The 72089-nt window shown below is 46.8% G+C and overlaps 1 protein-coding gene across 1 annotated transcript; it reads left to right on the top strand.

The window, feature by feature from the left end:
- The first annotated feature begins 45863 nt into the window (after positions 1-45863).
- LOC144148450 (uncharacterized) lies at positions 45864-68134 on the top strand. The gene is made up of 4 exons (XM_077679988.1): positions 45864-45868; positions 46766-46901; positions 52197-52481; positions 67985-68134. The coding sequence occupies exons 1-4, from the start codon at positions 45864-45866 to the stop codon at positions 68132-68134; spliced, it is 576 nt and encodes a 191-aa protein (XP_077536114.1).
- The last annotated feature ends 3955 nt before the right edge of the window (positions 68135-72089 follow it).

The raw sequence follows: 72089 nt of genomic DNA, 5'->3' as shown, positions 1-72089 counted from the left end.
ATGCAAAACATGGGAACTTTAACCTACCAATCACTTGAAATAACCACGGCCAAAGACTCATACAATACGCCATAGCGAAAATAGGGAACATGATTCTACTGGAAATTAAAGTATCGAGGAATTTTGTGTTTACTGTAAAAAGGTTTTTGCTGTGTGAATATTAAAAATGATTGCGTCTCCTACATGTGCATCTGCGAAATATTATGCCAAGTATTTTATATATATATATATATATATATATATATGTATATATATAGTAGAACAGAGACGTACGGGACGAGGGATTCCGTAATGACACATATCAATGTTGCAGTTCTTATTGCCAGTGCTGTTTGGCGTTTTTTAACAGTGTTTTATAGTGCCGAATGAGGTATGATTGCATTTTTTTTGCAGGAATAAATAATTGAAAATTCAAGTCGAGAAACAATGCGCCGTTTTTTCCGCTTCCGGAAAAAACGGCACATTTTTTCTCGACTTGAATTTTCAATTATTTATTCCTGCAAAAAAAAATTCAATCATCTCAGGGGGAAAAAACAGCGCAAAGACGGGGACTAACGGACGAAAAGACAGTACAAGCGCAATCATACCTCATTCGGCACTATAAAACACTGTTAAAAAACGCCAAACAGCACTGGCAATAAGGACTGCAACATTGATATATATATATATATATATATATATATATATATATATATATATATATATATATAGCGAATCAGAAAATGGGAAATGAGGGGCTCCGTCAAATAAGACAAAAAATAAGGGTTGGCAGTCAAGAAAACCTCGGAAAGCAAAGGGGAGGTTGTGGTGGGTCATAGAAAGAGATGAAGAATTTTTTGAGTCGAAAAGAAACTGGTGAAAAATGCCCGCCGGGTCATTTTTCGCCACTTTCTTTTCGACTCAAAAAATTGACCCACCACAACCTCCCCTTTGCTTTCCGCCGTTTTCTTGACTGGCAACCCCTATTTTCTGTCTATATATATATATATATATATATATATATATATATATATATATATATATATATATATATATTGTCATTGACTTCCAACTTCGCGAGAAACTTGCACGGGGCATAACCGCATATCCATGTGGCCAATCTCTCCCTATCTGGGTATGGGCTCCGGTGGAAAGACGCTGGTCGATTACCAACGGAATAAAGAGAAAGTAGACGAAGTCTCAGCTCCCGTTGGACTGGGTTCGCGCCATGAACCTGCCTCTGTCCCGGGGACTACGATGTCTTTTTTTAAATAAACTTTCTTCCTGACAACCTAGGTCTGCGTTGTCACGTGACATCTTTGGTGGAAAAGCTTGCCTTCATGTTTTCTGCACTTCTTGCTTGCGAAGCTTCATACAACACGAAACTTCGGAGTGGGCGCAACGCTCGCGGCTACGCGATGCCTACCAATGAGCCCGGATACCCTTCACCGTTCATCGTTGTGCCCCACCCTCGGGACCGCGGTGACTTCGCTGGGACAAATGACACTTATGTCGAAGATTGGCTCCGTAGGTTCGAACGTGTGAGTGCTCACAACAGATGCGACGACACGCCTAAGCTCACCAATGCTGCTGTTTGTCTCAAACAAACGGTTGAGAAATGGTTTAAACGAATGAAGCACGACTAACTAGTTGGGATGTTTTCAAAGAGCATCGAAAGGTGTTCGGGAAGCCCGTTGGTTGCCAGCTTGCGGCCAAGCAAGAACTCTCAACACGTGCTCAGACATCTACTGAATGTTACGTCACCTACATCCACGAAGGTTTGGCCCTATGCTTTAAAGTTGTCCCAGTAATGTCACAAACGGACAAGGTTGGCCACATCCTTATGGGCACCGCCGACAATGCCTTTCACCTGCTCATTTGTAAGGAGTACGCCACCGCTGATTCCATCATCAAGCAGTGTCGGCGATTTGAGGAGGCCAAGGGACGCCGTATAATTCACCAATTTGCCCGGCCCTCGCACACTGCTGCGACGTCTCCCTGCGATGACCTCCCTCTACCCGCTCCTTTTCCACGCAAGCCCGACGCTGTCGCCCCGTCTGCGCATATCGCTAGAATCGTGCGTCGCGAAATCGAAGCTATGGTCTCGACCCCCACACTGCTATATGCAGATGATCGCTGCTAACTCTCTACGATCGCTGCAATCCAGGCCGTCATTCGGGATGAAATGGCAAGCATGGGCCTTAATCAAGTCTTCAGTATCGGACGTCCCCATCCTCCTTTTACCCGACAGTTTTGACCGACCACACACTTAAGGCGAAGAGCGCCTTTTGGTAACCGCCGCAGCAATCCTGCTGAATGGCGAACGCGCGACGACAAATTTGCTTTAACTGCTCCCGTATTGGTCACATCGCTCGCTACTGTAGGAACCGCTGGACTCAACCCCCTCCCCATGCGTGACGAGATTACGGCTGTCGGTCTTTCTCCTACGGCTACACTGCCGGTGCGCATCACCGCCCTCCCCTAAGCTCAGATACTCAACTCTTGAACGCAGACCCTGTGAACCTCGCCGCTCGTCCCCGATTCCCGACCGTTTTCGGTCGTAACGGTTGCCCAGAATCGGATCACATTCCCGTTACTAAATTTCAGATTTTCGACACTAGTCCTTCCGCAAGTAATAGCGCTTGCCCTGCTTTCACCATTGCATAACTGCCAGATTTCTTGAATGGCGCTTGACACAGCCCAAGTTGACAAAGCAAACTACCACAACCTCGCGAAATCAAAGATGTTTGTGACAATGATTTCCCCGGACCTTCCAGCGCACCAAGCTCACGAGCTCCGCTGTCATCTTGCCAGCCATCGCGACATTTTTTAATTCGACGGCCGGCCCTTAGATCAGACGTCCGTTGTGACTCATCACCTAAACACCTGGGATGCCAGTCCTATACGCCGACGTCCGTATCGAGCGTCTGAGACCGAGCGAGGTGTCATTCAGCGAGAAGTCGACGAAATGTTCAGAAGGGAAGGTTTTAACCCTCCTCTAGCCCATGGGCATCGCCGATTGTTGTTGTGAAAAAGAAGGTTGGCTCATGGCACTTTTATGTTGACTACAGGCACTTGAAGAAAATCACCAAGAAAAATGTATACCCACTCCCACAAATTCATGACGCCCTCGAGTGCCTACATGGCGCCTACTACTTTTCATCCAAAGATTTGCGGTCTGGATACTCGCAAATGGCTGTTTACGAAAAAGAAAGAGAAAAAACCGCTTTCGTAACACCTTACGGTTTGTACCGATTCAGAGCCATGCCATTCCGACTGTGTAACGCGCCTGCCACATTCGAAAGGATGATGGACTCTCTTCTTCGCCGATTCACGTGGACAACTTGTCTTTGTTATCTGGACGACGTCGTTGTGTATTCGCCCACATTGAGACTCACCTGCAACGTATCTCGGACATTCTATATGTTTTTCGCAGAGCCGGCCTCCAACTGAACTCCAAAAAATGCCATTTCGGATGTCCCCAAATCAAGATTCTCAGTCACCTAGTCGACTCCACCGGTGTTCAACCCGATCCCGAGAAGATACGCGCCGTCACAGACTTACCCCTTCTGCGTTCAGTGCACGACGTGCGCAGCTTTATACGGCTGTGTTCGTACTTCCGCCGTTTTGATAAGGATTTCGCTGCCATCGCTCGCCCCTTCACTGCTCCTCTTAAGAAATATGCACCATTCTTTTTGGGCCAAGCGAAAGCGTCGGATTTTTCCGCGCTCATCGGCCACCTATCGAATCCGCCAGTCCTGGCTCACTTTGACAGCTCGGCTGCAACGGAAATCCGCACAGACGCCAGCGGCCATGGAATAGGAGCGGTGCTGGCCCACACACAGGCGGGTATCTACACGGTGATAGTTTACGCAAGCCCTCTTTTGTCCCCATCTGAGCACACCTAATCTATAACCGAGCGCGGATACCTTGCTCTGGTATGGGCCATCGGCAAATTTAGACCGTATCTGAACGGCGGGCAGTTTACCGTTGTAACCATCCACCCCGTCTTATGATGGCTTTCTTCTCTGAAAGATCCGACATGTCAGCTTGCTCGCTGGGCTCTATACCTCCAAGACTAGGATTATTCGGTTGTCTACAAATTCGGTAAACTGCACAGAGATGCCGACTGCTTATATCGTCATCCCGCCGAATAGCCTCCCACTGATGAACCCGACAAGGATATTTGTGTCTTTTCGTTGTCGGACTTCAGACATCGGTGACCACCAGGACCGTGATCCGACGTTTCTGCCTATTATCGACCGTCTCCGCTGAGAGCCAGTGGACCCTTCTTTGAACCCGTTCGTGCTGCGGGATGGTATCCTATACCACCGCAACTTCCGGGCTGATGGACCTGACCTGCTACTGTCGGTACCCGAGCAACTTCGCCCGGATGTCCTCTGCCAGCTTTACGACGGGCCGATGGCTGGCCACCTTGGCGCCGCTGCCACTTTCGACAGCGTCCGCCGTACAGCGTGCCGTACTGTGCGTCGGTATGTCGTGGCATGCGATCCTTGCCAACGTCGAAAAACACCCCCATTACGTCCCGCCAGCCAGTTGCAACCTTTGGACAGTTTCACCGAACCATTTTATCGCGTTGGTTTAGACCTTATAGACCCCTTTCCGCTGTCCTCCTCCGGGAATCGTTGGGTTGCGGTAGTCACAGCCTATGCTACCCGCTGCGCTATCAACCGTGCGCTCCCCACGAGTTTAGCTACAGATGTCGCCGATTTCCTCCTGGAGGACGTGATCCTGCGTCATGGGGCTCCGCGACAGTTGCTCGCGGACCATGGCCGGTTCTTTTTGTCACAGGTTGTCGAGGACCTTCATCGCTCTTCTGAAACAAAGAACAAACTGACGACTGCATACCATGCTCAAACAAATGGCCTTACTGTGCGGCTCAACAAAACGCTCACTTACATGCTTGCAATGTACGTTTCCACAGACGATCGATATTGGGACATTACCCCACCTTGTGTCAATTCCTCCCGGCAGGACACTGCTGGATAATCTCCTTTCTTCCTTCTTTTTGGCCGTGAGTCTAGTTTACCGTTTGACACCACCCTACCGACTTCAATTCAGCCGACCACTACATATGCACGTGACGTCATCGCCCACGCTCAACTGGCGCGCCAGGTTGCCCTTGAACGGCTATTGGCTTCAAGAGCATCCCAGAAGTCTCGATACGACGAGCGCCACCACGCTGCACACTTTCCTCTTGGCTCCTTGGTTCTTTTGTGGACCTCTTCTCGCCGAGTTGGACTGTCTGAGAAGCTAATGTCCTCCTTCACTGGCCCCTACCGCGTCGAGCGTGCCGTCACCACCGTCACCTACGAAATTGTGCCTGTATTGCCTCTGACCTGGTCTGGGCACTCAGCACCTCATCTAGTTCAAGTTAGCCGCCTCAAGCCGTACCACCGATGGATCTACCTGCTACTGCACCTCCTTTGTAACAGGCACAGGGACGGTGCTTCTGCGGCGGGCGAATTCAGTCAGAGACTTTGGCCATCTTCCCGAGAAATTTGCACGGGGAATAACCGCATATTCATGGGGCCAAACACTCCCAATTTGGGTATGTTCTCCGGTGGAAAGACGCTGGTCGATGACCAACGGAATGAAGAGAAGGTAGACAAAGTCTGAGCTCCACTAGCTACGGATATCGGCCCAACACGTTCTTGCCTATTTATGTACCATTTCAACAAAATAAAGTCAACCTCACACTCATATCGTAACCAGGAGCCATGAAGGCCTATGGCACGTCGAGATAGTGGTGATATAAGGCTCTTGCATGCCTGAGTTGGCAACAAAATGAGGCATCGCAGTTGGATTCCTCCGGCAGTTACATACGTGCGAACCTGGGAAATAGATATTGCCATGCGGCGCTCAGCGACCTGTGTGAAAATGTTGCATTGCATTTTATAGAAAGCGGCTTTTTCTCTCGTTCAGCTTCTTTGGGACTTTGTAGTAAAACAGCGCTACATATATCAATTTTATTAGAAAATATTTTTTATAAATTCGTTTTTTCAAGGTAGGAGATATATACTTGAATAAAAATAGAAAGTAGATTTCATCCCTTTTATTTACTTGAGCGCTATGTTGAAATGTCACTCAATCTTTTATCATTGCAGCGCAACTGATGTGACTACTTAAAATACATAGATCTACAAACACGGTGCAGCCCCCTGTCAAATGGAGGAATATTTAAAATAAATTCTCGACAGGATTCGAATTTTGTAGCAGCCGGTATTGTGCCATGGTAACATGTTACTAAGGAAGATTCATGAGTATCTTCACTCCGTTATGCATTCAATACGAAACGCCTTTTTCTTTAGTGTAAAACCTGCATGCTTCTTTAAATGTTACCTCGACTAGGAGGAACGTCCAGCTGAAGTAAAGAGACTATGCATGGAAAATTTAATATTGGGAAAAAGAACTACAGCCTTTGAACGTAAGTGTGCTTATTCAACGTAAAAGCCGTTTTATAGCGATTTTTATGCTTGATAAAACTATAACCAAGGGAAATTTCAAAAGCTACAAAAAACGCGACTAAAAATCTAGCGGCTGTTGAAACGTGTATCGGGTTACAAACATAAGATTGAAATTCTTTTGAAGGGGATAAGAAATGTATGCGTCATTGGCTGTTTTACACAGTGAAATAAAAAAATCGATAAATAAAGTCGTAAATTATTTGAAGCGAGGGACGTACTTCATGTGATGTGAAGCCTATTTTTGCTTCCTAAGCCGGATAAAAATTTCTCAGCGATTCATTGCTATTCACGAAGATCACCATGACATAGACGAGCTTATCGTGAAACAACGTCCATCGGATCACCTCACGTCACTAGGAAAAGCAACCTCTTCCTTTTTTGGGAAACCAACGGAAAATAGCAAGTTACTGTAAAGAAATATTTTTTTGTACAAATCAACGACGTTTTTTTGCCTTTTCTATGCCATTTTGCGAGCAATTAGCGGTAGACGTTGCAAGGCATCACAAAATGCTTTATGGTGAACACTATCAACTATGTTTATTGACGGTAACCAGTGCAAATCTTTTTATTTTGTTTCTTTACTACAGCCCGCCGCGGTGGTAAGTGTATTACCATCCTTTACTTTTCTAGAGTGGGGGACATTTACAGGAAGAAATGAATAATTGTTTGATTTAAACTAACTCATCTATGTGTCAAGCATAAACATTAGACGCCTGCCTCGTTGAAGTAAATGTAGTCGAGGTGTGTAATGGACGAGGTATGACGCCCCTCCAGATAATGTAAGCAGAAAAGAGTTAGGCGAAATTCTTTTGTTTCCGTTATCTCTTCAAGTGAATTGCATAATTTCACCCAAAGAAGGCAGTTTGTCGGAATTTGTGTCGGAGCATCATTTTCTTCCAACGAAACAGCTGTTTCCCTTGCCTTCCTCCTTTATCATTTGTTTATACCCGTTATGACTTGCGACGACCAAGTTAATATCAGTGCAACTTTGTTTTAGGTCCTGACGCATTGCAGCATGAAATCATCGGTAAGCATTGCACTTTTGTAGGTGCAATAGGTTTACACTTGTTTTATTACTTCAGCGGCACGATATGGAATTATCTTTAAAACGTCGAAAGCACGTGATTTAGGGCAATACGAACACAATTTCGCTCGTGATACTCGTGTTAGCGATGACAAGTAACTGTTTGTACCACATGATATCGGAATTACATTAGCCGGCCTCACATTGCTTGAGCCCATGAAGTGCTCTCATCGTCAAATGCACGAATGTATACCTTTACTGAGTGAATATTATCATGGCTTTCTTCCTTCGAGAGCAGGACTATGCTGCACGGAGTTTTATATTGTTGTATGTGAACGCAGTTTAGACAATATAACGATAATTAGAAGTTTTTGATCACTTTGCCAACAACATATAAGCATATAAATGCGGGTACGAGCTACGTTAAGCACTCAAAAAACCTGCTAACTTAGGCATGCACATAGGCGCATACTCAAATTTATACACCACATTATATGACATAATGAGGGTTTAAATATTTTTTCAGAGAAAACGTTTCCTTCGTTTGTTCTCAAACGTAGCATGATGGCTATATTTTGTTGTCAATAAGGTTTAACACCAAGAAGAAAGACAGCCCTTACCTGAGTACTCAAACAATAAGTAAAGACTATTTTAGCCGAAGGCAACATGGCGGCTTTTTGGAATGTTCATGCTCAGCATGAAATGGTGGCGCCACACGCCGAATTTCAGAACAGGTTCAGAACTCTTCCGCGAAATATGGAATATTCTCTGAATTTCCACTCCAATGTGCAAAGTAAATTGCCAAAGTACTTCAGTGCAGTAAATGTGCCCATAATGAAATAGGAGCACTCAGATGTGGAGCACCCACGTATTTTAGCAGTGGAGTACTCACGCATACTGAAATAGGAGCGCTTACGTCTTTTAGCAGTAGAAGCATGAAACATATTTCCTACATATATCTGCGTGAACTTCTACGATGGAATTGAGGATTTTTGGTGAGATGCCTTACGACAAAAATTGTTTTCCTTTTAATACAGACAACCCTTGTTTATGTAGATAATGCGGGCGAACACATGGTCCTTTATTTTTAGGTGCTGCTGGTAAGAGGTAAGACGTTTTGTTCATCTGTTTTTTTACTTCTTTATTTCTGATGCCTTTTACGTGCTGATCAAACAAGAGCGTGCCTGGCTGGTGGACATAATATACAGCTCTCGTGTTCGGAAAGTACGTGCGTACGCTACAGCGACCATAGCGCTTGCAAACACTGCAACTCCCAAACTTAAGCACGCGAGTGGTAAGTGGACCTGGCAAAACTGCATGCACCGCGATCTATGATTAGGTGCGTCGCAAGTAGCGAGAGTGCGTGGGCCAATCCGGTTTTCGCAGCGGGATGTTCTGAGCTTGTCTTATCGCCGTCTCAAGCGAAGCCGCGTTGATCCAGCCGGCACTTTTACTCAGGTGCACTTCCAATGGTTTGTGCACGAATCTGCTTGCCCGCGCAGGAAAGACAAGTAACCTTAAGGGGAGGGGGGTGTTGTTAAAAACACACCACATTGTCGACGCCCCTGCCATGGTTTTTGATAATCTCGGCGGCCAATGTTTTGTGCCATGAGGTTGAGAACCCCCTGAATCATTCAGCAGCCGCATCCCTTAGTATGCTTGGCACAAGGAAATGCACGCAAATGAATAGAAACCCACACTTCGTGTTTGTATTGGCTGCATTAGTTTGTGCTTGTAATGGGAGCTCAAGAAAATTGAGTAGGGGAGACAATTGAAGGCCAGATGCTTCAAGGAAGTCGGATTTGTTACGCAATCTTTGGCCAATTATGTTAGAAAAGAAGGGTATCGCAGATTAAACGTACGCAATGGAAGCGCCTCGGTTGTCAAGCAGGGCAGCAGCAGAGCGGCTTCGCTTGAGCCGGCGATAAGGCGAGCTGAGAACATCGAGATGGGCCATCCGGATGTGGCCACGCACTCTTGCTATCTGCGGCGGACCTATTCATATATCGCGTCACCATGCAGTTTTACCCTGTCCCGCAAGCGTTCGCGTGCTTCTTTTAACTTCTCATGTACCTTTTCAATATTTACAAATTTCTGAGAGCAGTGCACTCTTTAAGCCCGTCTCGGACAAAGCACATTAGTACAATAATTGCGGCTGGAGGTACGTAACTTAAATATGCAGGAATTATCTTTCTGCAGCAAGAATAGGCCGTCAATTTTATATTGTAATTCGTCTGGCAAGCAAGGAAGAGAGAGTCTCAGGAAAAATCGAGCGAAAGAAACTCACCATGCACCACCAATTTTGATGCTTCCTAACACCTAATTCATGCGCAGCTGTTCAGCTTTTGTATCTAGACATCAAATAGAGAAGAAGCCGCCGAAGAAGCATCTTAGCTGAACAGACTTTAGCGGTATTACGGCTACATTAAAATGTCCTCTATTGTGACACAGCACTTCGAGCAGAAGCTACGTTATAATATTTGTGCTCTCAGTGCATTATAGGAATTGAGAATGTGCCATTGAAGCAGGGCCTCTGCAAAAAAATTATTAGATGTTTTTATTTGTTCTTGTGTTCGGGTGGCTACGTGCGTAATGGTGCCGGTGCAGCTTAAACGGAAGTCCTATGGTTGGAGAACCTCCTTTTGAACATGCGACTGATCGGCATCCCAGATTTATACGCGTCCGTTGGGGCCCAAGCGCAACAATAGTAAAATTATAGGCATAAAACAGTAGCTGCCCTCGCAAGGGGAAACCGCAAACTCAACGGGTGTGTTTGAGTGGAGCATCTGGCCATGCCAACAGCAAGTAAGTCATAATAATGCCTCCGAAAACTAACAACTAAGATTACAGTTACCGAGTGCACACATATACAAACACACAATATCGCGTACACTGAATGCGTTAATTAGAAGTTTTCTGGTAATAAGAAGGATGCCTAATAGTTTCTGTGATGCAGCGGCAAGTCTTATTAAACGTGTTGTTGATCTTCACTTACCACGCAAAAATTGTGCGGTCAAAGTAAACGGGCACATGGGGCCGTGTTTGGCAGACTACGCAGTGTCTACGTGCCTTAAAGCGCAAACCCTTGAGGGTATTTGTGGCTGAGCTGTTTTGTTGCGGTTGAAGCCCTTAAAAAACAAACCTTTAAGTTTCTTCAAATATTTGGCTGAGCAATGTGGCGAATCCCAAGATGAGGACATGGAGCTGGATCACTTATTCTGAAGGCAGCTCTTTCTCCTCTTATACAATCATTCAGTGGCACGTCATCGCCATCTCTCTAACTATGCGCTAGGATGGCTCGAAGACCTAGCTCCCTTTTAGAAAAAAGCTTTAGCCACGCACCGATTCTGTGACACGTGTCCCCGATGTGTTCTGGGGGGATTTTTTCGTGTAGCGATGCTAATCTGCATTTTCGATCGACATACCAATCGTAATTTTGCGAAGGGATGCGGGTGAGATCCAAACAATTTCTATGGCACCGCGTCTATGTGTGTGTGGGAGTCCTATGCACTAACTCATTTTATTGTCAATCTTGCATAAGAAACAATGTGTGAATTGCGAACACCAGTTATTTAGTCTTCCCGGTTGCAGCACGAAGGCGCTGTATGGGTTCCCAAATATATCATTTATATATATGCGGTTTTGCATGGAGACATCAGAAGCACAACTGTTTTAGCCCCACTTAGGGGCCAGGTGGGACTCTCCCTTTTTGCGCTTGATGAGCTTCGTGACAAATGGATTGTTACGAAGTCACTCTGAAGCAAATTTTCGTCAATCCCTGTTGGTCTTTATGATGTCTCTACTATTGTTGTTTTTGTGGCGGCGGTTACAGAGAACGGTAGTGGTAGGCAATCAGGTCAACATGCAGACTCGAGTTTGTTGTCACGACGGCACGGTTACCCTCAGGGCTCGTTGGAAAACATGTGCCGGCCGAGGCGGAGACGCATTAACATTCTATGCAAGACAACAAGTATCCATCATTGAGCTGCCCTTCGGTAACTGTTCTGCCTGCGTATACAGAAACAGCACACAACACAAGTCAGCAGTGTTGTGTAGTTAGCAGATTCCGAAGTTGCCACCGATACATATGGCAGCGATACATGTAGCAGGGCCAAAAATGATTGGAACTGTGCCGTAAAGTATTACGAAATTTAAAATAGGTGCGATGGGTACGACATGGTATGCTCGAATAACACGGTGGCCTGGCACCCAAACCTCCGTCATGTGCACTCCTCGAAATGATAGTAGAGTTATTAAAGATGATATTCTTTCTCTTACTACTTAACAGGGACCCACCTGTTACCCTTCCTATTGGACCTAATACGTCATGGCCCATGGACTTAATAACCATCGTGCACCAATGAGAAAAGCTTTTAAAATGCATATCAAAGTTCACAATGGCCTAGTTTGTCTATTTTAGAGATATTTGAGTTCTTTACTGAAACAAAATAAGACATTTGCCCGCTAGACTTATAGCACCATCCACTGAAAACAGGATAAAGCAAATTGCGTTTATTGCTTATTCGTTATCTCAGTAAATATCTTGTATATTTCTAAAAAAAGCAAATGACGCCCATAGGAAGATCTCTGTGAATTTCCGAAACGTTTCATATCGGTACCTGACGCTTTTTAAGGCAGTGAATCATGCATTAGTTATGCCTGTACTACAAGGTTATTTCAAAGGCATTCCGAAGGCCGTTGAACCAATTGTCTATCGAGTGCCCCATTGTAAATACATGGGCGCAGATTTGGGCAAGAGTCCAATTGTCAACTGAAAGTTACCGTGTAGCACAGGCGTAAGTCCCACAGGAATGGGATCAGGTGAGTCCAACTTAACGCAAACAACGTGGCCTTTCTATCTATCCGCCCAAACATTGATCCATCCGCTCGGCCAAGACTAACCAGAAATAATGGAAACAGAAGTATTAGAAACGCAGCGCTTCCAAGCCAGTAAATCTGGAAACATACAAGAAACTTGTAAACATGACTCATCAAACCGAATCATTACATACATTTCCCGCAAAAAGGGCCTTAGCGCACGTCGAATGCTCTTTCTTTTAAGAGTACGAGGTTGCTGGAGTTGTAGTGTATGAACAAAAAATATACGCGTTCAACAGCCTTTTGACTACACATACAAAACGTGCTCGCGCCCGACTCTACACTTTGTTGCGGCATTCAAAGTCCAACCGTAACGACCGGTTAAAGTAGATGGCGCATGCGGACTAGAACGACGTAAAATGTAATTGACTTGGGCAAACCACTACCGATTTTATTGTAGAAGCAGCGATAAGGAGCGGAAAGGGCGTGAGGTGTGGGCGGGAGGGAGAACAGAAGTGTTTATGCAGTAAGGGCAACCGAAGTCTTTTGTCTTTCCCCGTCATTTGCAGCGAAGTGAGGAGTCATTCGGCCAATTTTAAATGCCATTGCAAAAACACACAGCAAACATAACGCGATTTCAATGGGGCTTGCCGAAACCTTCCAAGCAATAAATGAAAGTACGCAAACAGTACTGGAGAGAGTGATATTTTTGCGGGCGTGGCTTTGCGCAGTTCCAATAAGCTGATCGTTACTCTACTACTTCTACTTGTCGGTGGAGCCCTGATCGTCACCCTGGTGGTAGTTGTCGTCGGGCTGCTACTTTTTTGTAAGTACCTTTGTGCTTGGCCTTGTTGAGTTTGCTTTTCTGCCAAATTGTGTGTGGGTCGAGGTTCGCCATCGCTTCATTGGTTAACGTAGTTAGCTAAAAGCTCCCGACAAACCCGAGCTTAAGAGAATTTGTTGTATTGAGTTCGCAGCCCGAGTAACCATCGCAGAATACCAATGACAGCGCACTTCATTGGTGTACATTACTAACTTAAAATGTTTGGGCTCTTCCTCGAAAAATTAAACTCACCTGTAAGAGGAACTGTATAAACTCAGCAACTGAATATGTGAGAACCATCCCTTTGGCGTATGGTCAGCTTTTGCTGTTTGAATAAAACAAGGCATGGGAGCGAGTGTTTGTCCTCTTGTAGTTCCTCGTGTACCGACATCAGTATGCATATCGCCATCTTTAGCGATAGTATGATACAGTGAATGTACTCCTCGGCCATAGAATCCGGGTGGGTTTGTGGCGTAGTGGAGGCCTATGCAAACATTTTTATTTCTAGTATACAGTTAACAGGTGTGCAAAGAAACAAAAACTGAGAAGTACTGCATTTGCGCACTGTTCATATAATAACAAAAGTCATATTGCCTGGAAGAAAAACCTTTTCTGCTTATTTCTGCCCTTGTATATCTATCTGGCAGTAAGATAGCGGTTAGAGCAGAACAGCCTGTTTTTGTTAGATTTTATATTATTTTCAATGGAGTCCAGTGATTGGAGTGGAGTGATTTTTAAAATATGTTAAAAAATGTAACTTCTGCGGACAGCAGAACAAAGAGAAACAGCCTCCTTAACTGGTGATTTGGGACGTGGGCCAAATTTTTTCGTAATAATCTCTCTGTAAGGAATTCAATATTGTATATTACATCTTGTGTTTTATTCATCAGTGCAACGTGGAAAGTCACCATTAGAAATCGGTAAGTATGAACCTCTGTGCACAGAACGTTGTCTTTCGCGTTTTAAATTGCAGCAATCCGATAAAAAGTGTTACCTCTCCGAGAAGCCTACAGTTCTGTCACGCACGCAAATACATTCAATATTTCAGGGAAGCGCTGCGGGAAAATGTCCAGGTTAATATGAAGAAAACTGCGAAATCACAAACTGATGGCCGCTTTCGTAAATAAGTGATGCTGATTTTCATGCGTGTTAAGAAAGAAGAAAGGTTCTGGGTTTACCATTTTCGATATAAGTAAGAACCACCTACGTAAGCTCCACTAGGGAGAGCATGTCTTTACGGACAAGTAAGCCGCGTAATATATTTATAAATTTCAACGTCATCTTCAAACTTCTGTGGTACCCTGTTGTTCGAGCAGAATGGTTTACTTATGTTTGAGTTTTGAGTTTACGTGTTAGCATAATACCCATAGCAAAATATAGAATGTGCAGAAAACAATATACTGAAAAGGAAGAAACAAACTTAATAGTAGGAATAAAAGGCTATGCTTTGTCCAGGTAACAAAATAGACCCCGCTCCATTAGCATTCAAAATTAATAACCCCGAAAATTTCTTTTGCTCGTACTGAAATAAAAATGTGGGATCACTGGGCAAGATTGATATGTCGTTAAGATATCCCGTAAATATCACAATATAACCAGCGTTTATCAATGTTTAGTAATCCGCATGGAAACACATGAAAAACTGAGACCTTCAGTATCTAAATGCGACACATTTCCGCTCTCACTAACACCGCTGCTTCGGCCGCATAGATTGTTTTATGTGTTCGGACACAGGTTCACCGGGGCGTAGGGCAAATCAATTTTCCAACCGGTAGAGACAGTAACATCTTCCCAAGAAAACAAACTGCCCCCAGTGCCTCACCGTACTCTGGGACACGGTAAGGACGACAACTGAAGTTGCCCCTGCGCCTCATCACCGCATCGGGCTATTACTTCCCACGGCGTAAAGAGAGATTTAATGCGACTACTCTGTACGAAAATAACCGTACAGCATTATATGATATAAACTACGAGTACTTCGAGCGGAACATGAATAGTTTTTGTGATTTCTAGCATTGAGTATGCTCATATATTCGAGCAGCTACGACAACAAACTAAGTGTACAAAAAAGATGTTACACATTATGCGGAATGCCGTTTCAAAACGCGAGCGCGTTTACATCGCCGTTCGTAGTATCAGTGGAGTAATACAATATACATGAGCTAGTGCCGTTCTTCTTTCGAACCCGAATAGAGCATTCCGTAACATGGCTCATACACAACAACACAGTACGGGCTAGCCAAAAATGGGTAGAAGCTTGAGGCCCCAAACCGAAAAGGTCGGTTTTTTATGCACTTGGACCTCTATTAATTGATCGCTGCAGCCATAATTTTATACCCAAAATTTGCAATCTGGTTTGACTTGTTAATGAAAGGTACCTAAGTTGAGTTGTTTATTACATCACCTCAAAATATACGGATGTGGGGCATTCCTATACAAACCGCGTTGTCCGTAATTTGTAGCGTCACTTTGGTTATTCGTGTTACCATCACCTTCTGTATATATTAATGAGCCCCCATTTCTCATACACTGACACTTCAGTCGAATTATTCACGTATGGAAACGCGCACAGTTTCCATATAGGATATCCTTAAAGGTGTATATTTCTGCGTACGCGTTGCACCCAACAACAAATATGGTACCATGCTACCCATACGCTGAGAAACGTCAGTCACCCATGTCAATTTGCTTTTCTTTCCCACAATGAAGATAGATCCGGACTGCCCTGAGAGTAATATTTATACAGATGAGATGCAGCTGAATCGGTAACTTGACATCTGAAGTCGTAAACGGGGCATCCGAAATGCAAAAAAAAATGCTTACTTAAGGATGGACAATATCCTGAAGCGGTGCCAAAGTAGCTGCTGCCGTGGATAACACAAAGGTTATGCAGAAGATCAATACATTTCATCCCCTGATATTGGCCCCCATTCCTTCCCTCTGAATAGCACATTTTGCACTATCTAGCATTTCTTTCGACAAAACTTGCCTAGGGGGCGTTTATATTGTCCTAAGTTGAACAACACCGCTTTGGCATGATGAGCGATCAGTACGCGCTGCAGAGATTGTGTCTGTGTACATACGGAAGGCGAGAGTTTAATCATCTTCATCTACTGCCCCAAGAATGCCGCCGATGTCTCTGAAGTTTTTGTATTAACTGTCATCCACGGCCGTGCATTCTTTGTCATACTTGTATACTAAGCAGTATCGCATGCGCTATTGAATTCCCTCTTTAGGCAGTGACCAGTTTATACAGTAGATTTTGCGATGCAGTGACTCTACCTAGCTTGCTCGCGCGAATAATCTCAACTCGGATGCCATCTTTTGTCACGAAGTCATCAAAAGTTGGGCACACTTTAAATTCGAATAGTCTGTAACCCTACATGCGCTGCTGTAGCGCTACTAGACTAGCCTACAACCACAAGGAAGGCGCTCTCCTTGGTGAACCGTGGATTTTGCACATTTGGGCTCATAGTTTTCACATGCTCTGGTACCTTCTTTGTGAAGAATGAATGGTTTCCGCCTACCTATTTGGCGAAGGTCGGCGGCTTGATATGTTACCAGGCCGTATTTCTTCAAAAATCTCTGAAGACTTGCGATCATCCGCATTTTCAATATTTTTAAGTTACCTTATCTACGAAGCGGATTGCAGAACAATAATACCATGCTGGTATGCAAGTTTATACATTCAAGCATTCATTATAAATGCAAACATTCATTACATGGTTGATACCTGTGCGACTTTCAAATAGAAAGGAACCTTATGGCAAGCCTTTGCAACAGTGCAATACATAATTGGTGTTCGAGGTGGCTTTTACGCGTCAGCATATACACCGTAAATTTTCAGACACTCATCTCGGTAACTGTCCAGTGATCACATCGTTGAGGTATAAAGCTGGCTTGAGAAACCAAAATGCCCATATCTGATATCTGGGGAACGGCACTAGATCGCTGTGCGGAGTTACTCTCTCGTTGTCTTAGAGGAAACCTATTGCTCGTGATCAAGAAGACTTGTTTCTAGGTAACACCTTGGTGAGCTTTGTTTGGCTATTCATGCCAGATTATTTCAAGCACGTTGTTGGTTGCTGGGCATAAACACAATGTCTGTTCTGCCTTTAGGGACAAATAATGAATATAAAAGGAAGAAATCAATATGTAACCATACGGAAAGAAGTGAAAAAAAAACTAAATGGAAATTCTATAAAGTTCGTTCCTGCAAAATTGTGCTTCCTAATTGGGAACGAACTTTTGATTTTTTATAATATACACTCACCGGGTGTATAAAGACAGGACATCAAAGCATTTAAGGTTACGAAGCTGGGATAAAACATGTCATCGTGTGCACAAAGCCGCGTAGCTGAGTTGTCGTTGGAGCGCTGATGTTGACGGGGTCCACGAGGAGAGCTACTCAGATCGCCGCCATTTTAAACATTTTGCCGTCGATTTCTGTAACTTACCTGTCAAAGTGCGTTAACTCCCACCAGCCCGACCCTTGATTTGGAAGCCCACTACTTATTACTAATGGTTACGTGATGTTGTTTGCAGAAATATGGCAGTAAAAATGAACTCACTTAAAAAATGTCGCTTTAAGAAACTACATAAACAACAACACAAGTGGATTATAATCACGCGCGTGATCAAACACCTGCTTCGCTACTTTTGAGCAATCCCCGGATAGTCTTTTGTAGTTGTTAGACAGTTGGTTAAACACTTGATTGCTTTCCCGCTTTTTTCCTTAAAAAACTTTACGCATCATTCTGTCGTTCCTGCACGCGTTGAAGAGCGCACGCATAAGTGACAACGCACCGGCAAGAAAAAAGTAGTGAGCCCATTGTGACAAACGCACATTTTAGCTGCGAGCCATATTCGGGCACAAAAGGATGCGCGTGCATGCGAAACAAATTGGGCGTTTGTGGCTGCAACACCATATGAAACAAAACAACAAAACACTGCGCTTATGAAAACACCAGCTGGCCTGGAGGTGCAATGAATGCAGCGTCTGAGTAGTTCTCAAGTGCTTTTTAAGAAGATTCTGGTGGTAGTCTGCATCGATTTCGCCGCAAGTGCAGTGTACCAATCAGCCAAAGGCAGCGCTGTGGCGTTAGGATCTTGTAAGGATAGGATTATGGGAACCCTGCAACTGTGTGTGTTAAAACTTCTTTACGATATCAGTAATGACCACTGTGCTATATGAACATTAAAGGTATATTGCAAATGTCAGAGACATGTCACTAAGTCGTACAGCTATCAACAGGAAATCGCAACATGTTTTGTACATGCATTATTTTCCCACAATTACACAGGCCACGAAGCCAGCTACCAAGCTTCAACATTGCCTCTTCCGTATTCTACTATTTGAAACTTCAAGGGACATGACTCAGCGGCGCTTTATGTTCTACTACTTATGACGCAGTGGACAACACCAAGTCTGGCATGACTACGACGGCTACTTGGACCACACGAAAACATGACGCAAAGCTCTACTGCACCATCGGACCTTCGTTGATGAGGGAGGAAGACTTTCCTGTAGGCATACCCTGCGACTACCTCATCTACATGGAATTGATATTTACAGATGATAAGACACTTTATTCTCTCTTTGGGTCTAAAAGCTGGGAAATCTTCAAAGAAGTGAGTCCCTTCCTTATATTTCCACTGCAAAGCTTTCAGCGCGTGGTAATAGCTTTAAGTTCTAACCCTTACTACACAGTCCACTGCCAGCCTCACAAAGTATCCTCTACATGCAAAAACTTCGGATCCGAGATACCGAATAAAATCCTCTTGCCGAAATTACACGCTGCCATGCTGAAATCTATGTACAAACTTTGTGAAAATTACTTCAACCACGAAAACCGTTTCTGGGCCGCAAACAAATCATACAAAAAGGTTAACGTTTGACTGTGACCAAAATATTTTTGAACAGTATGAAAGAAAGCCGTTCTCTCCAGTTTTCTGACATAAAATGTTTCCCGCCTCACTCGAGTCGTAATGTTGTACCTTGAAATGTTCTTGGGCTACGCACATTTCCCTTGGCCTGGGACATTTTTACAAAGAGTGCGCGTTCGGTAGACAAAGCCTAACACAAGATGAGACAGTAAATTCACTCCGTGTGTTTGAAAAGTGAACACTTCTGTTTTTTTATTGCAGCAGGTATTTGTATAAGCCAAATATCCCCATTTGTACCATATTACCGCGACAGAAATTGGCGTCATTTCGACAAGTGTCGCGGCATCCGTAACACAACCCCCATGGATTTCACTTATGGAAAGACAGTGCTACAGCACAACCTATGGATCCTTTACGGAGTTTGATTTTTAATTTAGGAATACCCTGTTGAGAACATTAAAAAAAAGGGTACAACACCAACGGATACCGAAATTTTGTTTCACACGCGCCAAATAAAGCATTTATTTATTTGTTTCTTTTTTGTATACACCATACTGGTAAGTAGTGCTGCAATAATGATCACGCATCAGTTAGTAATTTCAGTCTGGAATACATTGCGATGCACACCTTTTACCCGTAACTCTCAAAAAACAAGGTATTGTTAGCACTCACCAATTCGCGTATTCATCGCCATAGACAGGACAAAACAGAAGGCAAAGAAGCAAAATGCAATGCCGAAGAGAATCTCCGACCAGAATGTCTCCTGAACACTTACAAACCACGCTCCGTGATCAAAAAAGAACAGGCTTGAATTTCACAAATTTTATCTCAGTAGGGGAACAAGTTATGCTACACGAAGTAGAAATTTACGATCGGAAAATCACAATTAAATATCCGGAATAATTGGTTTAGCGTAGTGATTATTATTTACTCATGCACATATATAAACTCCAAATTACATCTCTCGCCAACACCGCTGTCTTCTGAATAAAAAAGTCCTTACATGCAAAAACGTTGCCCCCTTTTGACCATATTGTGGAGATGGAAGCTGCGTGACTTTCCGCCGAAGCAAGAATACACTCCGAATGGCCCCACATTTTAGCAAACTGTTACGCACAAGTTAGTGTCGGCGGGGTTGATTTAATTGCCGTGTCTCTATTGGGCATGATGTATTTACAGTAATCTGTCCCACTATTATAAAAGACGCGCAAAGCTGCTACAAGCATCAACAAGTGTAGTTCTCTCATTAGACAATAGAAGTGCGAACTCTACATTTCCTCCCCAGAGACAATACCAAATTGCCTTCTGAAAGCCTGCTGAAGGCACTGGTGTCAGGTATAAAACAAGATTGCTCGCGACATGTACTATACTGTGAAACTGTAATTGGCATCTAGTGCAAAAAGGCCCGCTTGGAAGTAGGCACTTCAAAATAACAAGGGGCTGAGGCCGTGCACCATGTGCAATACGTGGGCACAAGTCAGTCTACTAATAGGGCTGCGTGGAGGAAGGAAATGCACAGGGGTATTTTGGCCCATGTGAGCAGTTCAATAATAAAAAAAGCTATTTAAGGCAGGTTGCGGAAGACATGAGATTTATGAGGCTACCAGTGTTTATGTTGCCCAGTACTTGTGGCAGAATCGCAAAACCCGCGCTGTGCTGTATGCGTAGGGCTCTGCGCGAATACTGCAGTCTACTGTGTATGAGTATTTATCACTCAAAGAGGCTGGGAGAAGCAGCATTGACGAAAACAGCTGCTCAGCGCTGTATTCCAGCCGTAAATTATTCTTGTCCTCGCGCATTGAACGCAATGCCGCGGAATCATGCGTTTCTGAGAATGGTTAACGGAAATTAACCCCGACTTTTTCAGGGAGTCAAGCAGAAAGCCTCAAACTTCATAGCCTGTGCCAGCTTCTCCTTGGCGGAAGGGACCGACCGAACAGGTCTAGTAATAAATGCAAAGAGGAGAGCAGGAACCTTACTCCAATTGCACGCAGATGAAATCTACGGTTTTGGTGCATTCGACTTCGACCCAATGGTTATCCCCCAAATGCAAATGAACGAGCTTTTCCAAGTGAGTATTTTAGTCCATGTCCTATTTGGCAACTGATCGGGATGGGGGTGACACGTATTCCCCTATGTTATAGAAGGTTTAGTTGATCACTGACGACACTGCAATTAAAAATAATGCAGCTTTTGCGTTTTCACATTGTTAAAAGAAGTTTAGTTCTTTTAGAAGCAGGTATATTTTATAGTCTTTGACAGTGGTAGTCGAATTCTCACACCGCGTGTCTTGTCGGCCCTTTCTTCCTCACCCATTAGATGCTGCCTGAGCTGCCTTTACACTACTCGAGTACACTCAATTTTCTGCGCACCCTTCATTTGAAACTAAATGTCACACCGCAACAAACACCAGTTATCGTAGTTCCACAGAGAGGACCGAGCACGATACATGTCACGCCGGGTTGCCACCATAGATACTGCCGGAAACCGGCAAAAAAGTTGCGAAAAGATGACAGCGGCCGCCCCACTCACCCGGCAAACTGTCGAAAAAGTGACCGTTTGCCGGCGATGTAGTTTAGTCAGATGTCGCGTGGCCGCTCATAATGGGTTGCAGAAAGCGGTGAAGACTAGCTTAAGGCTTGCGATAATCATGGCTTCCTTCCCGTCTGTGCTGTCGCCTGGGACACAACAGAGAGCAGAGTCGGAATGCCGAGTTTTGATGTATATCACTTCAGTTTTGTATTCTCCACTTCAATCGAGATCTTAATATCGAGCCGAGATGAGACGCATATGAATTAGCACAGGCCAGGTTGAACTGGTTAAGCAAACTTTGTGGTTATACAATTTCTATTCGTTCATTCCACGCACACGAAACACGGACACGAACCTGAATTGAATTGAATTGAATTGAAAGTGCTGCAATCCAGCAAAAAAACAGCAATTTTCGATTTATGGGAGTGGGCCTGACGTATCTACTTGTTATTTCTAAGCATCGTTGCATGTTCCCGTAGCCTAATATGACGAAGCAAAAAGCGATTCGCATCTACTGTGTGAAACGTTATACACTGTTTTTCACGCTTCTATATTTGAGTGAGTGTGGGCGCACTCGCCTTATCTTTTTCATTGATGATACGGTCAGCGAGAATGACGCGGCACATCACTGTAACGGCCCCCAACGAAAATGTTAGCCTCCATGTTTGCTGCCTAGAAGTGCAGTCGATAATAGGAGCCAGCACACCAGGAGGGACTACCGAAAAGCAGTGTGGCATAAAACAAAGTTTGTTGAAGGTGACGACAACAAAACAGGCGAGATCCTGCGCTCGCCGAAAGCCTTTGCAGTTTAATGACAGTAAACTTTTCATTACAGGCGACATTTCGAAGATGGATGGATGGATGGATGGATGGATGGATGGATGGATGGATGGATTGGATTGGATTGGATTGGATTGGATTGGATTGGATTGGATTGGATTGGATTGGATTGGATTGGATTGGATTGGATTGGATGGATGGATGGATGGATGGATGGATGGATGGATGGATGGATGGATGGATGGATGGATGGATGGATGGATGGATGGATGGATGGATGGATGGATGGATGGGAGCGTAGATTGATGGGGCGGGTGCGCGGATGAACGGATGTATGTTGGATGGATAACTGAATGAATGGATGGATCGAATCAAGGATGTCCGGACGTCTGGAGGCACAGGTGGAGGAACAGAAGGGAGGCTTGACCACTGGATGGATGGATGCATGATGGATGAATTGAAGCATGAATGAATTATTGGATGGCAGGACGGATAGATGAATGTAGGGGTAGGAATAGGATTGTAAGGTGGGTGGTAGGTTGGACGGATGTGGGTAAATGGCAGTTCTGCGAAGTTAGAACTCCGTAATCGCAAGAATTCAGTATTTACTCCCCTTTTCGCGAATGCGGAATGGAATGTGAATTGAATGTTGAACCACTGGAAGCAAGGGAATGGGACTAGAATGGGTGGGCTATTTGTCCTGCGGCGTGTATTTTCATCTAGGATCTGCAGGCGGGCTGGCTCTTAAACCAGCATCCCATCCACGGCAACCTCAAATCGCTGCCTCTAGATCCGTCGCAGCGGGCCTCCAGCGAATCTTATAAAACTGGAGCTCAAGGCAAGCTTGTAAAGTACCTGTAGAAGCCCTATACTCTATGACACCTGGTGTCTCTAGAATACTTACAAAGAATATCATAGGTGCCAGGAATATCTTAGGTGTCAATACGACGACTGCCAGTATGACTTCCCATACGACGGCAGTTATTCTTTGCTCGGCATGACTGCCTTCATATTTTAAGTCGTAATAGGAGTATTCGTTATGGTAAAGAACTCATGGGTATTCCGATTGTTTGTTTTATATAGTGAAAATACGCTTTCAACAGCGGAGTGGTTTTTGCTGGCCATAATGTGTGCAGCGTCATCAAAAACCAACCGTTATAGTTACTCTTGGCGTTTACCACACCTATGTGCACGCGTTTTACGAGAAGCGCACGGTGTCGTCCAGGCGTGAGCGCGGCGCTCGCGAGCAATACAACGAAAGCAGTTCATGTACGTACGCTACTGAAGAGGGGAGCACAAGCAAGCTCATGCTAAGTACGCCCAGTTCGAGTTCAAATTTGGGAGAAATATGAAAGCCTTCGGAGAGTCACCCATGAGGAAAGTACCAATAAATATGTGTGTGACGATAACTGTTACTACCATCGTAAAAAGAGACAACGAAACTTGCAAATAAAAATTTTATACCTAATGCAATCGGTGGTGGTGTGCCCTTCAGTGGTTCCGTAGAAAAAAAGTTCTCCAGCTTCTTAGTGGTTGATGCATTGGGCGACTTTTTACAAGCGTCGCCATTTTTTTTTTTTTTTCATTTTGTACGTTGATGGTATGAGGCGGCCCCAGCGGTGAAAGCTGTCAACACTGTTTGCTGGTACTGTGCGTAGGCACTGAAAAGGGGATGGCTTTGCAGCTCTGCCACGTCAAAGCTGTATATTTCGCACGCCTGTTGTCACAGATTTAGGTTTTTACGGAGGAGAATCGTCCACAGTCACTGACGAAGTGGTGGTTCTTTGACGCCAGCTTTCTCCTGCAGTAAGGAAGAAGGCTAGAGGCTCGACTTTAGCTATGTAAATTTCGTATTACGGCGGCTTAATTTAGCAATAAAACACTTCTTTTTCCACTCCGAAGGGAAGAAAATGGCAATTATGATCCTTATATTTGTATTGTATTGTTAGAGACACGGGCTCCAAGGTATTTCTAATTGCCGAGGCGCCACGGCTCTCGTCTTCATTGGGTGTTCTGCATCTGCGCCGTGCGCCACTTCCGCACGTAAGACATAAGGTGAGGAAGTGGCGTGAATACACGCTAGCATCTATTAAAGGAAGGATGGGTAGCACGTGATTCCTTTTTACCTCCGTGGCGCCTATGGTGGAATTGTGCCTTTCACAGGCTGCCCCTCGCTAGCCTTCGTTTCTCTGCTTTCGGTTTTGTCGCGCGGGTGGCTCGTATGCATATACGAAGAAGCGCTTCTTCTAGATATGTTGTATAATCACTCAGGTATGATGTTTCTATTCACTGCAACTATATCAACTTACGTGCGAGTGCACCTCGGCCTTGCAGCTGCACGCCGTCTCACCTTCTACTGTCCCCCACCGATAATTCACCTCACCGAAGGCCTGCCCCGAAGAGATGACTCCCTAGTGCGAGCGCCCCACCGAAAAGCGAAACGGATTACCCGGCTTAAAAGTTTATGCCTTGCCAGTATAGCGGAAAAGAGGCTTCAGTTCAATTTTCATTTGGTCATGACCCGTTGGTTGCTCGTTAATGTACATATAGTACTGGACTGTATTTACTGTTTCGCAGGGCTTCCATTAGCACATGTCATGTACCTGCAGACTTCATGACGCATAAGTGAGATTGCGAACCGCAGAGAAAAGCTCTTCTTTACGTAACAAAAGGGCAGCGCAGCACTTTCCTTCCGGAGACCTGAGTGCAAGATTTATTTGCACTCAGCTTCAAAAAAAATTCCAGTGCTCTGACCGGATCACCAAAACCACAAAGCGCTCGTGGCATGGATTCTGTAAAAAACCGCTTCATCCACGAATACCCAAGCAGAAAATATGCAATTTGTGTGCGGGTAGCGATAGAAGTCCACACAATGCTCTCTATTTGACGGGTATCGTAAGCGTAGTTGTAGGACTATCAACACGTGAAACGAGGTCAAGTTCGATCACCTCGTGACTTTCGTATGGTGAATGCTTATTACTGAACGCTGCTTTGTGACGCAGCTGTACTATCCCTCCCGTTTGTGTGGTTCCATTTGTCTTGAGCGCTCTACAGCAACTCATTAATAATAAAATTATGTAATCATGATCTTGAATAGCGGCCCTTCACGAATTTGAGGCGTGGATCTTGAGCACGGGATGCCACCTAGCTCTTACAATCCCTGTACTTTCGTGACGTGTGTGCACTATTCTGCAGTACTCAACACGCCGAATAACGCCAGTTTTATGTTGTGCTCGTAGGGAAATCGATACAGCTCCCAATAGGCTTGTCCTACCAAAATGTCGAACCAGAACGCGAACGGACCCGAAAACCTGAACCCAAAGGTCGGAAGCTAAAGCTAACTGAACCCGTATTTTTTCCGCCATTCTGGAACTGAACCCTAACGGCAAAGAATCGAAGGAACGGTACCTAACGGGTTCCGGGACTGGGAGTGAAATGGTTTTGGGTACGGTTAAACTGAATAAAAATATCGAGCCGAGCAACTTTGATAATTATGGGGTTCATGGCGGAAGCAAATTTCGCAATGCTCTCCCTAACAATCAGAAACTTTAGTGCCGCACATAATAGCCAGGATGTAATGGAGCGAAGACAACATACATGATGTAAAATACCCTTCTTAAGGCAGGCATTGCATTGTTATGTTGTTTGTAGCTAAGTATTGGAATCTCGGGCTAAAGTAATAACTCTTTGCGTAATCGAAATTTTGTATTCATCATAGATTTTGACGCAAGTATATATATATATGTATATATATATATATATATATATATTGCCACGGAGCAAACTAGCGGACGACGAACGATGTAGTTCTGAGGGATTGGTCCACAAGCAAGAACAATGCGTCCAGCGACGGTTGTTGGTAGAGGAAGACGACGAGGTCTCTTGTGGGTCGTTCTGATGTTAGCGGCAGCCCAGCCTTTCTTCCTGTAAATAGTGTAAATACTTCAAATACATTCTTCTCTTCCGCGTCCTCGCCTCGTAACATCTTGTGGTGGAGGTGCTGGCCTTCTCCGAAGACGGAGCTGCGTAGCGGACGCCACGTCCGGCACACTTCCTTTCGCAAAGAGCACTCAGGGACAACCCTCACCATGACTCCGCCTAGCCAGGCCGCTACAGGCCAGACCATCATCCTTACCCACCCGCGCGAACCCGGTAAATTCAGCGGCACGGATGACGTCGACGTAGAAGACTGGATCCTTATGTACGAGCGTGTCAGTAGCCACAACCGCTGGGACCCCACATTCATGCTCGCCAACCTGGACCTCTACCTTAAAGGTGCGGCCAAAGATTGGTTTGACACAAACGAAGCCCGCCTCACCAGTTGGGACGCTTGTAAAGAAGAGCTGAAGGCTCTGTTCGGACGGTCCGAGAGTCGGCAGCTGGAAGCCAAAAATGACCTTGCCTCCCGCGTGCAAAGCCCCACTGAATCGTACGTTACTTACATTCAGAGCGTGCTATCCCTTTGCTACAAAGTTGACCGTCAGATGTCGGAGGAAGAAAAAGTGGGCCACGTGTTAAAAGGCATAGCCGACGATGCTTTTAACCTTCTAGTTTTCAAGAACTGCGACAAAGTTGACACCTTTATCGCCGAATGTCGTCGCTTTGAGCTGGCGAAAAGCCGCCGAATCGCTCAAAAATTCACCCGGCTCCCTAACACGGCTGCGACCTCTTCCTGCGAAGATAACCTCCAGCCGCAAGCAGGACAGCGCACTTCCACAGGGATGCCACCAACTCCATATAATATCACAAGAATTGTACGTCGCGAGATTGAGGCCATTGCCCCAACTTGCTTTCCCCACGACGCCCAGACCTCCTCCGCGGTCCCTGTACCTCTCATACAGGCAGTTGTGCGCGAAGAGCTGCTGAACCTACGAGTGCAACCAATTTGCTCCGTGAGTCACCCATGCGCTCGTTATCGTTCACCCATCAGCCCTTCTCGGTGCGACAATATGCCGCCACGTTTCCAGAGCCGCCTTGCTGATGAATGGCGGACTCCTGACGACCGGCCGATCTGCTTCAACTGCAGACGGGTAGGCCACGTGGCTCGATACTGCCGGAGCCGTACATTTCCGCCCCGCCAAAACAACTTCTACCAGTACCCTGACGACCCTCCTCGACGCTTCTACTCCCGCCGTCAGCCGCAGCCGAACACCGCTGATTCCGACGACAACCGCTGGTCTGGTCGTTCCCCATCGCCGCAGCGTCGCCAGTCCCGTTCTCCTCGTCGCTTTTCCTCGCCGACCCCGCCGACCAGCTACTCCAGACCCTCCCAGGAAAACTAGAGGATGCAGCCCCCGGAGGGGACGCTGCATTTTCCGACCGACCTGAAAATCCTATGATAACACTGCGAGCCGAAAAGAACTTGTTGGATGTGAAAGTTGATGGTGTCGATGTGAGTGCGCTCATTGACACCGGGGCGCAAGTATCGGTCATGAGTGCGAAGCTTCGGTGTCGTCTGCGAAAAGTTTTGACCCCAGCCACTTCGTGTCTCCGGGTCGCTGACGGAGGTACCCCAGCGGTCGTCGGTATGTGCACCGCGCGCGTCACCATCGCTGGCCATGACACAACAGTCCTGTTCGCCGTTTTAGACCACTGCACCCATGACCTTATTCTAGGCCAAGATTTTTTGTCGGATCATTCAGCGCTCATAGATTGTTCTCTCGGCCTCGTCCACCTCGACCTTCCACTGCCACCAGTCACTATCGAAGAACCCTTGCCGCGTCTGTGCTGTCTCGAAGATGTTCGTTTACCGCCTCAAGCATTCACATATGTCCCGCTGTTCATCTCTTCCCCTGTACCGGACGGGGATTACGTCGTATCGCCAACCACACCCGTTGCACTGGAGCGCAGAGTGAAGCTACCACACACCGTTGTCAGAATCAAGCAAAGCAGAGCATCTCTTCCGTTTCTCAATTTCAGCTTTTCCGTGCAATCGCTGCCCAAAGGAATCACTCTTGGTCATCTGTCCCCTTTAGGAGAGTACAACCTTTCTGTTTTAACGGCCGATCCCCAAAAACATCCCGCCGATGACTTTTCATGTGCCCCTTCCCCAACCGAACCATACTCAACGATGTTGGCTCCCGATCTCCTCCCTGCACAGTGCGTTGAGCTCCGCCGACTTCTAGCATCCTATTGGGACATTTTCGATCTCAAAGACCGCCCTTTAGGTAAAACTTCGTCGGTAAAGCATCGAATTATTACAGGAAGCGCAAGCCCAATTCACAAACGCCCGTACAGAGTTTCCCGCGCTGAGAGGCGAGTAATCCAACAAGAAGTGGATAAGATGCTGGCGAAGGATATCATTGAGCCCTCCTGCAGTCCATGGGCTTCACCAGTGGTGCTAGTCAAGAAAAAAGACGGCACATGGCGGTTTTGCGTGGACTATCGACACCTTAATGCCGTCACGAAGAAAGACGTTTATCCCCTTCCGCGGATAGATGACGCCCTTGACTGCCTCCACGGAGCCAAATATTTTTCATCCATCGACCTTCGGTCGGGATATTGGCAAATTGCCGTGGATGAAATGGACCGTGAGAAGACCGCCTTCATAACACCTGATGGTCTTTATCAGTTCAAGGTGATGCCCTTTGGCCTCTGCAACGCGCCAGCAACATTTGAACGCATGATGGACTCACTGCTCCAGGGCTTTAAGTGGTCCACATGCCTCTGTTACTTGGACGATGTTATCGTTTTTTCGCCTTCGTTTACCACCCATCTCGAGCACCTTTCTGAGATCCTGGCACTGTTCCGACGGGCGGGTCTCCAGCTAAACTCCTCAAAATGTCATTTCGGCCGTAGACAAATAGCCATCCTGGGGCACCTAGTTGACGCCAGGGGAGTTCAACCCGACCCGGATAAAGTTCGCGCAGTCCAGAACTTCCCGGCACCGCGCTCAACAAAAGACGTCAGAAGCTTTCTGGGACTCTGTTCCTACTTCCGCCGGTTTATCAAGGACTTTGCGCACATTGCCCGACCCCTTACCGGCCTGCTGAAGAAAAACGTTCCGTTTTCCTGGGGCTCCGATCAAATGGCCGCTTTTACCACCCTAGTTTCCGTGCTCACCAATGCACCACTTCTGGCTCATTTTGATCCTCATGCGCCCACAGAAGTCCGCACGGATGCCAGTGGTTACGGTATCGGGGCCGTCTTGGCGCAACGACAAGGTGGACTGGAACGTGTTATCGCCTATGCCAGCCGCCTTCTTTCCACCCCAGAGCGCAACTACTCAATCACTGAAAGGGAATGTCTCGCCCTTGTGTGGGCAGTGACCAAGTTCCGTCCTTACCTGCACGGCCGCCAGTTTACAGTCGTGACAGACCATCACGCGCTGTGCTGGCTCTCTTCGCTAAAGGACCCCGTAGGGCGGCTAGGTCGGTGGGCATTGCGTCTCCAGGAGTATACATTTGATGTAAAATACAAATCTGGACGTTTGCATCAAGACGCTGATTGCCTGTCCCGCCACCCTGTCGACCCACCCGACGACAATGACGATGACGGTGCAGCTTTTCTGTGCACTATATCTGGCCTTCTTCGCATTAAGGAAGAGCAGCGGCATGACCCGGCACTACGATCTATTATACACAGCCTTAACTCGGCCGCACCCGACACTTCAACGGCAATGTTTGTGCTCCGTGACAACTTCCTATACCGTCGCAATGTTCGTCCCGATGGTCCTGAGCTGTTGCTCGTTGTTCCCCAGCACCTACACTCCACTGTGCTGCAGCAGCTTCATGACATGCCGACTGCTGGGCACCTCGGCATCTCTCGCACTTATGATCGAGTCCGCCGTCGTTTCTTCTGGCCTGGCCTATACCGTTCCGTACGCCGCTACGTCAGGGCTTGCGACCAGTGCCAACGCAGAAAAGCACCAACGTCGCTTCCAGCGGGCCAGCTCCAGCCTCTTGACATCCCGGCAGAACCTTTCTTCCGTGTCGGTCTAGACCTGCTTGGCCCCTTTCCCTTGTCTTCATCGGGAAACAAGTGGATTGCTGTCGCGACCGATTACGCCACGCGCTACGCCATCACGCGTGCATTGCCGACCAGCTGTGCTACAGATGTAGCCGATTTTCTGCTTCGCGATATAATTCTCCAGCATGGCGCACCTCGACAGTTGCTCACTGACCGCGGACGTTACTTCCTCTCCCAAGTAATTCACGATATTCTTCGCTCATGCTCTGCTAAGCACAAGCTATCTACAGCATATCATCCCCAAACTAACGGCCTCACGGAACGCCTCAATCGAACCCTGACAGATATGCTCTCTTGCTACATTTCTGCGGACCATCGCGACTGGGACGTCATGCTGCCTTATGTGGCTTTCGCTTATAATTCATCGCGGCATGATACCGCAGGATATTCACCATTCTACCTTCTATATGGCCGTGATCCTACTCTACCATTGGACACACTCCTCCCCACGTCAGGCGACCTACCGCTACGGCGGTCGGAGTACGCCAGTGAAGCCATTGCCCGCGCTGATCATGCGCGGCAGATAGCCCGCCACCGACTTTATTCCTCGCAAGCTGTCCAAAAGACGATTTATGACCGCAAACACCGCGTGGCCCATTTTCCACCGGGATCCCTTGTCCTTCTCTGGACACCTACCCGCAAAGTCGGGCTTTCTGAAAAACTGCTGCCCCGGTACTGTGGCCCGTATCGTGTGCTACGTCAAGTAACCGATGTCACGTATGAGATCTCCCCAGTTTCTCCTCCCTCGTCGACTCGTGCACCTTCTACGGACATTGTCCACGTAGTCCGGCTGAAGCCGTACCAACCGCCCCTCATGGATTCGCCGTAGCGCCGCGACGGCGCTTGTTCCGCCGGGGGGTAATGCCACGGAGCAAACTAGCGGACGACGAACGACGGTTCTGAGGGATTGGTCCACAAGCAAGAACAATGCGTCCAGCGACGGTTGTTGGTAGAGGAAGACGACGAGGTCTCTTGTGGGTCGTTCTGATGTTAGCGGCAGCCCAGCCTTTCTTCCTGTAAATAGTGTAAATACTTCAAATACAGTCTTCTCTTCCGCGTCCTCGCCTCGTAACAATATATATATATATATATATATATATATATATATATATATATATATATATATATATATATATTTTGCGCAATTTCTCTTTTTTTTTAAATCTTGGTGCATGATAGCTGGGACACCCTGTATATATATATATATATATATATATATATATATATATATATATATATATATATATATATATATATATATATATATATATACAGATTGTCCCAGCTATCATGCACCAAGATTTAAAAAAAAAAGAGAAATTGCGTAACTCGAAGAAAACCTAGTGCATAATGCTTGCACTACTGTCAAGAAGCGTAGAGTAATTTTTTCGTTACTGGGACTTAATTAATTAATTGTAATTAATTATCTAACTCGAGAAATACTGCCATAATCACTAAAGTGTCAATGAGGCACTGGTAGGTAACCACGAGGGGCATCTAACTGCGCTATTTTCAGCGACGAACTAACTGCGTACTCATTTATTCTGGCTGATAAAGGAAACCCGCGAAATATGAAAAGTACCACGTGACGACGCTTACGCGCGCATTGTAAAGCAGCGTCCACAAACAAAGCTGATTGAAAGCAACTGCTTCGCGTGTTACCCGCCCGAAGAGACAGCGCATCACCTTGATAATAGCATGCCTGGAAGGAGCAGCAGCAGCAAGATTCGAGGGACGCGTGTGCAGATAAGGAACAAACTCGGTGGCGATTTCTTCTTTCTTTATTTTGTCTATTTCATTCTGGCTAACTCAGAGGCAGCCTGTTTGATGGTGTTGCTTTACGGTGCGCGCGGAGGCGCCGTCACGTGGTATTTTTCATATTTCACGGGTTTCCTTTATCAGTCAGAATAAATATGTACGCAATTAGTTCATCGCTGAAAATACCGCAGTTAGATGCCCCTCGTGGTTACCTTCAAGTGCCTCATTGACACTTTAGTGATTAGGGCAGTATTTTTCGAGTTAGATAATTAATTACAATTAGTTAATTAAGTCTCATTAAAGGAAAAAATACTGTCCGCTTCTTCACAGTACTGCAAGCATTATGCACCTGGTTTCTTGCGAGTTAAGCCTTTACTCTTTTTTTAAATCTTGGTGCATGATAGCTGGGACACCCTGTATATATATATGAGGTGAGACTGTAGAAAGCCACTAACAAAAAAACAAGAGCGATCAATTGCTTTCATGTGAAGGAAATGGGAAAGCGTTCTTCAATACCAGTCTTTTTGCTACCGTTCTGCAGCCTTGGAGTACCAGCCACCACTACCGCTATTACTGCTATTCGCCAATCCATTAAGCTGTACTGTGTTTATTGGAATGTAACCGCTGTCGCCTGTCGTTGAAGTGTCAACAGCAAACGGCTATCGCCGGTGTTTTTCTAGAGGCGGGAGTCGTTATAGCCGTTCCTTACTTCTAGCTCGCCTGTTATCATGTGGAAGGTTAGGATAAAAAATATTTTTTAACACCACCTGCTACGCTTGACAATTGCAGGTTGACGCCGTAGGTGCATAGCTTTTGACTTCTAGCACTGCTAATTCTCTCGCGCAAACTGTAGCGCCCATAATACTATAGTACATAAAAGACCTAGACGAACGACCAGTTTTTAAGAGCGAATGCTCTTTATAAGCGACCCCAAACCATCCACCGCCGGCGTCGGCGGCGGCGTCCGCAGTGCTCTTTAAAGAAAAAACAGCATCCGGCGCCAGGTTTCGATCCGAGGACTTTGCGGGCCGCAGCGCGACGCGCTACCAACCAAGCCACGGCCGCGACGGTGTTATCAGTGTTAGACGCGCCTTATATCTTTAACGCATTCAAACTGCGTCGTCAGCGGCGTGCGTTGGCGACTCAGCGGTGTTATAGCGGCTTGATAACTGCGTGGTGTACACGTGATACTACAAACCCGATGGAAGAGATGGAAGAGAAGGCAGCGAGGCGGTGGGCTGCGGGGGCCGAGCGCAAGCGCCGCAAGCGGGCCGACAACCGTGCATTCGCACTTTCACATTCTCCCCCTCGGGGAAATGCGGGGGAATTTTTTTAAATACGAAAGCGTGACTTGTCTGATTCAGCGGAAATGCGTACCTGGGCGTGTGTGTGTGTGCGTGTACGTGTATATGTGTGCATGCGGATGTCTGTCTGCGGGCGTGTGCGGGATTGTGTGCATGTACGTTACGCGTGCGTGTAGTGCGCGCGTGCGCGTACGTGTGTGTGCGTGTGTTTTCGTGTGTAGGTGTGTGTGCAGATGTGTGTATGTCTGTCTGTGTGTATGCATATGTGTATGTGTTCGTGCGTTTGTTTGCGCGAGTGAGTGAGTGCGTGAGTCTGTTTGTGTGGCTACATTTCATATAGCGAAGAAGACGACGGGCGGGGCAGCTTTTTGCTGTCGACAACGGTTGCCTGCCCGCCAAGGCAGGTAGCCTGCTCGCCAGCTGTCCAAGGATGCCATATATGGATGAGAGGTGCTGCCCGTTTCTGGTACGCGAGGGGTTGGGAAGACAAGCCGCCACCACTGGGGCTGCGCAGAGCCATTATTGGATTTCTCATTAACGTAACTCCGGTCTACGAAACTGCGGGTTTATGAGCCAACAGTACAAAGAAATCACTGTAAAATTAACAAAATAAATAAATATATCTTGCGGCATAGAGAGCAATGCTGTCACACAGACACACGTAAATATTCCTAAGTGCCCTAGCTGGCCTTTATTTTGCATTGGTTAGTGTTGTAATCGCTGGCCACGCATAGAAAATATTTTACGGTGGTGCATGCGGTCGAGTTGCCAAAGTTTACTTTTACAAAAAAAAAACCTATAATATAAATTTTCTTTTACAACTACGTGACAGACGATCGAGGAAACACAAAAATGGCTCCAATCCACGCTGTAGAGGTGGTTGAAAGCAGTGCTTTAAACGACACTCGCAACTTCCCAAGCGACGTCACTTGAATTCACACATGCGGCCCTCCAAAGAGTAAAACCAGAGATTTTGCAAGCCGTTACGTGGAATTCGGGGGGGCGTCGTCCCGAACGCAGCAGCGTCGGGCCCGGCCGGGTTAGAACGGCGGATGCCGCTGCTGTAGGCCGGCCGTGCGTCCGCGGAAAGAAAATGGAGAGGAGAGTCTTTCGAAGGGTGAGACAGCGTAACCTAGCCATCCTGTTATGCTAGCTCGGGGCTCACCAGCGCGCGACACAAGCGCCGACACTGAAACAATTTGGCATGTGATCTTAGTGATTCCTATTTATACCGATACAAACTAGTCAGTTTAGAAAGTTTTATTATTGAGAGAAAGCTGAGGGAACTGTTATGATCGCTATTTATCAGATCCAGTTGCTCCTTTCGCATTTGGTAATACCTCTTGAAACACAACTGAATTGGTGTTCACCAACATGGAAAACGGTGTCCTGTTGGGGGCAAGGAGTGCGGAAAAGGTAGCGTTTCTCTGGCGGCCAGAAGAGGCCTGTATGTTTTCTCTATATTTTGTTTTCCTGCCCTGCTAACCAATCCTTAACGCATCTTTGCCTTACGCTTCCTTAATTCCGTCGGGTCCGGATTACGCAGCAGGTGCTGTCGAAAAAGTAAAGCCGTGTGAGGAAACCGCGCAATGGACGTGAAGCAGCGCCAAAACAGACCCAAAATAACTTTCAATAAAATAGACGTCAACGCCGTCCCGCCGACTCTCCCGCCGGTGCGAGGAGTCACCTGCGTGCGAGAAACGCTAGGTAATAGCCCCTTATCGCTGCGCCATCTACACTGTCCTCCGTGACTGAAAAGCGCCCCAGCCGCGTTGCGTGTTTCTTGTCGTGCACGCCATGACAAAACCGTTGGCAGGTAGAGGTAGAAATCTTTGCTTTAAAACACAGCACTAAAATACAAAACAAATCGAAAAATTCTTCCTGTGTTCCTCTGAATGGAGTTGAAGCCGTCTCAAACGCATTGAACCGGTTCGAATACGTTTCAACCGCGACGGAATGGAGATCGAGAACCGAAAGGCTCTAACCCACACCCGAACCGAAACAGAAAAAAATTCGGGTCGACTCCCTGGTCACTACGTTGAGGAATGAGGGGGAGCGACTTGACCTGCTTGGCCATTCAATAAGTGCCACCAAGCAAATGTTTAGCATTACAGGAAATTGAAAGGAACATAATTCAGGAAAGTTTCAAATCATCGGAATTGGATTGAAATTGAACGGGGCTGGCCGTTCCGCATTTCTGGTGAGTCTGGGCGTCGCCACGTGGGTAGCTGCGTGGGAAGGAACGTGTCTGGGCACGTGAGTAGCTACATGGATGGGTTCGGGAGGCAGGTTACGTTAGTATACATCCGTGTATGTAAGTTAAAATGAGGAGTACTGAGTTTCCGAGAACCTAATAACCAAGACCACTGTCGTCTATTTAATAGATGAGCATATTTGTAGTCTTTGGAGGTTATTTTGTACTGCGTGTTTTGTACAGGAACGTTATAAATAACTAGCATTCTTTGCCTCCATAAAGGCTTTTTCTGAAGCCTCCAACACAAACAAGCAAATGCTCTTTCTGGGTACCGTGGCTGCAACGGAGGCCTATGCTGCCAAGTTCATCGAAACCGTCACCAATATCACGTAAGCGTTCTTTGTCCAGTCTACGTTCACGATATTTAAACATGTATGGTTACCTACCACACAGGTATACTTCATCACTGAAAAAAAATCTGGTGCAATGCGAAAATGAGTTAAAACTATTGCAAATTTTTTGACAAGCCCTAATATAAATTTGTGGACAAATTTTTGCACCGTCTGCCCCAGAAGTTGCAAAAAATTGGGGCTGAACGTTTCAAGGGTTGCTGAGATAACAAAGTGGTTGAATAATTTATTTCACGAATTTCAAATGCCGCTGACACGCTGGTCAGCAAATACGCGGTGATTTCTTGTGTAGTGAGCTCAACGCTAAATTTTTGTCACATATTTCCGTTTGATACGTTGACTATTACATCAAGAGGGTTTACTTCCTCGCACCTATATTTAGCAGCTCACTAGTAAATCCCAATGGCGTATTCATGTATTATTGCGGTGCATGAGGGCAGCAGATTACTAGACATCAGACGGCCCATCAGTTATACTTGGTAACAACCGGCGGATTTGCCGCTGCACATTTAGGACTGATCCACTAATGGCCACGAAACATTTTCTTCCCTCGTTGCTACATTATTCTACGTTATAGCAGTTATAGTACCGCTGCGCGGCGAATTTTTAATGTCATAACAAAAATTCGAACACCTTCCAAGTTGAGATGCGAAGACTTAGGAAACCGTGAAACTGGCGGTTCTCACGAGATTTAACTGCACATTTAGCCTCCCCAGTCCTCACCAGAAATACCGAAACCTCTCTATGCCTCTGGACACGCAGACAATCGACTTCCCGCTTCCTTCGCTGCATCTGCGCTTCTCATCGGGAGAGAGAACTTTTTTATGCCTTCCCACCTTATCGGTAGAGCTGCCACAGCTAGAACACCACCTAAACGAGAACATCTGAAGGTGTGAGCTTACCCGATCACCAGACGCAGCCAATCCCCGGCATGCTCCTCCCACCCCGAACATCTGCGCCGCGACGCGCACTCCCCACAGCTGATCGTCGGATGCTTGCCTCCTTGCCTTCCCCCACACTTCATGTCCTATCTTTTTAAGCCTTTGTACTTTACTCCGCCGATTCCGGAGTTTTACCCGCCACGAATAGAACTCAATCTTAGACACCTTCGCTCAGTGTGGATTGAGTTGAATAAACTTTAGGCCGGCAGAACGACGTTTTTAAGCACAGCGATGCGGGCCTCAGCATCGTCCTAGTGGTTAGCTACTCAGCCGAGACGTGAGCTCACCGTTTTTGACTGGCGACTCTAATGCCTTTCGAGCACCCGCAGGACCTGCTGGACGTCCCAGTGTGGATGTTCGTAAGTGTAGCTCCTTGCCGCTTCTGCAAGCCGTGCGGGATAGTTCTTGACGTCGCTTCTACAGGGTTCCTAAGACAGAACCACAAGATGTGCTTCTTGTCTGCAGTCTACCTGCAGCAGGGCTGGCACTTCTCGGTCGGGTACGCCTCCGGATACATTCGGTGCATCAGAGCCGGTGTAGACAGAGACCCGGTCTGAAGATGTCCTAATACACTGCCTGCGCCCTGCTCTACCCCGGTTCGGTAGGTGGGAAGGTTCTACTAGCAAGGTGGTAGGCCTTCGTGATTTCACCATAATCTGTCATTCGCTCCTTAGCACCGAAACACGTTGGGCGGTCGGTTACGGGGCGCGGTTGATTACTGCTCGCGCATCCGCGTGTTCCGTTTCCTTGTGGTTTGCGTTCTTACTCGACACGTCCTTGCCCGCATGCGCCGCGATCCACTTAACTCCAACAGTTCTTAGGCCTTCTAGACATGCATTGCGTAGCTCCTGCAAAGCTGCTTTGCAGATACGTCCCTTGGCGTAGTTCTGAACGAGAGTTCTTGAGTCGGTGATCACCGACTGTCAGCCTACGTGGGTAATGGCCATGGCGATCGCCAACACCTCTGCGCGTCCTGCCTCGGTGCACTTGATGCTTGGCGCCGTCACATTGTCTCCGGTGGTTGCCTCTGTGGCAACGCATGGAAGGCTTCATGTTGATATTCCGCCGCATCTACATAGCGAGCGTGCTTATCCTGGGCGCGTAAGTCAACGAGCGCTTTAGCTCTTGCCGCCCTCCTACCCTTGTTCTAGTCGGGGTTCATGTTTTTCGGTAGAAGATTTACTCTGATCCTGCAGCGTATCTCGTCCGGGATGGCGAGTTTGTTGTCGCCTCCGCTGTGGTGAGCTAATCCTATGATCATGGAGTGATCGTTGTAGATATACTTTCGAGCTGAACCATACGTTCTGCTTCCGCTATCTCGTCGAGGGTATTATGAATTTCTAACCTGATGAAGCGCGGTGTGCTTGTACATTCAAAGAGGCCTAGCGCGGACTTATAGGCCTTTCTAATGATAGTGTTGATCGTATTACGCTCATGCTGTAACCAGTTGTGTTAGGCAGCGATATGCGTGCTGTGGCTTATCACAAAGGAGTGGACTAGTCTGATCAGTCTGTCTCCCAACATCCCGGTTTTCCGTGATGTGACTCGTTGGATGAGCCTCATTGCGTCTGTGGTCCTGGTTGTGATGCGTGCGATAGGCTCGCCGTTTTTTCGGCGCCGTTTAGTGATCATGCCAAGTACTCTGTGATTTTGCCTTGTTTTCTGTCCGTGATATGCCCCCTGTGTGATGGTATACTGGGAGTTCCGATTTCCTTGAAGAGCAAACAGGTCCTAACACATCCTGATGTTCTTCAATGGCGTCGACTCCTCCTTGTAGTTGTGTCTTAATGTGACCATTGCTACCTCTGTTTACCCACACTGTAATATCGTCGGCATAGATTGTGTGCCGCATCCCTACTCTAGTGAGTCTGTTGGCTACTCCAATCATTACTAGATTGAATAGTAATGGCTATGTCATGGACCCTTGCAGAGTGCCAGTGCTGCCGAGATAATTATCCTCCAGTTTTAAATGACCTGCTATTAGATGAGTGGTCCTACCCATTATAAAATGCTTGATGCAGTTATAGCTCCGTTCAGCAATGTTGACCTTAGAAATTTGCGACAATATCGGAGAGCGCTTGACATTATCGAAACCACTCTGGAGATCAAGCCCTGGCATCGCCTTATTTGTCTCTGGAGTCACCGGAATCGTCACCTATTTCGTGCTTCAACTGAAGCATTGCATCTCGAGTACTTAATCTCTATCAGAAGCCGATAAACGGGGTTGGGTATAGTTCCTCCCTCTCCAGGTAATCCTCCCATCGATTGACGAGGACATGCTGCAGCACCTTGCGTGCACAGGACGTAAGGGATATGGGCCTAAGATAATCGGTGTCTGGTGGTTTACCTGGCTTAGGGATGAAAATGATCTTGGTGTCTTTACACTGTTGCGGCAGTGATCCTGTTTTCCAACACTTGTAGAATTTCGTTAGCATTTCAACTGAGTGGTCCTCTAGTCTCCTGAGAGTCTTGTTGGGTAAGTCATGTCTGCGTCTGAGAGTAAGTCTGAGAGTCTCAGAGTCTGAGAGTAAGTCATGTAATGCTAATCGAACCTCTTCAACGTCGATTTCCAATCGAGCCTTTCGTTAGGTAGTCCTTGGCGTGGACTATGTTTCACAATTAGGGTATGGGTAGGCATTTGTCAAGGATTTTCTTGATTATCTCCTCTTCACCGTGTATTTGTATGGCTTGGTGCAAAGCTTGGTTAGTCTACCACGTTGATGGGACTTAGATTTAGTTGCATCCAAGAGATGGCGTAAGTGGTTCCAGGCCCTCCGCACTGCAACTGTCCATCTGCTCGTTGCAGATCTCATTCCACTGCTGCACCCAGAGCGCGCTGCATTGTCCTTCGATCGCCGTGTTGAGCTCAGCCACCTTCTTACTAAGTCACCTATTCAGCCGTTCTTTCTTTCAGCGTTCCAGGAAGGACTGTTTAGCCCCGATGAGGTGTGGTAGTCTGGAGTCGATTTGCTCAGTTTCTGTATTCGTCTCAATGGTTTCTCTCGCTTTTCCTACATCCTTGGCAAGCGCCCTGGTCCAGGCTTCTATGTCCTCGATTTCACAGTGTTCATTGGGCGTACGTTCTCAGAAGGCATTCCACTCGACCATTTTGTGCGTCCTGATGCTTGTGTCGTCGCATTCCGGTATAGTTAATTTCAATTATATTATGGTCGCTTCCAAGGTCGGCTTCCGTGTTGGTCCAGGTGATTACTCCTTTATCATCGTTCTTCACGAACGTGAGGTCAGGTGTGATATCCCTGGAAACAGTTTTCGATCCAGGGTGGATTTGTCGGGTCCGTAATGAGCGTGTAGAGACAACTCGCAGCCATGACAGAGTAGCAATATTGCCCGTTTTGGAACCAATTGGACATGTGTTAGATTGCCAAAGCTACAAAAATGTATACTCAATTATGGCGCGGAAAATACCCTGAGGCACAAACGCAGATATTTTTGGATGGTCATAGTACAGCACTTCAAGGGCAACATAACAATAAAAATACCAATTTCCTCATGAAAGCAACGTGACCGAGGTTTTCTGTTATATTACCCAATGAAGCCTTCCCGCTATCCTGTTAAGGTGGCGAAACACGCGTGACAATGGCTACGTTTGGTTTTGTTCGTTTGTATCACTAGCGCACAACTAGAAGAAAAACATACAATGACGGAGCACAGACATGGAGGGACACGCAACTAAAGCTTACTGAAAAATACAGAAGCACAAATGAAGAAACGAACAGGGAAATGTTCGAGCAAGCATCCATCTAGCATAAATTCAGGCCCCCCTTTTTTCCGTCGCTAACGTCAGCACACCTCCTTGCGCATTGCCACCGCTATTTATATTGCCTGGAATATTACCTTCCGGCTGCGAGGGTTTCTCTGTATTATTTTCTTTTTAACCATTGCCAAACAAGTAGATATGGCTTCAGTTTAGTCGAGAATCCGACCTGCACAAACAGGCAGCAAGCAGCGAGTTGCCTTTACACCTCTGCGCTTTTAATGCGCAGCATTCTTTTGCGAGTACCCCCAAAGCAGGGAGCGTGTAACGCAATGCATTTTCGCAAATGCGCAGATTTCGCGATAGTTTCAAATTTAATCTTAGAATAACGTAAATGGAGTCAAGCGAAATTTTGAAAGAAAAAGTAACAAAAATATAAAAAAAATCACGGAAAATCTCAAAACCCATATCACATGGCATTTCTACGATAATGTTGATTGGGCGAACGTTTCACCTGTAGTCGTTATAATTGCTTAAAAGCAGATAAATGGTTGAACGAAATTTTGAAAAACTTAAAAGATACGAAAATATAAAATAATTACGAAAAATGGGGAATCGTGGAACGCCCTGCATTTCTTCAATATGGCACATTTCGCGGAAGTTCCAATTGTAATCTTTAGAATAACGTAAACGGAGATAATTAGTAGAGTGGAATTTTGTAAAACTAAAAAATAAGAAATATAAAATTTACGGAAACTGTCAGACAGTTCACCGCATGGCATTTCCATAATGCAGATTTCGCGAAAGTTCCACCTGTAAGCGTTGCAGCGGCGTAAACGGATGTAATTGGTCGAACGGAGTTTAAAAAACAAAAACAAAAAAAGAACAAACAAAAAAAATTACGGAAACTGTCAAAAGGTTTACCGCATTGCATTTCCACAATAATGCAGATTTCATTAGTTCCGCCTGTTATCGTTATGATACCGTAAATGAAGATAATTTCTACAAGGGAATTTTGGAAACTAAAAAAAATAGAAGAATATAAAATAATTACGGACACTGGCGAACCGTGCAACGCCCTGCATTTTAGCAATAATGAAGATTTTGGGAAAGTTCCAAATGTAATCTTTACAGTAACGTAAACTTAGGTAATTGGTCCGGCCAAATTTTGAAAGACTAAAATATAGAAATACTAATAAAAAATTACGGAAAATTCAGAACGTATAACGCATGGTATTTCCACAATATTGAACATTTCGCGAAAGTTTACCCTGTAATCGTTATAATAGCGTAATCGGAGATAACTGGTCAATCAGGATTACCATAAAACCAATATTTTGGATAAAAAACACCCAAGACAGCCGGCATACAAATTCTGCGCATTAGTGGATAATTCTCTGAATTTCTGATGCAGTTTTGCTATGTACTCCAGATCGGTGTGTGGTATGTGGAACGAATTTTGCCTCCTAAAGACGTTAAAGATAGATAGAAGCACAAACCATCGGGCAAACAAGCTTAACAAGTCACGATGTCCATGGTGGCACAGAACCATGTTAGTGCAATCATGCCTGCCTCTCTGGAAAATACATATATCGTCACCATTCGGTACGGTATGAGTCGCCTTTGTCCCTGCCCCACATAGCAACATATGGCAACCACATAGCACCAAGAACTTGGGTGGATCGTGTTCGCACAAACCAATCATCATCATAATCATCATGAACAACAATAGCTTCCTCACGCCCAATACAGGGCGAAGGCCTCTCCCACTGACGCCAACAGCTCCTGGTGTGCGCCGCTCCAGTCCGCTTTTCGCCACCGAATTTCTATATTTCACCCCTCCATCGTGTTAGTAGCATTCCCCGCCTTTTGGACACATCTCTTTGTATCCCCTCTGTTACTCTATTTGTTTACTGGTGGTCAGTTCGTCTCAGTACATGGCCAGCCCAATTTCGTTTCCTTCTCTTTACATGAACTGCGGCTTTCTAAACCCAACAACCCGCGATAAATTCTGCACCATGTTATCAAGGACCCAGGAAGAGAATGCAGCAGGCATCATTCAGGCATTTTGTGTTCATGTCGGTGTTAGGACCTTTTTTTAATCCACACCAAATTGCGGTTTCACACCACATCACTTGACACTGGTCTACAAAAGGAAATATACATATTTAGTAATGGATAAAAAAATTTTTCACATATGAGTTATCCAATCCTCAAGTACCCGGCCTCTTCGGCTCCAAGGTTATCGAGAACCTCAATACAAATAAAAATGAAACAAGCATCCTTGAGTCATGTTTGTAGGTATGCATATAGGCATATATGTGTGCACGCTTGCATGTTTGTCTATGCTCAGACACATATACATATATATATATATATATATATATATATATATATATATATATATATATATATATATATATATATATATATATATATATATATATATATATATATATATATATATATATATATATATATACACGAAATGAAAACTTCGAAAAAGGTAAAAGCACGATTGTTGCCAATGTTTCAGCAAAGAGACTTGCATTCGTCAGGGCTCGCCTGGCTGCCACGCTTTATATAGGGTAGGTCCCCAGGGGAGAGGACAGAAGGAAAGAAGGAAGTGAAATTGAGAGAGCGGATTGGTTTGGGAGTATCTCGGGGGAGATATTGAGGGGCAAAGGAGGTTGTATAGGATGAGCCGGGAAGTAGGTCACAGGGAAGTCAGACGGGGGTTGATATTCGGCGAATATTTGGATGACAGGGTGTTTGTTGACCCGCCGCGGGGTACACCGAAAGGTTCTCACAACCGCCGGAAGAAGACAAGGTGGTTAGAGTGGAGTCCTTATCAGAAACTATCTGAAAGCCTCAAGTCAAAAGATAAGGTAGATTAGAGGGGAAATAACTAGGTCAAGGAAGAAAGAAAAAAAGAGGAAAGAAAAACCACGAGAGAAACTACACAAACCCACACAGATAAGAAAAAGCAATAACCAGACAACTGGAATGGCACGTGGCGCCCACGGCCATATTCCTGGAACAGCCCTGTCCTGAAACTCAAAAACGAAAAGATAAAGTTAGAGTGACGTAAGGGGCACAAGACAAAGCGGAGCAAAAAAAGGAGAAATCAAATAAATAAAATGGAATTCCAAAAGCAAAGGTTGGAGGAATGCGGGCGAGTATTAAGCTGTAACCTAAGGAATAAAAATACAAAAAATTAGGTGACCAGGAAAAGAGCAGAGGAAGGGTAATAGTATTTGGATAAGGTGTATGCAAGACAATGCCTAATTATGTATCCCCGGTGAATATCTTAAGGATTCCAAGTTGCCCCTAGACGCATAATTTCCAGTAGGTTCCACGGAGTTGAATTTGTGAATTAAATAGGATTATCGGTAGTTCCTGTCCCTAGGAGACTTGAAGTTTGACTGAAGTATATACAACTTAAGGTCTTCAAAACTGTGGCCTGGTTGGTTGAAATGCTGCGCTACAGCTATGGAGGATTTGCTAAGAGTATCTGCCCGGTGACGATTAAGACGTAGGCTCATAGGTTGACTCGTTTCGCCTAAATACTCTTTGTGGCGCATTGAGCATTCCAACATATACACAATGTTGGATGAAGTGCACTTAAAACTTGAATTAATCTTGGGGACATAATTACTGGCTGTGCTTTTTACAATGCAGTCGGTCTGCAGGTGCCTGCAAGTCTTGCATCTGGGACGGGAGCAGCTGGCTATGACTGGTTGCTTCGAAGGCCCTGTTTTAGCATTCACTAAAATATCTTTTAATTTCCTGTTTCTCCGAAGGTAACCCTTGGTGCTTCCGGGAAAGTCTTTCTAAGTCGGTCGTTACTGGCTAAACTGGAGTATTACTTCCGCAGTATATTGTTCACGTTTGGCAAGGGGAAACACGCCGGCTTCCTAACTCGATGGATCAGTGCTCAATTCTGACCACGGAAAGTGTTTTGTCTTTTAGATGCGACGCATCTCATTCACTCGCCTTGTCCGTGCATCCATCCGGCATTGTTGTCAGCGTTGTCGGCGTCCACCCCTCCCCCATTCTCCTCGCCGCGCGAGCTGCCCTCTCCGCCGCTCACCCCCTCCTTTCCGATAGCGAACACACTCTCGCGAGGGGCATTGGATTGGATTGGATTGGATTGACTTGGCTTGGCTTGGCTTTGATTGGATTGGATTGGATTGGAACTCTGCGATGCTTCGCGTCACCTCAGGGTTCCCCTCGGGAAGATGGTGTAATTTTTTCCTTCACCAACGATCATTCATCGTCATCGTAAGACAACTTTAGCTTTCCTGTAGGGCCTCTTGGCGTACAACAGCACCCCTGAGCACACAAAAGATTTGCTTTGGAACCAATGGCGTACTTGTTGTTTCGTTGTAAATGGGCTGCTGCAACGTCTCAAATATGTCCTCATTCTAAAGTGCGAAGAAACCTTAGCTCAGATAATGTGACTTGACAGACAGTTGCCGCATTATTTTAAATGCGAATACATGGGTGTTGGTTCTTGTGACAGTTAATAAAAGAATGTTCTATACGATCTAGGTCTTCAAAGGCCGGTTTTAATGGCTTCAGCTGTAGTGCTTCACAGATCAAGGGATGAGGCAAAATAACGTGTCCAAGCCTCGTCATATTATTGATTTTATGGGACTTTCAAGCGCGGTGTTTTTCATTATGGCGCTGATGTGACAGAAAGTGGGTTCACAGTATTTCGCTCACCGCCATGTAAATGCGTCCGAGCAGGGATGTTTCAAGCGAAACATAAAACGACTGATAATAAAAGTAACCCACAATGTACCAACGGCGCACCTAGATCGCACGCGAGAAGTAGCGCGGAAAGTATTCGGAAATTCTTGGCAAAAAAATAATTGAAGAAAGAGTTTACATCATGACCTTCCCTGATCCGTGGGTTGATAAGAAATCAATTTAAAATAACTTGCAGCCGTTGTTGGGAACCATACGCGGAAACTCCTAGTATTGATTCTTGATTTAAATGCGTTAACGTTTCCGACAGCCCTTCTCATTTCATTATGGTGTGCAGTACAAAAACTTGCCGTAATTGGGAAGTGCCCTAGAACAAAGATCGTTTTCTGTTTCCTTCTGGTATATGTGTTATAACGACAAATGTTACAGACCGTGGGTTATAAGGTTGTTCTAGATGTAAACCGGAATATGCCAAGACTGTATTTAGAACTGAATAAGCAAGTGATGCCTTGACTGACTGTCTAGATATCATGTGGTGAGCGAGCATACCAACTGAGAATACTTTGCCGAACGGTTGGGAACACGACGAAACCGGAGCATGGCTGCTATGGTGCCCTAACTTTTCGCTGGCTTCGCTGACCTTTGCTCCATCCTTCCAATCATTTACATCGCTGTAACTTTGATTTCTCATGTCTGCCTGTTGCGAGTGTGCCTGTTTTAATTTACATCCTCGTTTTGTGCGCTCGTCAAGAAGAGCTCTGAAAAAAACATTTGAAAGGAATCCCAGTGCAACACTTTATTTTGAAAGTCCCTCTTCGGCTCTCTAATCCAATACAATATAAAAGAAGGGGTTAAAATAGTAACAGCAAGAATAGCTACTTGTGCGATCTGTTTATATGCAACGTTAACAACGCCGCTTCCTCTCGCTGACAGATCCCACCTGTTAGATCTCCTGGTTCCAAGAGCGACTGCCCATGGCATGGCCACACGGTAAAGAATCTGCATAAAACATAAACGATGCAAAACGTGATTCTGAATACGAGCACATATTTACGCTGTCTGTATACGCCGTCGTGGGTAGTCAGTTAAAAAATGCGCGAGTCCTGCAGAAGCTAAGAAATATTGGGCATTGTCTTCTCCCGGCCAAACATAAAGAGGTTCCAGGTGCCGTGGGCATCAATTAACCGCCCTGCTTTAGAAGAACTATTAAGGGATATGTTGGTTTTACCATTTCAGATATCAAAAAATCCCATTTTTGGCATAACGTGAAAGCATACGTTTTGTTGCAAAGAAACCCCAACATCTGTACAAAATTCTTAAAATGCCTCCCTAAATACTGACTATTTCGTTTTTTCTAGTGCATAGAATATTGGGAGGGCAGTCGCAAACTTGCATAGCTATTGTATTCCTAAAACATTTTGGGATTGCGCAGGCATCTCAACACAATCATTATACAAACCCACATCACGTTGACCGAAAATTACTATTTTGGAACGGCCGACTGCTACACCTACCCTATGTCGGCCACGACGAAATCGCACCTTTTCAACAACAGTGTTCCGACCTTGGTAAGTGCAGCGTGTGCTTACTTTTAAACCCCCTTAGCGCGCTCGATACGCTCGCTATTAATTAGCGAATGAAATGCCCCAGAGGTTCAAGTTGGAACTGCTATCCTCCCCACTCTGCGAATCCATCCAAACGATGCGTTGCTGTGCACGTATCGGCTTGGGGCGTGCGAATTCGGGGGAGTTTGCGGGACACTCCCTGGCGATCTCCGTGGGGTAAGAAAGCAGGTTTCAAAACGGAAGAGTCTCCAGCGGCTGGAAACGAAAGTGGCGGCTTTGCGACTGAAAGCGCGGGCCGTCGAGTACCTTTCTCAGTACGCGATGACGTGTCCGTTAGGACAGGCAGAGAGCCCTGACCTTAACGACTAAGGTCAACACGGATGGCTCCCGACGCAGATAGCGGTGTTCGTGTGCATCTCCCTGTGGTAGAATGTGCTCAGTCTTTGTGCATCAGGCCACCGTGGCCCGGCATACAAAAATTTTCCCTTTGCGATCGTACCTCCCTCGGTTTATGCCGAGAGCTTTGCGCTACTAGTGTGGAGAACGAACGGTTCGTAGTTGGACTCCACACATCTGAGGTGAGTAACAGGAATTCTTGGCATAATTTATTGAAATCAAGGATTTATACGAAACCTACAACAACCCCAGGAGAATATTGACACCCCACCAACAAAAAAAGTCTACAACCGTAGAACGCCCTCCCTCCAACAATACCCCCACCACATTCACAGGGGGATCTGGACACTCCCCGAAAATGGAAATTTGGGTGAAGCTCTGGCTGAGTTGCAACACCCGAGTTTAGGTCCAAACGGCCGTATTCGGTTACCAGCTGTTAAATTTAGCCGTAACATTGGCGTTGTGTGGCATACGCAGTATTTGTCGCAGGGTCCTCGATTATTTTCGTACGAGGTAAAATGAGTAGGCCGAGCACCGCCTCTTGTTTTACAACATTGATGTTGCGTTGTTGAGATAAACAATCACGACGGGTTTACGGTACGTTCGCATCTGACCAAATTCAGGTAACGGTTTTCTTGATCATTCTTTCATATCTCTACAGTCTCATCCAGGCTAACGCTTTGAATTAAAAAAATCTTCCTGAAGAGCGTTAGGTAATCTTGGCTTATATAGTCTGGTACGATAAGGAACTGGGTATTTTGCACTGATTTGAACAGGTGGCACCGCAAGCATTTGCTTACGCAAAAAATGCTGTACTAAAACCATGGAAAGTCGCGTCATGACGATTGTACGCTCCACCTTACGCCCCGCAATACCCTAACCTCCGGAGCACCCAACTAATCTGCCAATGGCGGGGTCAAGCGGTGGGAATGTTTTACGTAGCACATTAGAACCCGAACAAAGCCTGCGGGCCCGGTTGCTTGTGGGCTGCCGGATGTCTTCCTTCATGACTCAGGTGTGTAAATTGTAGTCGCCAGTTCTAAAGACAATAGTGTTTCTTGGGCTAATGAAACGTGCAAGCTTTAGCATCCCGGTTTGTCTGGCTGTCTGTCCCTCGATACAGCGGCCAAGCCATACTTCAAGAAGACAATATATGAGCAAAACGTTTTCACTCTAGTAATTTAGGAAGATGCTTGACATTTGTTCCAGCACAGTGTAGCACAAAAATGATTTTTGACTTATTTGCGTAAAAGCGTGAAGACGCAGCGTGTGTTTGCTGTGATACTGTAAATAAAAGTAAATGTGGGCTGAAAGTTTCCTAGAAAGAAAACGAAATGCTGTAAAAACAGTGTTCCAACAAAATACAAACAAGGCTTGCGCCCGATTCTCTTGTTCACCCTGTAGCGCTACGTCTCAACAATACCCACAGATGGCGCACCAGCAGTTAAAACTCGACAGTATTGAACTCCGCGAACCGACAATATATGAACCGAGACAGGAGCTGAGCAAGGTGAGACGTGGGCGGACAAGACAAGAGAGCCAGTTACGCGATGGGGGCGCCATAAGACTGTCAAAGCACGAAATTTGCTGCGACCCGATCAGATTCTGGGTAGTTTTAAAGCAAAGCTTTAACAATTTCGTCCAGCGGTTTCACGGAGCATATGCAAGTTAACCTTTTGTCCTGAGACACACACCCACGTACACACCCCTCGAAGCGCTGTAATGAATGTTTGGCCGGACCGCGTAGAAAGTCACGAACCAGGACTACCTTCTCGCAAACGCGCACATACCAAATATAATAACTGGATTGATGTACAAAGCAGAAATGGGTCCTTAAGAACACGACGAACTACACGCAGAAACACTCAGGTGCAGAAGGTTGCGACAAAGTTATGAAGTCATGCGCTCACTGCCGACGATCGGAGAGATGAGCTCATGTCTGATGCGACGACTCGGAGACACACTTCTCGTGTCTGGCCACGGAGCAAGTTACTAGAGTGGTTGAGGAGGTGTCTCGCTGGACAAGTAGATAGTGGTGCCCGCCACGTGCTCAGGCTTGCACGTAGCTCAGGCCTGCATCACAGCCCGGCCGGCCGCGCTGCCCGTGCGCTACGCCACCGACACACCGCTCACTCCTCTGGCGCACCGGCTTCTCGTGGTAGCGCCGAAGACATTCGTCGAGCGTACACCTCGACGGATGGCGTTCGTCTCGCTGACAAGCGGGTGGTGGATCGGCCAGCAGCGACGGCGACGGTCGTCGGGCGTACATCGCATAACACATGGCAAGAAGAGTAGAGTAAACCGACCGGAAAAAAAAATACTTGTCGAAATCCAGACTTGGACGTTACACAAGTGACACATATAAGCAGATTCAGTGGAATAGCTTTATCCAGGTTGCACTTAGATAACAACATGAAACACACTCACACCTGCTCACTTGCTATTGTGGAGCTGGTCTGACGAACACGTCTTCCTACTTTGTATTACTATATGTAACGGACGCGAGGGAACACGAAGAAAACACTTCCGACAACTTTAAAGACTACATGTTCCATTTCACCCATAGTTATTGGGATCGGACGATTCATGAGCCCTCGTATTTCCACGTTTACTATTTATCACAAATAAGTTTCATACACCTCATAATGCATCATGCGTAACCATTGCCTCGCTCGGCATATCAGTGCTTTTAGTATTAAGTGCAGCGCACTTTCTGGGCTCGCCTTGTCTTAGCAAGCGCTAACGGTCGATGCGACTGTCAGAATCAGACGGCGCAGCGAGATAACGAACCAAGGTTAAGCATTCGGTACCTTGGTGAGGGAGTCACTCTGAGGCATTGAAAGCCCCGCATTTTAAATAGTCATAACCGTTCAAACATCGTGAACCGCTGGCGCTTGTGATACTTCTCTGCGTTATGTAGCGCAACGAAAACTGCGGGTACACTTCAGGCAAAATCGGTGTATATAACCAGCAGCCCTCCGTTCATTTAGTTAGGAACACTCGTTGGTTTGGTGTTTACGAGAGTAAGGGAAGAAAGCGGCCGCCCAAGAAAGAAATAGTGCGTTCGAAAGACGCAGAAATGCTCCAACAACGCAAGAAAGAATTGGTGCATTCGAAATGACGCAGAAAGGCTAAAGCTGCACAAGAAAAAATTATGCGCTCGAAATGACGCAAATCATCTCCAGCACACGAAATTAAAGCAAGCGCAAAAAGACCAGAACTCCCGCTGGCGCGCTGGTACAGACAGGGGGCGCGCGAGCACTGCGAAGGTAGAAATTTGAAACGCATTGGGTGGCAGAAGTAAGCGGCTAACGGCGCTGTAGCCCATTATGGCGAGTCACTGCTTTGTGCTTCCGACGGCGTTCGTATTGAGAGAAACAGCTTCAACTTTTAAAAATCTTCTACTGTGACTGCCACATATTAGTTACACTTAAACTATATATCTCTTTATATTTACACTTTTCTTGGCGTTTTTTGAATAGTTGGGATCTCGCCACTCAAAAGAATATCATTATAAAGTGACACCGTAATCTTGGGGCCCACTGCCTAGTGGTTTCCTAGCAGAAGCAAACAGAAAAGCATGGACAGTTTGAAGTGCAGATAACTTGAGGGGCCAGCTTGTCGTAGCCCATCCGATTTCACGTACCTAGCCACCACACTCACTCGGGGTCACGCATCCAAACGAAGTCCCGACGCGTCAGGCACTCAAAGACAGGCGTCGAAAGGATACCCGCTTCTCCCTCGATTCAGCCTTCCAGCCAAAAGTTGTGAAGATACTCGAATTCGAGTTTTATATCTTCAAAGTTCTTTGAAAGTCCTGGAACCCCACGCACTTGACATACAGGCCACATTGTTTACCGCGAACAACTCTGCAGGTACATTTAGGGGAAAATATATGCAATTAACCGGGAGTGTTCGAATTCATTTAGTTCGTAATGCTTTAAGGGTAACAGAGTGGATCCCCAGAGAAGGCAAGCGCTGCAGGGGGCGGCAGAAAGTTAGATGGGCAGATGAGATCAAGAAGTTTGCGGGGATAAATTGGTCACAGTTGGCACAGGACCGAGGTAATTGGAGAATAATGGGAGAGGCCTTTGCCCTGCAGTGGGTGTAGACAGGCTGGTGGTGATGATGATGATGATGATGCTCTAAGTGTAGTGTGTCTTCGTCTCACATAGATGGCGCCAGGCCGATGATCAACACTAGGATTACAGCTGTCCCAGGAGAGTGCGTGCGAGCACTGGGACGGCGGGGAAATTGAATTGCAATGAACAAGGTCTGTTCAGTTTGTAAGAGAGTACTGAGACAGAGAGGTCAAAAGCTTGGTGAGGGGGATAGCACAGACCAGAAAAGGGCGCCACAGCCCTCGTGGGAACCATTCCACTGCACGTCCGAAAGCCTTCATGTTGAATGCAATTGCTTTAATTTTGTGCATGAGCCCCTTCGTTCCTACCGGTCTCACCCGACTACAACACCGCAAATATTTAACGGGTAATGATGCAAGAAATGCAGAAAAAGTAATGTACTTTTAATTAACCAGAAAAATAATTCACTCCAACGTGTAAAGACGACCATGATCCGTCAATAGGAAACTTCTCGTTCAACCATCGCCATCGTTACTGGGAAGGTGCCTGATTTTTTTTGCCCGAGTTTCTGAGACATGTTTTTGTTTTCTTTAAGCTACCTTTTTAGAACCAAGAAATTTCCACAATATCAAAAAACTGGCAAGAAAACTTCCGCATTGAACAGGTTTCCCTTTCACTACAGTGGACAATCTACTGATCCCATATATTTTACTGGCCACCAAGCTTAAGTGAAAAAATACGCCATACTAAGGTCAGAAAGATGACGTACCAAAATCGGGTCGCCATCAGCACTGGGCTGCTGCCGTTAACTTTCATGCAGCCAATGGCCGAGAAGATGGTGGAGAGCTTGCGGAGGAAAGGCGACCTGTTCGACATCGTGTTCACCTCATCAATGGGCGTCATGGTGTACAGGACCAGGGGCCCGAAATTGACCGGCTTTAAAGAACCCTGCGGAAGTTTCCTGATGGGCAATTTCGATATGTCTTGCGAGAACGACACCATACTGAAGAAGACGTTCGACGACACCGAGATGACTTCGTACGGCGTGGACACAAAGGGAGAATACCTCATCACCTTCGACGACGAGCAGGCCATCCGGGCTAAGGTGAGCCGAAGATGCTTGCTGTTCTAATTTCTGTCTGTATGAAAAAAAGGCCGTAGCTGCGATCACGCCGGAGCGTTTATTTCGACCTTTTTGCTTGAATTTACATCTCATGGCAGTTTTAGGAAGAACCAGCAGAGCCCTTGCTTTTTCGGTCAGCTGTAATGCGACAGTAACTCGGAGCAGATCCCATTCGGACTTTTCAGTTTCCCGCAGCAACAACTTCACAACCTGTAAAGCACTATTCTCCTTAAAGGAGCCATGAAGAGAAAACAAAAGTTTGTTTTATTCGAAAGATTAGGTGTTTCATAGTACCCCAAGCGCTTTCCCGGAAGCAAATGATGCTTTATTCACTGAGAAATAAGGCAATTTAAGTCAAAATTTTAAATCTCCCGCTAAAATTGCACATTCCGTGACGTGAACAATGGCATCATAGGAGCCGGTCCATGAAACAGATACTTAGTATGTCGACTCCATATAGCACCCACACGCGGGAGTCGACCGAGACGGCGGCCATTTTAAAAATACTAGTAAAACCTAGTGCACCCGCAGCCCTAGTCATGGAATCGCCTGATCCGGAGAACAAAATTCTCGCCGAGGAGCTAGGGCTTGCATTTAACAACCTCACACCACTTGAACGCTCAATGCTTCTAAGTGCACGAGCGGCAGGAGTTGTGGGATACGCGGTCGACGAGAAAGCGACCATTCCGCGATAGCCACAACAGACGAACGCCCTGCCGTCGGCACCGCTGCCTCGTCAGCCCCGTCGCGACGGACGAATACAGACTGGTACGTATGTGCCGTATTTTTATTACGGTTAATAATAGTTCAATTTCAGTAGCAGTATCGCTTATGCCAGTTGGCCGGTGTCGTGTTTGGAAAGCCGTTCGCGCGAGCTCTCTGCTTTGACCAGAAAGATACGAGCGTCAATGCGCGGTGTTTACGGCATTTTTTCCCTCCAAGGTCAGAGCGATTTGACGAAGTCGGCGACGAGTGCAGCATGTCCCAGGAGTGAGCTAACGTAAGGGTCCCTGCCGTAATCACTTCCTCGGAAACGAAGCGAGCACACTCGTACTTCCTTTAGCTCTCTTTCTCCTCCGTTTGCAAAGTTCACAAAACGTAGCCACTTGCTTCGCCGAGGTTCGTCGTTGGGCAGCACATGAAAGGAGATCTCATCACCGGCGGGGATGTCGCACTCCCTCGACGATTTGCCCGTACTACATGGGCATTTCAAAAGGCAGCAACGAAATTTCATTGTAAAGTACTCGAACAAACTGAAGTTTTCAGTGGTTGTAAACTGGAAACGAGCTCGTAACGACAGCAGCAAGCCAACACCCTTCGAAACTTATGCGACGACTGGCACTATCTCGTCGCTTCTTGCTGTTCCTTACTCCCGCCGTTTCTATTTTTACCTGTGCTGGTTGGCGATATGACGGCCAAGCTCCTGTGAAGGGATTACGATACGAAGCAAGGTCGCGGCTGTGCGTGCTGGAACGGTTCGTTGGTCCCGAAGAGTCTCGAACCCGAAAATTCGTCTGCGCTACGGCGAGATGTCGAGCTCGGCCGGCGCTAGTTTCGTACGCATTGGCGCACACGCTTGCGTGTTCGTTCGGAACTTCAACCGTTTACTCCACCGTTCTTTGTCATAAAAAGAATGTGCAGTATGTTTCACGGGCATTTAGCTCGCTATGCGAACTGTAAGCCGTGCCTAACATGCGTTTGCTTTTGCCGGCCTCCGCCAATCGCAGAGCATTCTCAAGTGACATCACAGGTTCTGTTGCGGAAAATTAGCTGGTGGGTCGCATGGTCATTTCCTTTTTTCCTAATTATGTAGCTTATTTGAGCGAAGTTTGCGTTATAAGTGGTGTCGTTATGGTTCTAACGAGGCAATCTTTCGAATGAACCAAACTTGTGTTTTCTCTTCATGGCTCCTTTAAGAGCAATCCCAACACTGGCAACGCTATAGTAGTGGTTGGAACCGGTGAAAAGATATACGGACATGTGTTCCAACCAACGGTATGCTGCGGTCTGTTTAAGACCGCAAGCATGGAATGTGTCAATGCTGCACGTGGGTTATCTGCAGGAGTTGATAACTGGCTAAGCCACGGAAAAGCATGCATGTTTGCTCACCGCGCGGCAACCGTTTTTGTGTTCTAGATGAAGGACGAAGAAAACGCCACTGTGTCGGTATATCGCCATCCGTTAAACGTTCCGAGGTGCTAACAAAGTTTATGCCCCCGGGCAAAGTTTTAAGTTTCCTAGAAAACACATAGCTTCGAAACAATAAACGCGAAAATATTTTTCTGGAAGTTCATTTTTGTTGAAAAAAAAGAATGTTCATCATCTGGTTATTAATCTTACCGCGAAGGATACATACAGGAAAAAATTGCGCTCTTTTTCACTGCCTTCAGCCATCGGATGAATATAAGAGCAGTAGGTAAAATTTTTTCCAGGCGCCCCTTCCTTTGCCCGCTCTTTAAGATTATCAAACATGCCATCACTCCTTATGGTGGCGACAAGTATGAAAGTAATCGTTAGTTTCCCAGTACGTGTACAGCGGACTAGTCTAGGCCTTCTATTTCTCGTATAACAAAAGAAATGGTGTTTTTTGGGAGGGCGAATAGCGGTGCTAAGGTGACCACGGACCAAGCTGAACGGTCGTTCCGGCGGGCAGGATCAGAGGACTATGGCACACAAATACTAGAAAACCAAACTCAGAAACAGAGAATACAACAATTCAGCAATTCCAGTATGGGTAAAGTTTCTATTTGTTTAATTCTTTCTACAAACCAAAAATAAATACATTACCTTTTTTTAAAATTATGTGAAGGGTCGTCAGAAAAATGTTCCGGCATGGCTCCAATAATATGTGCTTTCTAGAGGTAAAAACTTGCATTTGGCAAGAATATTGGAACGCGTCTGACCCCCAAGCCTTACTTTTAATAAGGCGAAGCACCTTAAGGGATCTGGCTATCGGCGTCTCCTGTCGCCGTCATCATTTCATGTTGTCAAGGCACTGAAACAGCGAGACACTCGTTTTCCAAAGCTTCATGCTAGAGCGTAACGTGCACTGAAACGACACTACAGGATACTCCTTTCCACCTTTATGGATGAAACATTTAACATAACATAACATTTCACCTTTACGGGTGAAAACGCGTATTATAACAATGCACTGGGACACTCGTTTTCCAACACCTCGGACTACAACGTTTTATCTCTGTGGGAAAAACACGTGCTAAAAACAAACACGCCACGCTCCTTTCCCAACGCCTCGCGTTTAAACGTTTCATGTTCAGTTGAAAAACGTGTAACGCAATGGTCGTCCCGTTTCTTCTGCAGCGTCTCCTTCCGCGCTTCGCCAGGGACGTCCAGTGGCCCATGAAACCAAAGCTGTACTTCCCCTTATTAGCAAGAAATCATCATCATCATCATCATCTGCATCAACTACCACAGCTTACTTAGGTTTACTGCCGGAAGAAGACCTCTTCCATTGACCTTCACCCGCTCCTGTCCTACGCTGCACTAGTACAGTCTTTGCCACCGAATTTTCTTATTTCGTCCCCCTATCGAGTTGCCCTTTCTTATCCCGTCTCTTGGTGTCCAGTCGGTTGCCCTTGTGGTCCACCTGTTGTCAGTTTGTCGTACTACATTACTAGTCTCAGCCCCCCCCCCAAAAAAAACGAAATAAAAAATAAAAATACTGACTAAGAAGGAGCGAGTACACCCAACACGCGCCAAACATTTTGACAATCACAGTGGCCTTCCGCGTATGGCATCACATTGCAAGAAATGTAAATCACGGTGAGGTAACGCGACCGACGGTTTGCTAATAGAGTCGTTCCTTTCACGCGCTATCTGAGCTGCCTCACTGATTAAGCACGCTTGCTTGTCCTTAATTATCTCGTCTACTGTGGTGCCAGGGAACTGCGGAGTGCAACCCCTACACATGCTGACGTGGAAGGGAGCGCTCGACGGTGTGCATTCTTTCGTCCCGTGTGTTTCAGCTGCGCTAAATTTGATCATTATATGTAGCGCTCTTTTCCTTGAAGCACCTCTGAACCAGTACGCAAACCGGTTCAAGCTTGCGAAGCGGTCCTGGAATCGGTTCAGAGCAGGGTTAAGTGGAAACCAGAAGTGAACCGGAACCACATGAATTTCGTTGGGCCCGAACAGCACCGAACCGGTTTTTTTTGCCCGTTCGACACACACACACACACACATATGAATATATATATATATATATATATATATATATATATATATATATATATATATATATATATATATATATATATATATATATATATATATATATATATATATATATATACTTGCACCTCCTCCTGTGGTAGAGGTGCAACTTCCCTACCTCTGTTCCGCCAGTCTTGGCACAGCTTCGGCGAGGACGTCACACCCATCGCGGGACGATGCCACCAACCCGTGAGCCTGCATCCCCCAACCCGATAGTCATTGTCTCCCCAGCTCGTGAACCCGGCTTTTTCTCTGGCGCTGACGATGAGGACATTGATCAATGGCTCAGCATGTACGAGCGCGTCAGTACCCACAACCGGTGGGATGACACTTTTATGTTGGCAAATCTACCCTTAAATCTGAAAAAACCCGCTGTGGTGTGGTTCGAAACCAACGAATCCAGGCTGACCAGTTGGGATCAATACAAGCAGGAACTGCGCGATTTGCTCGGTAACTCCGTGGCGCACCAGCTTGCCGCAAAGTAAGACCTCTCCTCTCGCGTCCATTCATCCACCGAGTCGTACGTGGCTTACATTCTGGACGTTTTGGCGCTCTGCTCAAAAGTAGACCCCACCATGCCTGAATCCGACAAGGTTGGGCACATCCTTAAGGGCATTGCGGACGATGCTTTTATTTTGCTGATTTTTAAGGAGTGCACCTCCGTTTAGTGCATGTTGAAGGAATGCCGCCGGTTTGAAGAAGCCAAGTGTCGTCGCGTAGCGCACTCGTTCACCCGCCTCCCTCACACCGCGGCAACATCGTCGTGTGCGGATGCGGCAACGCCACCCCGCCCACCTCCGACCGATGACCTGCCGACTCATACCGACCCTCTGACGACGATAGTGCGCCGCGAAATAGAGGCCATGGTACCGGCTATCAAAACCTCAATACGGCCATGCCCGAAATCCTCGACTGTTGCACTCATCCAAGCAGTCGTGCGTGAAGAAGTCGCCAACCTGCGAATTCATCCTGTGTGTTCACTGACGTGCTCGCACGCTCCTGCAAGCTCCTCCACTCCCTTCACACGGAGAGGAATGCCAAGCCGTTACGACGCCCCACCCCGTTACGGCCGCCACAGCCCTACCGAATGGCGCACCGCCTACAACCGGCCAATTTGCTTCAATTGTTCGCGCGTCGGGCATGTGTCTCGCTACTGTCGTTGCCACTGGTCGTCGCCGCCGCAGCCAAGGTTTCCTGATACAAGCTATTCCAGCGACAGGACCCACCAATTCATGCCTGGTTACCACCAGCGTGGCGTTTCCGGCAGTTCCCTGACCACCCGTTTTGGCCGCTCCCCGTCCTCACAACGTCGGCAGTCTCGTTCGCCTCAACCCCGCCGCCCTTCCCTGCCTGCTTCTTACGCCGCTACCTCCTCGGAAAACTAGCTCATGCAGCGCTCCCGGAGGTGATGCTGCATGTTCGACCTGGCCCGAAAATCCTCTCTTCACTAATACGACGAAACACAATCTCTTGGAAAATGATATTGACGGTATTCGTGTGGACGCCCTCATAGACACCGGTGCGAACATTACAGTTATGAGCTCGCCCCTTCGCCGCCACCTGCACAAAGCTATGACGCCTGCTCCTTCAAACGTAGTACGAGTCGCCGACGGCCGGACACCTACCGTAGCAGGACTCTGCACAGCTCGAGTTGGCATCGCAGGGCACAAAATACCAGTTCAATTCACCGTCTTGGACGCATGCCCTCATGAAATTATTCTTGGTCTAGACTTTCTTACTGACCACGCCGCCCTTATAGACTGCGCCTCCGGCATCCTCCGTCTTGACCTGCCGATTGGTCGTGTTGGCGACACTGAACCTTATCACCGTCTATTCTCTGCCGAACACCTCCGATTAGCTCCAAAAGCCATAACCTACGTTCCTTTGTCCCCGTGCCCACCTGTCCCGGACGGCGAGTACATGGTATCCCCTCTTACTGACGTTCTCCTACAGCACAACGTGGCGCTTCCTCATACAGTCGTCACGGTCGCACAAAATCAAATAAGCTTGCCGTTCTTGAATATTGGTCCTTCCTACCAAGTGCTTCCACAGGGAATGTCACTGGCCACTGTTTGTCCGCTCGATGGATGCCAGCTCTCTTCTGTGTCCCCTGATGTCCCTCCAAGTGTTCCCGACTGTCCGAAAGATCATCCACCGACCTCCGATGACTTAACAAAGATGATGTCGTCGGACCTTTCCGCCTCACAAGCTCGCCAACTGCATGAGCTACTGGCATCCTACCGGGACATCTTTGATTTGGGCGACCGCCCATTAGGCCAGACTTCGGAGATAACGCATCGTATCAACACCGGCGGTGCAGTCCCGATACAACGGCGACCATATGGGGTGTCTCAAACGGAACGAGCAATCATCCAAACCGAGGTAGAGAAAATGCTGAACAAGGACGTCATTGAACCTTCTTCATGTCTGTGGGCATCACCAGTCGTCTTGGTGAAAAAGAAAGATGGTTCGTGGCGCTTCTGCGTTGACTACCAGTATTTGAATAGTCACCAAGAAGGACGTTTACCCGCTCCCTCGAATAGATGATGCCCTCGATTGCCTTCACGGTGCGTCCTACTCCTCGTCTATCGAACTACCATCTGGCTATTGGCAGATTGCTGTTGACGCCATTGACCGCGAAAAGACCGCTTTCGTTACGCCGGACAGCTTGTACCAATTTAAGGTCATGCCGTTCGGTCTTTGTAATGCTCCTGCAACATTCGAAAGGATGATCGACTCACTTTTGCGCGGTTTCAAGTGGTCGACGTGCATCTGCTGCTTGGATGACGTCATCGTGTTTGCCCCAACGTTCTAGACACACCTTCAACTTCTTTCGGACATCCTTGCGGTCCTCCGCCGTGCCGGCCTCCAGCTCAACGCGTCGAAATGCCATTTCGGCGGCCAGCAACTTAAGATCCTGGGACATGTAGTGGACGCTACCGGTGTCCGACCTGACCCTGACAAGGTGCGCGCCGTCAAAGAGCTTCCGGTCCCTCGATCTGCGAAGTACGTTCGCAGCTCTGTTGGCCTATGCTCTTACTTCCGCGCTTCATCGAGAACTTCGCTGACATAGCCCGCCCGCTCACGGATCTTCTGAAGACCGATTCCTCGTTCTCGTGGGGCCACGCAAAAGCCACGGCTTTTTCCTCGCTCATTGACCGTCTGACCCGTTGTCCGAGTTTGGCCCATTTCGGTGATACGGCTCCGACAGAAGTTCGTACTGATGCAAGTGGGCACGGCGTAGGAGCTGTCTTGATCCAGCAACAGGCAGGTGGCACCACTGTGATAGCGTATGCCAGTCGCCTTTTGAGCCCTGCCGAACGCAACAATTCCATCACTGAGCGTAAATGCCTCGCACTTGTATGGGCTGTCAGCAAGTTCCGTCCGTACTTGTACGGCGAAACATTCGCTGTAGTTACGGATCACCATGCGTAATGCTGGCTTTCCACTCTGAAGGACCCCACCGGACGACTTGGTCGTTGGGCATTACGGCTACAGGAATACGACTATTCGGTCGTCTACAAGTCTGGTCGCATGCACAGGGACGCGGACTGCCTGTCTCGTCACCCTGTTGACCCCCCTGACCCTCGAGACAATGACGACGACCCCGGCGTATTCGCTCTGTCGGACTTGCTCAACATTGCTGAACATCAGCGCGGTGATCCGTCGCTTTACAAGATCATCCAATGCCTTAGCTCCGAGCCGGCCGACCCTTCTACGCGTGTATTTATTCTTCGTGATGGCATCTTGTTCCGCCGAAACTTTCGCGAGGACGGGCCTGACGAGCTACTTGCAATGCCTCAGCATCTCCGCTCTGACGTCCTCCGCGAGCTTGACGACGCGCCCACAGCTGGTCACCTTGGCGTGGCTCGGACTTACGACCACGTGCGTCGGCGCTTTTACTCGCCGGGACCTTACCGGTCCGTGAGGCGATACGTCACGGCTTGTGATCTCTGCCAACGCCGAAAAACGCCTCGTTTGCTTCCAGCCGGCACCCTTCAACCAATCGATTTTCCCGCAGAACCATTCTTCCCTGTAGGAGTGGACCTTCTCGGCCCTTACCCCTTGTCCTGGTCGGGCAACAAGTGGATTGCTGTCGTTACCGATTACGCTACACGTTACGCTATCACGCGTGCCCTCCCCACCAGCTGTGCCACAGACGTAGCCGACTTCCTCCTACATGATGTAATCTTGCACCACGGTGCTCCTCGTCAACTGCTTACGGATCGTGGGCGGTACTTCTTGTCCCAAGTTATTGCTGACCTCCTCCGTTCCTTCCGTACGAAGCACAATCTTACCACCGCCTATCACCCGCAAACAAACGGACTTACTGAACGATTCAACAAGACGCTCACGGATATGCTGGTCATGTACGTGTCCGCCGACTACCGTGACTGGGACGTACTACTACCCTACGTTACGTTTGCTTATAATTCTTCTCGCCTCGACGCTGCAGGCTACTCCTCATTCTTTCTTCTTTTTGGGCGCAGCCTGCCTTACCATTTCACACCGTGTTGCCTAACTCGGGGACGTTGACAGCCGAATACGCCCGAGACGCGGTAGCGCATGCTGATTTGGCCCGACAGGTTGCCCGCGTCAGGATATCGACTGCACAAACAGCCCCGAAAGGGCGCTATCACAAGCACCATCGCGAAGTGTACTTCGGCCCTTGCACTTTGGTACTCCTGTGGACCCCATCGCGCCACGTAGGCTTGTCTAAAAAATTGCTTTGTTGTTTCACGGGCCCTTACCACCTCCTACGCAGGGTAACTCCCGTGACCTACGAAATTGGACCCCTCACACCTTCGCCGTCACCTCATTCAACGTCGCAACTTGTGCACGTCTCCCGTCGGGCGCCCTACCACTCCCGCGATACAAGCGGCCTCTAACCTTGTTCCGTTGTTTGCACCGGGTCGGTGCTCTCGCCGCCGTAGGTTATGTCACGGGACCTGGCACACTGGCAATCCAGGTGTTCAGCTATGGCCAACCTCTCCTCCAGGGATATGCGCCACTGCCAAGCTGGTACACAGCCTGAGAGACGACGACGACGCTGGGAGCCTTGCGACGTGCGCGCTGTTCCTGGGACATTCGAGCTGCTTTACCCACCGGCTTGTATTTGCCTGTCAATACATCTTATTACGAGCAGTGCCTTCATTGCCACGTCACTATACTATATATATATATATATATATATATATATATAGTCTGAAAAGATAAAAACTCACACAGAGCGCGAAAAAAATAACGTTAGTAGAGACAGGGACAAACGAGAATGACGTAGAAAATAAAAATAAGTGTACTGACGTTTCAGGGAGAGGACTCCCTGAAGACAGGGAATCCTCTCCCGAAACGTCAGGAAAATTATTTTTATTTTCTACGTCATTCTCGCTTGTCCCTGTCTCTACTAACCTTTTATATATATATATATATATATATATATATATATATATATATATATATATATATATATTGTAGAATTTCTTTGAATGGGTCGCAGCCGCATCGTCATCGACCGCCATAGGCCTGGTGTGGCCAGCCATTGTCTTGAAGGGACAGAGGTCAATCTCCCTGTGCTCTGGCATCATCGTCATCTCTAGGGGCTCACGAGCGCACGCATTGCTTCTTCGTCTTCTCTTTCCGCTTTGATGTTCCATTAAACATAGACCTCGATGGTCGTTCCTCTCCCCCTCGACGCTTGAGTCTTGTCCTTGGGGGTCGACGGATCCCACAACTTGGTGCCGAAACGACCCGGGACTCGTGTCTGCCAGGCCGACACCGACAAGCAGGACCGATAGCTTTTCTTCGACGGCTTCTGCTTGACTGACCGGCGGACCTACCTCCAAGGACCAAGGATGATTTCAATCGAGCGCAAGCTGCGGCGACGAACTGCCCTTCGCGACAAGCTTTCCGCCTTCTTGACGGAGATAAAAGACGGCCTCCGAAGTGGCACCCTGACCACGGCGATGGACGCAGCAGTATCCTTGGAGAGGATCGAGGCCATGTATCGACCCATCCTGAAGCTGGACGAGGACATTTTGGGGGACATCATGGACGAAATGGTCACCGAAGAGACTTCCAACACGACTTCCTACAACGACAAGGTGGTGAAGATAAGAGCGGAGCTTCAACACAGATCTCGAGGCGAACAGGCTGGTGAGTCGCTCGTTTCGCCTTCTTTAAAGAGACCGCCGCCTAGCGAAATCGCAACCACCAAAACGAAGCTACCGACCATAGAACTGACGAAGTTTGATGGAGACCGTCATAATTGGACCAGATTCTGGAGTCAATTTGAATACGCCATACACAAGAATTCGGAACTGCGAGCGACTGAAAAGTTTCATTATTTGACCAGCCTGCTTACCGGATCGGCCGCTTCCGCAGTAACTGGGCTCCCCGTTACAGAACAGTGCTATTACGACGCAGTAGAAATACTCCTGAAGCGGTTCGGCGATCAGACTAGGATTGTTCAAGAACACCTACGAACAGGAATTTTCGAACATGAACATACTGCAGCGTTCCTGCATGCCGCAGCTCCCGACATACGAAAGTGCTTGTTTTGTTCCGCCTCACATGACGCAGCGTCTTGCGAAGCTCAAGACGTAACCATGGAACATAAGAAGAGCCTTCTTACCAGATACGGACGTTGTTTCCGTTGTTTGACCCGAGGACACATCGCCCGCAAGTGCAGAAAGAGAATTGCCTGCCTGCGCTGTAAACGACGACATGTCTCCTCGATGTGCAACGCAGATCCGGACAGCCATGAAAAGGGACAACTTATATCGGACCCCCTACAGCTCCTCTCAGGAAAAACAGGTAGCGCGATCCTCCTCCAGACGCTGAACATCCAGGCTTCCGGCGCCCGTAGCGCCGAAAGGTGCAGGATTCTGTTAGACGGGGGAAGCCAGCGGAGTTTCATCACTACCGCAGCCTCTAGGAAGTTAGGATGCGAATTTCTTGGAAAAGAGGTCCTGACTGTAGGAGTATTCGGAGGGAAACAAACTAATGAAACTCTAAGAAGAGTTCGAGTTCACCTGCTTGACCCTACAGGTGAAAAAGCACTCAGTGTCGAGGCACTGGAGGTTTCGTCGATCTGCAACCAGATGATTCCTGTTCCCGACCAGAACATCATAAATGTTTTAAAGTCGCACTCTATCGACACGACAGCTGTACTGAGCGGATCAGGAAAAAACAACGGCATATCGATTTTGATTGGTTCTGACTTCTACTGGGACATAGTGACAGGGAACATAAAAACAGTTGGACCCACCATGAAAGCTGTAGAAACACGACTGGGCTGGACAGTTCAAGGACGTGTTCAGAATACGCCGAAAACAGTGCACTGTAAGAACGTCGTGGTTCTACACGCGAGCCTGCCTGGTGTACCTTTCGCTCTCGAACGATTTGGAGAATCGGAGGCCACAGTCAGTAAAGATCCAGTACGCGCTTCAACTAGGGTTCAAGTCTCAGAAAACGCACGATACGAACACGCTCTTCCTCGGAAGCAGGACATCGACCTATCCGACAACTTCGATGCAGAAGAGCGATGTGACCAGTTGGTTAAGACCCCGGATAAGGGGCAGTGTTGCTCAAGAAGCGAGAACCTGACTGACGCCCTAAAAAAAGGAATAGGAGACCAGTCGATGCTACAGTCCCCAACGTAGTGGGAACAATCTACGTGGATGTCTTCGCATCGGGAGCTCCAGAAATCAAAGATTCCTCTCGGGCTGCCACAGAAAACAGCGGAGGAGGCTAGTGCACCATACTTCACCCTTCAGTTATTGATTTCGAAGTCGGTGAACGTTACCCGATCGAACCAGGCTACCCTCTCAACGTCTCTGCCCTTTAAAAGCATGCTGGCTCTACGTACTTGGCGGCCGGGAAGATGTAGAATCTCTTTGAATGGGTCGCAGCCGCATCGTCATCGACCGCCATAGGCCTGGTGTGGCCAGCCATTGTCTTGAAGGGACAGAGGTCAATCTCCCTGTGCTCTGGCATCATCGTCATGTCTAGGGGCTCACGAGCGCACGCATTGCTTCTTCGTCTTCTCTTTCCGCTTTGATGTTCCATTAAACATAGACCTCGATGGTCGTTCCTCTCCCCCTCGACGCTTGAGTCTTGTCCTTGGGGGTCGACGGATCCCACATATATATATATATATATATGTATGTATATATATTTACCGGACTGATTAACCGAACCATCAACGCACAGCCCAACCTGGTAGTTCTAGTGGATTGAAATATCGAGTGTGTATATCTATCATGGCGTGCGGGTTCAGTAAGACGAAAATTTACTAAAATACGACCCTTGTGGAAGAAACGGGGAAAATTGCGTTTTCCTAAATTTGTAATTATGTCGCACGCCCGTTCCTATATCGAAGTTGTTTTTGCGGAAATGGTAGCCCGTATATCTTTAAAATTAGTCAAAAGTACAATAAAGTGGGTGTCTTTGAAAATGTCACAACATATGTTTCATAGATTGGTACATCCACTTATTGATTGCTGATCACGTTTACTCATACCAATGCACAAAACATATTTTAAGGACTTCACTTCAGGACACCACCCAACGGTCAAAGAGGATTTTGTCAAATAACACCCCCGACGCGCCGAGAAAGCCTAACACGTCATGTACACGCAGAGCCAAACTGTTATTTCTAGAGGATTCAATTTCGGGAGCCTAATCCTTTTATGGTGTAAGAGCTTAATGTGTTTTTTTATAATATGTTCGAGGCAGTAAAAAGCGTTAACAAGCTTGAGCACACCTTCTTTTATCTTTTTCTCCCTGGCGCTTTGAAGCATCAAACGCATTTTATAGACGTAGGGTACACACACAATTGTCTACAAAATGGTTTAAATGGCTTATACATAGTAGTTCTTAATAGGGAAAATCAGGGTTGTATCAAAATAACGCATTTCACAGATTACTCAATAAGTGTCGAACACGTTGATTCATTCATTTCGTTTTTGATTGAAAACTTTGCTCACGCAAATCTTTAAACAAAATTTTGCGATTTTTTCGTAAGAAGCAGAGAAAAGGGCGAGTACAAGTTTTGAAACTAACCCCACCCTTCATGAAATGTAAAGCAGTGCAATTTTCGCGCCTTTGAAATGCGTGCGCTCTCTTGTGATCACAAGCCGCCGGGAGGGGCCAATAATATTTATTATAAAAGCGTGAGTGCCGTTTACCTATCACACTTTGCCAGTTAACAATTCACAGCGGTATAGAGAGAGAAATGACATTTGTTGACATAAAGAATTAGAGCGCGTAGGTCGGCACTATCATTTCGCCATCACATCAGCCGCTTGAACAAGGTGCTCCTGTAGGAGCTGTGGTTCTATCGGCTCAATGAGTTCATCCACTGGTCCGGTGGAATCATTGAAGGAAATGGGCCTCCGATATAGTGAGCTCATAGCTAGGCATAGGCAAGAAAAAAATGAGCACAAAAAAGATGAACCAGTTACGCGCGTTGTTCATGTGCGTGAGTTTACGTGTTCATGAATAAAAATGTGGAGGACCCCGCTGGCACCTAGCGGTACACCTTCGCACGGAGCGAAGACATCGGTTGCGGAAAGTCAAGGAGACATATTTCAGTCAAGCAGGAATAAAACAAGAATACCCACAAAATGAACCATGAGAGAGAAACTACACGCGAGACGTTAGAAGCGTACACTCGGAGACGCGATATCGAAATATTGTTTGCGCATAAGTCTTACTGTACAGGTAGTCAAGGCATCGATCTCACCGCGTCCGAAGTCAGTCAGTGGCTCCATCCACCAATATCGGTGACGGGAGCTGGAGCGACGGCGGAGAGCGCTTGTGCTCGTTGTGGCCCCTCTGCCATATGCCGCGCGATTGGAACGCTTTCCCGTTGAGGTTACACTGCGGTCACGTGATGAAGTGCTGGTCTGGTGCCCTTGTCGCGTGGCACACGCCCCACGTCAGGCCTTTGATGATGGCCGAGGATCTATGTCCACGCTCGGGCCTGAGCCGCGATGCACCTTGAGAACTCGAAGAGCATGGCCAGGGCTCCCCGGAACACTTCTGAAGGTTTACCAAAACGGGCCCGGGACTCTGCAAGGGAAAAGATCGGGCGGTCAGAACTCCAGAAGTGAGCAGCCCACGCACCTCAGCAGCCTTCACGCGATTCCATGAACCAAAGCCGCTACAGAGCTCGCCGTTTTTTCTTTCTCATGTTCACTTGTGTCACATCCCGTTCGTCTCTGTGCGGGCAACCCCACACCGCCACCCTTGATCCCAGTGCATCACACCAACGTCTATAGCGAATACCCTTGACAACACATTTACTCCGCTGTGAATTCCTGCGGTATTTGTAATTCGTTATATGTTAGACAAAAACCACTTTCTCGAAAACCGTTTAAAAATAGTGATTTATTTTTCCTATTTATTTATTTATTTATGTATTTATTTATTTATTTATTTTTCGTTCGTTTATTCATTCATTTTTAATTTATTTATTTGACTTTGAATACCGTTAGCCCGGCTCAGGCTCCGGCAAGCAGCGGGCACACAGTTCCCAGTACCTGCATGTACTTAAAATCAAAAGTGTTCTCATTTATACCTGTTAAAATATATAGGTGCGACCTCGTTCCCGAATGCTCTACTCGGTTACATTTTCTTCATTTCTTAGTTGAAAAAAGGCAATGACCCAACAAAAATTCAGGTCTTTCCCCTCAGCGAAAAATTAACCGCGAAGGTGGGCGCAGCTAAAGTAGTATATGGAAGCATACAAGTTTATAAGTAGCCCACGGCAAGTGTTGGCCACTGAACGTTGACGCTGCTCCACACGCGCCATCACCACCACTACTGCCGTTGTCGCTTGAGCTCTTCTTCATGCAGTAGTTCTCGGAAGGCGTTCTTTATTGCGAAAGACTCTTCCTCGCTCCTTCCGATGCACCTTCATAATTATCAGTGTCGGCCGATGCGAGGCTGTGATCATGTGATCTGAAAATCCAGCCAAATGAGTAGCCCCGCGTAAAGGCCTCCAACGTGCTTTTTTTAGAACACACAACGCGATGCCCTCTGGGAGTGTTCTTCGCACGCGGGACCGGCGCGTATTCCTTTTGCTGGCCGTCTATTTATTGGAAGTGCAAAGTCAAATATTTATTTTTCACGGATGGCAGTTTCTCATTCGCATTACTTGTCCTTCAGTTTGCTTATTCTGGCCAGCGAATTTTTTCCACGTATGATTTCTCACAACATCTCTTCTTGTTTTCGTTTCCTGCTTTCAGCTGGACAAGTACCTGCATGGCGTATCGAACGGCTGGTGCCTCTACGAAATTGACCGTGACGTCTACTGGAACTGCCCCACTCACCCATCAGCTGATCCACTGCAGCGCGTTAAGAATGTCTCCGATTATTTGAAGAGCACGAACCCATGAACTTTGGAATGATGTAGTTGAGTTCGAGAATTTGCACATGTACATAATACTCTTTTGTTAAGCGCGGGTTCTAAACATTTTATTCACTGATAACGTGAAACATACCGTCTTTATGTACCCACGTTCTTGAATATGCATTATCAAGAAACGCATTGATTCGACTTGGATTTCAAGTTATTAAAAAAGTGGTGTAATATTTTACTTACACACTAATCCCTAAAATTTGTTTTTTTTTCTATGTTAATAACTCTACCGCGGAAGACAGGAGTTGAAAAGTGGGCTGCACCTTCATACAGTAATTAAGCCAGTTCTACCAGGGCAGAGATTGACCGGGGTATTGAAACGTTTATGTTGTTACTTCGAAATATCTTTCAGCGACGCCGTGCACACGGAGCGCTGCTGTTTACTGCCGATGTTTTTGACTCGTCTACAACAAGCGGAACACTGGTACGCCATTGTAGCCCGCAATAAGGATGGTTCGGCTAGCGGCGTCACAATTAGCCACTCGAGAAGGAACTGCGTCTGTAGCACCCATGCTTGCATTAAAAATACTGTGTGCTACCACTAGGGCTTCGTGTAGTCTATCCACTTGAATTCGTGTACTGCGGTCGAATGCGCATGGACGTATGACTTTTTACGCCGCAATTTGTAAAGGTGAAGTCATAGCACAGAAATATCACCTTTCGAACTAACGGGTATACCCAAAAAAAAAGCTTCAGTATGTTTATGATGTCCTCTTTCATTGCAGCAGGTGCTTGGTCATGAACTGAATGGCGCGACCACTTTATGGTAAGCAGAGGAAGCCAGTGTTTACGGGGGAGGTATGTATGCTTAACGGCCCTCCCCAGTGGTTTTCATTCCTGTGAAGCCGCTTTAATCGGCACCACTTCTGTGGTTCTCCTCGTCTCCGTCTAATCTCATTTCCCAAGTCTTATAGCCTTCGCCACAACCGACGCCTCTTTTAAAACCAGCGCAATCGGCTCAAAATGCCGCTACCACCGTTATCAGCAGTTACCTTTAACTCGCAATGAAACGGAGGCGTGTCGTTCGCTCGAAGAAACAGCGCGCAAAGAAGCGCAAATAAGAGCGAAAACAACAAAAAGCCGCTGCCTCTAATTATGCAGCCGCTGCGGTGGCCGTCTCTAGTTCTACCTTATCGAGTAGCTGCGAATCCCTCGGGTATAGAGAGAAACTTGCCCACTTGGGACGCCGACGTGAGCCAATATTTCTTCTTCAATCTCAACAGCCTCTTTTGCTGTATTTCCCCCTGGTGTCTTTCATGTCTTACAACGCGTACATCAATGGTTGCCAGTTTGCCAGTGGGTAGTAAGGGGGGGGGGAGGGAGCGTGGTGAGGGCGCTTAGGAGCACTCGGGCTACATATCCTCACCAATCACGTTCATTATACTCAGGGGGAGATTTCATTTGAAACATGGGCGTCTCACGGCCGAATGCGACCGATCTCCTGTCCACCGTGTTCGAACATTTTGGTTTGCGTGCAACAAGCACCGCAAAAAGCCTACAACGCGGCAAGGGCACGGAGAGCACCACGTCTGTGCGCCAGAATAAGCTGGAGACATTCTATGTTTTACTCACTATGGAACGGAAGCGTTTCGTTCGGTCGCTGGAAGAGCAGGGATTGGATCAGCGGGATCGGGCACAGAAGCTGGTACAGAAAAAAATCGAAATACGCGACTGCAGAGACCGCCGTCGCGCCGTTACCGAATCGAGTTCCACCTGGTCACGTAAGAGAGGAACCGGTCAGCTTGAAACGCACATCTAAGCATATAATTCCTGATCGGCTTGTAGGGCTTTCAGAGCCATGCATTTAAGCAAGTGTCAAGTCTAAGCGCGCGCACATACCTGGATAAAAGCTGCGTGGAAGCCATGCAGGGGGAAGCTGGTACGCGCAGCTTGGCTTCGTGTTTTTAGAGATGAAATGCCCGTTGGAATAGCGCCAGATTTCCACACGGACGGCTCACGGCGCCATGCGACCTGAAGGCTGTCCTAGGTGGTCGGGCGGTTTGGGTTGTTGTGTTACACATATATTAAGAAGCCTACGACTGATGCCCCAGTTTATCCGCTAGAATAAAGCTGGACTTTTTGCAAGTTTCCCAAAGCTCATTGACTAGAAAGCATGCACCCCCGCAAACTAAAACTAAACGTGCTTTGTTTTGTGCACTCATCGGGGTCCACCCAGCTTTGAAAGAATTTCTTCTTCACACGGCTCTGAATTTGTTTTCTTCGCGCCGGCAGGCAAACTGCAAACTGGTCTCGCCGCACCTGCCGCTTACCCACAGTAAAGGCGCTGTTATACTTTCTCTTTTTCGGCGGACTGGCACCAGTCATTGCTGTCGGTGATGGCACGTCTGCTAGGCTGTGCCAGTGGGAAGATGTTTTTCGCACTTGACCTCACCCCCACTTCTCACTGCGAATTCGCCGCCTTGCTGTAGCAACAAAGGCACGACGCCTTGTTCCAGGCCGCCGCTGGCGCACCCCACGGCCCCGAAGTTAAATGGGACGGCACGCAACGTCGCTCGTCAAACGCTCCGTCGGCAGCGAGAAGCGTTGCTGCCGCATATTCGATCGCGATGCTACAAATTCCAACGAGGAGCGCCAGGCATTCGGAGCATTTTCCCCAGCCTAACGACGAAGCGCTCATCTAACGATTTTTGTTAGATTTCGATATGCGCAGGCTGTAGCTAGGCTAATCGGTTGTAGCCTGGACTATCGTTGCGATGTTCGCTAATACCATTGACTCCCTCGCCTGTGCTAGTATCTTTGTAGCCGGTGCTTCATAAATGACACTTCAATACAAGCACAATATTGTTTATGCAAATTATGTATAGTGATGTATTTGATGTGCTTTCTGCTTTGTCGGAAACGGTGGTAGTCTTCTGTTGCTTAGCCTTGTTTTGTTTTGTTTTGTTTCCGTTCTTCCTGACATAAATTGGGTTCTGCTGTGCCAATAAATAAGTAAATAAATAAGTAAATAAAACATATAAATAAATAAATGAACATAAATAAATAAACACAATCTCAGAAGGAAAAAGGCAAGCCCAATCTGCAACTGGCCTGTAGCTATTTTTGCCATGCGCGCATTTTTTTTTCATTCAGGCCGTAAAGATGCTTGTGGGAAGCGAAATAATTTTGTTACCCGAACGATATATTTCATCACCTGGTTGTTTTTCGGCTCGTTCACAGACCCTCCAAAGGGCATTCGCTACCAATTAACGCGAACTCTCGTTGGCAGACGCGTCCAAACACCGCCCAATGCGCGTTTTTGTGGTAAATTTGAAGTTGCCAAAAGCACCCCACGATAAAAGTAATGTAAGTGCGGCCGTTATAAGCAAGACAGTGAGGGGTCTTAATTCTTTATTTTTGGTTGAGGCTCTCATTGAATGAGCTCGGTGATTCGAATCAATAACGGCATGCTTTTATGAGAAATGGTGGATGGTTATAGCACAGGATTCATGAACCATTCATCTACTAAATAAATGTATTTGTACAAGCTTTTCACGTAGCGTCTGATCAGATCTCATGATCAGATGTCGTGCAAACGGTGATTATCTCATTTCATTTTTCCTCAGTTCTTACGTATACGGTATGCAAGTTGGGTATAAAAAGCTCGAACAATGAATAGTCTGTACTGTTTGATGGATTCTGAAGTGTCAACCAAGCAAAAAACATGCAGCAAGGATAAAATTGCCGATTAAATTGGATTGAGATCAGGAGAGCGTGATTTTACCAGAGACAAGTTTGCTTGGTGTCTTCTTCCTTTCAGCGCATTTATTTATACACACTTGCTAAAGACTATCCCAATTCAATTCAGCAACTTGTACTCATCAGGAAAATCTGAAAAAAAGAATACAGTGAGGGAGAGAGATCAAACGTAATTTCATGCGGCGCATCTCTGCCATGCCGAAAATTGGGTTCTGGTCGGCCGGGATGGCGCT

The sequence above is a fragment of the Haemaphysalis longicornis genome, unplaced genomic scaffold, assembly GCF_048455015.1.
Source record: "Haemaphysalis longicornis isolate Haplotype H1 unplaced genomic scaffold, Haemaphysalis longicornis Haplotype H1 scaffold_8, whole genome shotgun sequence".
NCBI lineage: Eukaryota > Metazoa > Arthropoda > Arachnida > Ixodida > Ixodidae > Haemaphysalis > Haemaphysalis longicornis.
This window is presented reverse-complemented; position numbering and strand designations above follow the sequence as displayed.

Coding starts and splice junctions, on each gene's coding strand:
- LOC144148450 (XM_077679988.1), top strand. Junction 46,902..52,196: donor ACAACAGTGTTCCGACCTTG/GTAAGTGCAGCG, acceptor ACTTTCATGCAG/CCAATGGCCGAGAAGATGGT. Junction 52,482..67,984: donor AGCAGGCCATCCGGGCTAAG/GTGAGCCGAAGA, acceptor TCCTGCTTTCAG/CTGGACAAGTACCTGCATGG.